The 72,089-nt window shown below is 38.6% G+C and overlaps 3 protein-coding genes across 4 annotated transcripts in view; 1 reads left to right on the top strand and 2 right to left on the bottom strand.

Annotated features, from left to right (window-relative positions):
- The first annotated feature begins 5,452 nt into the window (after window positions 1-5,452).
- Window positions 5,453-9,226, top strand: ccn1 (cellular communication network factor 1). The gene is made up of 5 exons (XM_084428556.1): window positions 5,453-5,688; window positions 6,284-6,494; window positions 6,626-6,967; window positions 7,112-7,308; window positions 7,863-9,226. The coding sequence occupies exons 1-5, from the start codon at window positions 5,641-5,643 to the stop codon at window positions 8,163-8,165; spliced, it is 1,101 nt and encodes a 366-aa protein (XP_084284682.1). The 5' UTR covers window positions 5,453-5,640; the 3' UTR covers window positions 8,166-9,226.
- Window positions 9,227-15,802: 6,576 nt separating this feature from the next.
- On the bottom strand, window positions 15,803-57,265 carry znhit6 (zinc finger HIT-type containing 6). 2 transcript variants are annotated; one of them, XR_014629590.1, is made up of 11 exons: window positions 57,046-57,251; window positions 56,568-56,633; window positions 56,141-56,247; window positions 55,395-55,483; window positions 55,024-55,127; window positions 39,063-39,128; window positions 38,043-38,123; window positions 29,091-29,168; window positions 20,931-21,055; window positions 16,901-18,028; window positions 15,804-16,797 (listed from the first exon to the last, which is right to left on the bottom strand). XR_014629590.1 is itself a non-coding variant. In XM_084428551.1 (10 exons), the coding sequence occupies exons 1-10, from the start codon at window positions 57,120-57,122 to the stop codon at window positions 17,442-17,444; spliced, it is 1,380 nt and encodes a 459-aa protein (XP_084284677.1). In that variant the 5' UTR covers window positions 57,123-57,265; the 3' UTR covers window positions 15,803-17,441. The 2 variants fall into 2 exon arrangements, 1 of the variants encoding a protein (XP_084284677.1); XM_084428551.1 differs by having other exon boundaries at window positions 15,803-18,028; window positions 57,046-57,265.
- A 3,880-nt stretch (window positions 57,266-61,145) lies between these two features.
- col24a1 (collagen type XXIV alpha 1 chain) overlaps window positions 61,146-72,089 on the bottom strand; it is a 111,615-nt gene continuing 100,671 nt past the window's right edge. The window contains exons 57-60 of the mRNA XM_084428463.1: window positions 71,688-71,856; window positions 67,436-67,545; window positions 66,101-66,307; window positions 61,146-62,890 (exon numbers count right to left, since the gene is read on the bottom strand). Of these exons, the coding sequence (XP_084284589.1) occupies window positions 62,744-62,890; window positions 66,101-66,307; window positions 67,436-67,545; window positions 71,688-71,856 (633 nt within the window). The 3' untranslated portion in view covers window positions 61,146-62,743. The remainder of the gene's footprint in view (window positions 62,891-66,100; window positions 66,308-67,435; window positions 67,546-71,687; window positions 71,857-72,089) is intronic.

Raw genomic sequence — 72,089 nt, 5'->3', positions numbered from 1 at the left:
GCTAAGCAACCATTTAGCAACAGCCTAGTAACCACCCGGTACAACAACAAAAAAAAACACCATAAAGACATAACCATGTTTTCAACCACTCTTCGATTTATGAATTAAAGTCGGTCTTACAGATGTTAAAGGGACAGGTGACCCAAAAAAGAAAATCTTGTCTTCATTTACTCACCCTCATGTCTTTGTTTTTGTCATTCTTGGATGAACTGTCCTTTTAAATTAGTGGCTTAAAACGTCTAAAATAGCCATAATAAAAGAAGCCCACATCAGCTTATCGCCGACTAGCAAAAAAAACAAAACAAAAACCAGCCTATAAATCAAAGTCCTGAAGGACATTTGGATTGTTTTGCCACTGAAACGACAGCGCTGGTCCTGGGAGAGTCAAGTGTGATTTTAGTAGCAGTTCACACACAGGAAATGACATCGCATAGTCTCAGTGAACTATGAGAGGAAAAGCCACAGAGCAAACAAGGGCCGAAAACCTGGATAACATCTCTCTGATCCGAGAGAACTTCCACACCGGAGGTAAAATAAACATAACGCGTTACGTAATGTAGAAATATGGAGGGGCTTGAGCCACTGAGTCATGTGTTCGTAATCAATCGCACTTCCAAGAGCCCTGGAAGAAAGTGGAAAATATTATGTTTGCCATTACAACATGGCGGCGGACACAAATGAAATACGCTCTTGTAATGGTTCCTGGATGTGTAATTCCAGAATAGAAAAATGAGAACACAATGACAGCACTGTTTCCTACAAGCCCCGCGCCCGAACAGATGTCACCCCTTCATGAGCTCACGTTCTCACCGGACACTTCATCTCACCTCAAACACTGGGGAAACTCAATGTAGGCCGCTAGAAAATAACAACTGGTATCACTTGATGTACAGTAGCACCAAAAAGCCCTTAGCAACCACCTAGCAACAGCTTCCCAGAACCCCTTAGCAACAGCCTAGTAACCAGTCAGAACACCCTAGCAACATGCAACATCTAGTAACCACCAGAACATCCTAGAAACGCCTAGCAACACCTAGTTACCACTCAGAACATCCTAGCAACGCCTTCTAGACATCCAAAACTTCCTAGCAACGCCTTGTAGACATCCAAAACTTCCTAGCAACGCCTTGTAGACATCCAAAACTTCCTAGAAACGCCTAGCAACACCTAGTAACCACTCAGAATGCCATAGCAACACCTAGTAACCACCCAGAACATCCTAGCAATGCCTAGTAACCACCCAGAACACCATAGCAACAACTAGAACATCCTGGCAACACCTAGTAACCACCCAGAACATCCTATCAACGCCTAGTAACCCACTTAGAACACCCTAGCAAAACCTAGTAACCACCCAGAACATCCTAGCAATGCCTATAAACCACTCAGAACACCCTAGCAACCACAACAACAAGTAACCACCCAGAACATCCTAGCAACGCCTAGTAACCACTCAGAATACCCTAGCACCACCTAGTAACCACTCAGAACATCCTAGCAATGCCTAGTAACCCACTCAGAACGCCCTAGCAACGCCACAGAACATCCTAGCAATGCCTAGTAACCCACTCAGAACACCCTAGCAACACCTAGTAACCACCCAGAACATCCTAGCAATGCCTAGTAACCACCCAGAACACCATAGCAACAACTAGAACATCCTGGCAACACCTAGTAACCACCCAGAACATCTTATCAACGCCTAGTAACCCACTTAGAACACCCTAGCAAAACCTAGTAACTACCCAGAACATACTAGCAATGCCTAGTAACCACTCAGAACACCATAGCAACATGCAACAACTAGTAACCACTCAGAACATCCTAGCAACGCCTAGTAACCCACTCAGAGCACCCTAGCAACACCTAGTAACCACACAGAACATCCTAGCAACGCCTAGTAACTCACTCAGAACACCCTAGCAACACCTAGTAACCATCCAGAACATACTAGCAACGCCTAGTAACCACCCAGAACACCATAGCAACACGCAGCACCTAGTAACTACCCAGAACACCCTAGCAACACAGAGTACCCACCTAGAACACCCTAGCGACACCTAGTAACCACCCAGAACATACTAGCAATGCCTAGTAACCACCCAGAACATAGTAGCAATGCCTAGTAACCACCCAGAACACCCTAGCGACACCTAGTAACCACCCAGAACATAGTAGCAATGCCTAGTAACCACCCAGAACACCCTAGCAACACCTAGTAACCACCCAGAACATAGTAGCAATGCCTAGTAACCACCTAGATCCATATTGAGAAAATTATGACTTATATCACCTGACATACAGTGGCCGTAAAAAATATTTGAACAGCTGAAGAATATCACACATAAAATGTCATGACTACTGAAACAGACACTACAAATCAAAAACAAATCAGAGAAGCAGCTCACCTTTTATTAGCCAATCACGAACACTCTCTGCCCGTCAGTCATTTTGCTCATGCATAAAAAGCAAGTGGCGTATCAAACAGAGAAGTTTGGTTTCAAATGATAAACAATAGTGATAAAACCGATAGTTTAAACTAATTTCTGATGCTGGTAAACCAAGCGGTTTGGGTTTTTAAAGCCATTCGACTATATAAAGAGCATCTTTCACCACTGAGAGCCATTTAAAAGCATTCACGTATTCTGGCAAATTAATATTTGCTAATAGTCAATAGTAAAAGCCAATCAGCATCACCATGATGTCATTTTCCAGCATTTACGGCTCAGGTGATTGGCTCAGAAATTGACATGCTCCTCAACAAATACGCTCTGCACACTTCCCAAGCCACATGCGTCAACTGTTGGTCAGCTAACAGCGTCTGGAACATGGGAACTAGTTTCTGGCTGGTCATTAAAACATAAAACATCACACCATGTTTCATCCAAAACAGCTTGACCAGCTTCAGATGGTGTGGTTCTGGTCCAAGATGGTCTACAAGCCAATTCAAGTTCTAATAAAAGTGTTATCATGTTCTAAAACTGGATTTTCCAGCAGAGGTATAAACTATTTTGCTTGATTTAAATGTTATAAATGTGATTTTACCCAGTCATGGTAACCAGCAGAAACGCATTACAAGTAATGTAATCAGATGACTTTTTCAAGTAACTAGTAAAGTTACGCATTACCTTTAAAATTTACAACAAAAAATCTCAGTTACTTTTTCAAATAAGTAAAGCAAGTTACTTTGTTTTCCCATTTATTGACTGACAGCTCAAAAAAATAGTAAGTGCAGAGGTGTCGTGTGTGTGTGTGTGTGTGTGTGTGTGTGTGTGAACATGATGGTTATTGTAGACTAAATGTGAGCGTGCATTTACTCATCTCACAAGCACAATTTTTTTTTTCAATATTCCTCAAAATGAATAAAATCAATTAAATGCAAAAATCACACTATACAAAACTCCAATAATTAAATATTTGTATGCATTTAATCTCACTTTATTGACCAATGTACTTTATATTGACTACTAAAAATGACTTTTTATTTATTTTATTTTTATTTTTATTATATTTATATTTATACTCTGTTTTTATTGGTGAAGTAAGTGTTGAAAGTTTAATTGGATTCGTGAATTTGCACTTCATTCAGCCTGAGGCTTAATCATTTCAATTTTGGTGTGAAAGGGTCTTTACATTTACCCAAAAATAGCACTTTTTGTTATAAAATGTCCAGCCCAGATGAGAAAAAGTAATGTAACGCACGACTTTTCTTAAAAAGTAACTACGTAATGCAACTACAGTACTTACTTTTTAAGGGAGTAACGCAATATTGTAATGCGTTACTTTTCAAAGAAACTTTCCCCAACACTGATAAGATTGTGTCAAACACTCTCACAGATCATCTTTACTGCAATGACACAGCACATCACCATCTAGTGTCGCAATCTGGGAAAAATCAGCTAAAACCAGTGAAACCACAGGGATTTCGATCTCAGTGAACAGATCAGATGCATTTTCATGCACAAGACTGATCAGAAGAAAACAACACACATGCAACCCAGTGCGAAGAATACTGTGGCCACAAGCACTCGGTCCATAAAGACGTTGAAGTAAACCATACCTGAGATATGAGAAGAATCTGACTCCAGGTGCCAAGCGTTCTCCATCAGGACGTCTCAGTGTCCACACACTTCTGCTCTCCGAGAGCCTGTGGAAAGAGCTATTCAATGCACAATTGTACATTCCTTTGCTCTCACACTCGGTTTGGTTTGTGCATCCAAGAACTTCTAATCTCTGATTTTCGGTGGAATGCCACTTATTTGGAATCTCAGAGAAAAACAGTGCACTTTTTTTGTTTTTTTTTACATCTTATGTGGAAAACTGGATGCCTGTTGCACTTTTTCTTTCAGTTTGTGATGGACAGACTGCATGCATATTAAATTAGCTGGAGGAATTTCCTCCACGGAGAGCATATGTAGGGACGCTTTAAGCTGTCAGGAATGCTTTGTGGTTGGATAACTCCAGCAGAAATGTTAATAATGCAAGCTACTGCCCAGACCAAATATGGTAATATTGTTACGTCTGGAATCAGGCTCCACATCTGGAACCACTTAGAGCTGTTGAGTCAAGAGAGAGGAGCGAGCGGAGCCAAAAATAGAAGCCGTAAAGTTTGAGTTTAGATCGTCTCTAAACGCGCACAGAATAGGGTGCATGATGGCATCGATGAGTTTTTAAGCATTTGTATTTCTAAAATGGATGTTTGAATATTGATACAGTTCCCCAAAGCGCGTAGCTGATCTGATCAAGGGAACGCGCGCGCGTGCCGTGGATTAATTTATGGTTGACGCGCGCGCGTAACGCCATTAATAGACCCCTGGGGGCGACCAAATATTTCTAAGCCGAGTAATAAGGCTAATAACTTTTACATGACGTTAGCCAAAATAAAGCAGGTTAGTAAGATGATGTTGGTGACATAATACCTAAAATTAACCCCCAAACACACACACACGCACACCTTTTAAAAACTTTAAGTTACCGCACAGGTTGCTTTTATAGGAGAATGCTTTAAATTATTTATAATGGTTAGCTAGGGGTAGCAAACAGAAATGTTGAACCTCAACATAAATACAATTATTTGAAAAAGTAATGGAATAAATCAAACACTTAATAAACCCACAGAACTACAGCGAATGCAAAACAAAATAGCTTCTTTACACATTTGAATATGCTACCAGAACGCTTTATTTAGATAAATAAGATATGGTTTCTTTAGGCATTAACTTTACGCAAATCCAAAAAGGAAGCGTGAATAGCAGAGAATGAGAGAGAGAGAGAGAAGGGGGAAGAGAAATATAGAGGGGGGAAACAGTAAAAAATGTGTTCAGTGAGAGGGGAAAATTCATTTAAGTGAGAGAGAGAGAAAAAAAGACGAAAGTTAGACAGGGTGGTGCTTAGCTCGGATGGAAAACGCGCCAAGAAACATTCCTCGCATTCCTTCGGAACAGTTCAGCGATGGTGACGTCAGGCTCCACTGGTGTATAAAAGAGGAGTCGCGCGCGTCTTCACTCTCAGAGCGCGAACGCCTTCAGACGCACGAGCACTAACCGAGAACGCGACGCGACAGCGCACCGCGACCTTACACGAGCGAGGACTTTAACTGTTCGTTTGATACAACAATCTACAGTACACAGAGAAGCGAAGATGTTTGCTTGGGCTGTTATCGTCATCCTTATTGGGCACTTTAGTGTGGTGAGTTACTTTCATTCGACTCGTTTGTTTGCTTATTATAGAAGTTATATGATATCCAAATGAGTGTTAATCCATTCATTGGAGAATCAGATTTGAGTTTCACAAACTCACTGTAAAAAGTGTTCAGTTCACTTACTTCATTTTTTTAGTAAACCCCTTGCCTTAAAATGAGTCAGTAAATAAACGTAATGCTCACTTGAAGAAATTAAGTTATGTGAGCTTGACAGTTCCCCATTACTTAATTTTTTCGATTAAGCATGACGTTTATTTACTTAATAATTTTAAGTCAATGGGTTTCCTCAATTTTTTAAGTAAATAAACTTAATGCTTACTTGAGAAAATTTAGTTATGTGAACTTGACAATTCCTCATTAGTTAATTTTTTCAAATAAGCATGAAGTTATTTACTTAAAAAAAAGTAAGTAAGTTGCCTTAAAATTATTAAGTTAAGTCAACTGATCACTTTTTACCGTGTAGACATACACCATAGACACTGAAAGGGCACATCCTCACGGTTTTAGTTTTTTTCCTCAGTGGGTTTTCACATATGGTTATTGACTTGAAAGTCACTAAAGTGTCCTGTTTTTTCCGCTCAGGTTTTCTCCAGCTGCCCGGCATGTTCATGCCCACAGGAGCTTCCCAAATGCGCTCCTGGAGTCAGTCTGGTCTCGGATGGCTGCGGTTGTTGTAAAGTGTGTGCCAGACAACTGAACGAAGACTGTAGCAAGACCGAGCCGTGCGACCACACCAAGGGTCTGGAGTGCAACTTCGGGGCCAGCCACGGGGCCACCAGAGGCATCTGCCGAGGTATGTTTCTCATTACGCTTGGTAAAAGACACTGAATGGAAAGCATGTGTGGATAGGAGGGGGGGGGGGAGTTTTGCATGTGGAATGTGAGCATCAGATTTTTAAAATATACCTTTCGTTTTCTCTCACAGCCAAATCTGAGGGAAGACCCTGCGAGTACAACAGCAGGATCTACCAGAACGGGGAGAGTTTCCAGCCTAACTGCAAACACCAGTGCACTTGTATTGACGGGGCGGTGGGATGCATCCCGCTTTGCCCGCAAGAGCTTTCCCTTCCCACTTTGGGATGCGCCAATCCCAGGCTGGTCAAAGTGCCGGGGCAATGCTGCGAGGAGTGGGTCTGCGACGACGGGAAGCATCGGGATCCCACTGACAAGTCTGGCAACGATCCAATGGTTGACGACTCCGAGAGCGACCTCACCAACAAGAACGAGCTCATCTCCATCGTGAAGGCTGGACTCAAATCTTTACCTGGTAAGATCTTTAACACTCATCCTTCCCTCGGGATTTTTTTTCATTGTGTTCATCGGAGGGGTCTTTCATCCCACTTGAACATTGGATTGGCATTCGCGATTTGCATGTGAATCAAGTTTTAAACAGCACTTTGTTTATTCGCAGCATTCCGATCTCAGCCGGAATCCCGTCAGTTTGAGAAGTGCATAGTTCAGACCACACCCTGGTCCCAGTGCTCCAAGACCTGCGGCACGGGAATCTCCACTAGGATAACCAACAACAATGGCGACTGCAAACTGGTGAAGGAAACCCGGATCTGCGAAGTCCGTCCGTGCAGCCAATCACCATACACCAGCCTTAAGGTAAGCAACGCCACTTCAATAACACAAACACATTGCATCAATTCATCACGATTCGTGGATCGATTCCAATATATGCATCACCATTCTCTCTTGAATCGATTCTGAGCGTAGTTTTTTTAACAGCAGATGGCGCTCTAGGCTAGTTTTTAACCACATGCTCAACGTACTCGCACCTCAGAAGGCTTTTATGACGCAAGATAACTGCAAACACCCTTGTAATTCGCTTCAACCTTTTCAAACTTTATGAGTGATTATTTTATAGAAGGTTCAAGTGGTGTAAGTAAGGCATTGGAAGCAAGTAGAGTACGGATGTTTCCAAAGCTTCTGCTCTTAAAAACTAAGCTCAGAATCGATTCGAGAGAGAATCGCGATGCATTCGGAAAATCAAAACTAACTTTATCTGGACAATAACTTTATTCTAGAGCTGCTGTAAAGCCAAAACAATCTCTGTTACTGTAATCTCCTGTTATCACTGTAAAGCTGCTTTGAAACAGTCTATATTGGTAAAAGCGCTGTATAAAATGAAGGTGACTAATCCTTGCGTCCTCCAACAGAAAGGAAAGAAATGCAACCGGACCAAGAAGTCGATGCAGCCGGTGAAGTTCTCTTACGCCGGATGCTCCAGTCTGAAGAAGTATCGGCCCAGATTCTGCGGCTCGTGTGTGGACGGCCGGTGTTGCAGCCCACAGCAAACCCGAACCATCCGAGTCAAGTTTCGCTGCGAGGACGGCGAGACCTTCAACAAGAACGTCATGATGATCGAGTCCTGCAAGTGCACCTATAACTGCGCCCAAGGCAACGACGCCACCTACCCCTTCTACAGACTCTTCAACGACATCCACAAGTTCAGAGACTGAGCGGAAGGGAATCCCCATCCCGACACCCGATGGGCCAATCGACTCCTCTTGTAACTAGATTCCCACGGAATTGACCCTTCGCAGGGAGTTTGATTGACAGGCGATCTGACCAATCATAATCCGCCAACCGCCATTTTTGTCCGACAGAGCAGTCAGTAGATTAACGTCGGAGGATTTGAACTTGAAAAGCGGAGTGTGCTGACGTCTTTCCACGGTTAAAACAACATTCCTTCTGATGTTCATGTTTATTTGATGCTATAAATGAACTAGAAGGAAGAGATGATCGGTTCAGACACATTAAAGAGCCACAAAACCGTATTTATTGTTGAAATTGCGTAAAAAAATGACCAAATTTGAAAGTAAGTACCCTGGTCTGTCCTGTGTGTCAGTGTGTTGTCAGTGTCCTCTCTGCTCCGCGATGTATTTTTTCACTGCGTGAGAACATGGTGTGTGTGTGTGAGAGAGGCGTGGCTTGTCGGACATAGCAACAGTAACTAAAGGGGGCGGGTCTTTGCGAACGGTCAATTACGGACTTACATTACGGGAACTTTGAAGTGCACTGTTTGCTGAGGCCGCGTCAGCATTTTGGAAAAGACTCGCTCCACACTGGAGCGCTACGTTTTATAGCTTCGTTACGGAGCAACCTGTAAAAGATGTAAATATTGCAATTCCTGATGTATATGTTGATGTCTAAATACAAAACATGAACCAAACTGTAGACTTGTGTGTGTGTGTGTGTGTGTGTGTGTGTATGTGTGTATTCCCAATTGTAGATATGCACATGCAAAAAACGTACAACTGGTAGACTATGAACCTGGTCAAGGTTGAGTTTGTCCACGGTCACACACTCCCTCCTGGTGTGGGCGAACGCATCCTCAGTGTTTGGCAGCTAATGGAATCCAACTCCACGACATGATCAGAAAAGGTTGAATGAATGTTTTATTGTTGTTATTAATATTATTTATCACAAATGTAGCTCTTTTATTTGAACATTGTCATACTGGAATAAAGTGTAAAATGATCTAATTTTATATGTTACAAATAAAAGATTTATTTATGAACTGAACACCTCGAGTTGAGTCCTTGAATGCTTGTGGAAAGATGTTGAAACATGCGTGAATTGAGAGACAATCCTTGATTGAATGAAGGGATGGTTATATAACAAAACATTCCCTCTCTCTCTCTCTCTCTCTCTCTCTCATCTCTGGTGAATGGAATGCTATTGGGGAACTGTGAGACTCTACTTGCTTCCTACAATAAAACCTGAGACTCTCGCTCATTTAGTTCCTTCAAGAAAACAATTAAGAGACCCAGCAATAGCAGAAAACATGGAGCTACGCCCAGAATCTAGAGTGCTTTTCCAAACGGAGCTCCAGTATGTGTTTACCGGAGCTTTCAGAGCTAAAACATCACATGGAAGAGGCGGTCTTAATGGTTTAATGTTTTATATAACTCCTCAACAAGCCACTCATGCACTTGTTGTTTAGACATCGCACATGGGTTTAATGAATATCGATCTTATCTTCGATCTGAGACTTTTATAACGCTGTAATCATCATGCATTATGTAGGCCAGATCCGCAGGGCATCTGTCCATCTTCCCTGCACTGCAAAAAAAAATGCTTTTGGAAACAAGACAAAGTGTGTCTCTAAACCCGTATCATCTGGAGTGATATATTTCCAGTGAGGTTTGATCCAGGTGAAGGAAATCCAGCTGAGGAATGCAGACACGCTGATGGTCGGCAGATGTCGGAAAGTATTTGGGAGCAGCGTGTTCGGTTCGGGCCTTTCTGCTAAAAATATGCCACTTCTGAAAGAACAGAGATCCTGTCCTAGAGCAAGCTGGGTATTATGACATCCCGACGGACATCGGGAACACAAGCGGATGGTTATATCACACACCATGGAGACCTTTAAGCAGTTTTTATCTGAGTAGGACAGAGCGCCAGACGTTTCCTCGAGATATGACGATGCAGACAACTAAAAAAAGGACTAAAATTATAAAAACAAATAAGACTGATAACACAGCTGACGGTGATGAAGTCAAATGGAATGAAAACAGTCATTTCAATGGTTTTCCACTTGGCATCATGAATGCAGTCATTTGTTATGCAATCTTTCATTTATGAAACAGCTTTGATAAACTTGCATGCACTTTATGACAAATACAGGTTTTATGGTCCATTAAGAAGAGAAGGTTAACATGCATAATCTCTCCTGTCCTCTTCAAATGTGTCTCTCGTTGGGGTTTTACCTGTCCGTCATTTCACTGATGACCCCTAGTGGCCAAATACAGAGCTGCCGAAGGTTTTAAAGGGACAGTCCAGACAAAATCTAATCATGTGGTTCTATGCATTTCTGTATGCAAGAGATTTTGAGAGCCCAACAACTCTGGAGCTCATTGACTTTCATTGCACGGCTTTCAACATATTTCTTTGAGGTTTTGATCAACATACACTTAAAAATAAAGGTTCCAAAAGTGGGTTTTCGTAGCAAAGCCATAGAACCACCAGTTTGAGTTTCCCAAAGAACCTTTTGGTGAAAAGTTCCTAAAAGAACCAGCAGTGGAAAGAATCTTTCAATCTTTAGAACCATTTTCCAATATAAAGAACCTTTTGTGCAATGGAAAAGTTCCATGGATGTTAACGGTTCTTCGTGGAACCATCGATGCCAATAAAGAACCTTTATTTTTATTTCTTGTTTTTGTTTTAAAGGACCAGTCCAGCCAAAAAATTTACTAATCATGTGGTTCCTGTACCTGTGTGCGTTTCTTCTGCGAACACAAAATACATTTGAGGTCCAACAACATTTACTTTCATTGCACGGTTTCAAAGGTTTTGATCAACAAACGCTTGAAAATTAAGGTTCCAAATGTGGGTTTTCACAGAAAAAGCCATAAAACCACCAGTTTGAGTTTCCCAGAGAACCCTTAAAAGAACCAGTAGTGCAAAGAATCTTTCAATCTTAAGAACCATTTTTGACTACAAAGAACCTTTTGTGCAATGGAAAAGTTCCATGGATGTTAAAGGTTCTTCGTGGAACCATCAATTCCCATAAAAAACTTTATTTTTAAGAGTAAACAATAACAAAATGTTCATTTTTTGGGTCAAAAATGGTGCATCTGAACACTAAAAGTAACAGAACATCTCACACATTTGGAAATATCATATCCATGTGTCTCGAGAACATGCTGGAGTGAGTTTGTGTGCGATGATGAACAGCTCGAGTGAGACTAAACGGGTGTGTGAGACACGCTGCCAAAGAGAGAGAGTTTGGGGAACAGTCACTATTAAGAGCGCTTAACTAGCCCTGACACACACCTCATCTCACACAGGCGCTGGATGTAAGCAATGACGACATGCCGCAGACAGCGTTACATAAGCGCTAATGATGAACTTAACGAAAATCAGCCAGCGCTCCAGAGAAGGCGTCAGCGGAGAGGCAAAAACGTCTGTTTATCTGCTCAAACAAAGCGCTCTTTGATGGGGAAATGAAGCGTTAGTGTTGCTGTCTGTGGAAAAGGGTTCGAGAGCCAGGTTGAGCACTGCAAAAAGTGCTTTTCTTACTTAGTGTTTTTGTCTTGTTTCCAGTCCAAATATGCAAATATTCTTAAATCAAGATGCATTTACTAGATGAGTAAAAAGACATTAGATATTAAGTCTTGTTTTCTGGGGGAATTAATCAAAATGAAGTGAGTTGATGCTTAAAACAAGCAAAATCATCTGCCAATGGGGTCAGAAAAATAATCTTAATTCACACAGAAACAACATTATTTTTCTCCCCATTGGCAGATAATTTAGCTTTTTAAGCATCAACTCACTTCATCTTTATTAATTTCCCCAGAAAACAAGACTTAATATCTTATGCCATTTTAATAATTTAGTAAATGGATCTTCATTTAAGAAATATTTGATGTTTGGACTGGAAACAAGACAAAAATGCTAAGTAAGAAAAGCAGAAACGTGTGTTTATCTGCTGAAACAAAGCGCTCTTTGACGGGGAAATGAAGCGTTAGTGTTGCTGTCTGTGGAGAAGGGTTCGAGAGCCAGGTTGAGATGCTCCCCGGGTGTTTTCTTGTGCAGAAACACATGGATTTAACTCCACAGTGACGTGAGATTACTTAGAAATGCTCGTAACAACTACAGGCCTGCCAAGCTTGATGCACACACGAGCGACTGAAGTGACCAGCTCTGGTCTGATGGGCTGGCTTCATGTGATGCACCAAAATGGTTTAGTATAGTGATAAAATGAGGATATACACTGCTGTTCAAGGGTTTGGGGACAGCAGGGTTTCTTTAAAGACATTTAAATGTTAGAGAAGATTCTTGTTCAAATAAATGCTGTTCTTTGAAAACTCTGTTCATCAAAAATGGTTTCCACAAAAATCACAAAAAGTGTTTCTCGAGCATCAAATCATCATATTAGAGTGATTTGTGAAGGATCATGTGACACTGAAGACTGGAGTAATGATGCTGAAAATTCAGCTTTGATCACACTTTACTATATATTCACATAGAGAACAGATGATTTACATTGTAAATAATATTTCACTGTTTTTACTGTATTTTTGATCACAAAAATGCAGTCTTGGTGAGTATAAGACTTTCAAAAACATTATAAAATATTACCGACCCCAACATTTTGAATGCTAGTGTAGTTTGCAACAACAATATCCATAAAGGATATTCAGAGATCAAATCATGTAGAAGCAAGTAAACGAGACAAACGGCAAAACGTTGGTTGCGTAACTCGGCCAAAATAAACTGTAATGTGTTATCTTAGGATTGATGATCATACACTGCAAAAAAATACAAAATACTTTCCTTACTCAGTATTTTTGTCTTGTTTCCAGTCCAAATATAAAAAAAATCCTAAATCAAGATGCATTTACTAGATGAGAAAAATAATCTTAATTCAAACAGAAACAACATTATTTTTCTCGCCATTGGCAGATCATTTTGCTTGTTTTAAGCAAAAACTCACTTTTATTTCTCCAGAAAACAAGACTTTATATCTTATGTCATTTTACTCATCTAGTAAATGCATCTTGATTTAAGAAATGTTTGATATTTGGACTGGAATAAAGCAGAAATACGAATTAAGAAAAGTATTTTTTGTCGTGTCAAAACAGACAATATGTGCTTTATATGAAGAGCAGCTGCACAGATCATACTCATATTGGGCAAGAGCACGCGCTTATTATTATTATTAAACAACAGACGAGTCCAAGAACGATGATCTCCAGCAAAAACAATGACTATTAGAGCATCTTACGCAAGAAATGCAACCGAAACATCTGGCCAGGTAAATAATACTAGATCAATATTGGATATACTAATCTACAGCGACATTTAACAGTGTAGAATCACAGCCACACAAGTATAATAATACTGTATTACTGTAAAGTAATAAATAATGTATTATTTCCTTCAGCTGAGACTTATTCAGATGTTCAACATGATGGCTTTAAATTGCTTGAATATGATTGGAATCGCTTCAAATAAGGAAAATATAGTTATGTGCCGTGATATCGGCTTCATACAATTATAATGCGAACATTATTGTGTTTTGGGACGTGGCTTTTAATGGAGAGACTTTTGTTTTTGTAATCAGGATCTCAGAAAGTTATTAAGAATTTGGATTTCGATTTATCGGCCAATATATCGGTTATTGGTATCAGTCAAAATTTTATATCAGTGCATCTCTAGCAATTACACACGACGCGAAGCCCAAACCACATATCTGAGAAACTGAATTACAAGTTGAAATATTTAAACAAAAACCACATCTCTTGTTTCCTTCTCATGTTTCCACAAGACCTTCAAACAATCTGTTCATGTTTGTTTGGGACCCTTTGCAGGATTGTATAATTCTTCTGGCAAACAAACGGTCACAGAGATACGAGTTCACACTGAGACGACAGAATATCTCTGGTCCGAATTAATGCTTTCAGGACCCGATGTACTAGAAAACAAAAGTTGTCCTGTCTGAGACTGATGGTGTGGTTCATCGCCTGTTCTCGATAACACTCACTCGACAGCGGGATGCACTCATCACAGTTTGTGGTGATCGTTTCAGCGTAAAACAGCTTAATCTCACCCGTGATGGGCAGAACACACTCTCATCGCTCTGCAAACACACATCCGCTGCAAACACACATCGTTCTGGAGTCCACAGATAGAACTCATCACAGGCTCATGCCCTCAGATACACTAATAAACACATTACGTCAACCGGAAGTCTGAAAGGACACTATTTACTTTCTTAACTCATGTTCTGGTCTTATTTTAAAGGATTTATGAGTGCACGTTATTCATACGGGAAGAAAAATTATAATGAAACTACTTTCCTTTTTTAGCTGACATTATATTTCAGCCACTTTTGTATTTTCATCTCCAATTCCTCTTGGAGAAAATCAAGTCCTGTTATTCTGAAATAAAGCTAAAACTAGAGATGCGCACTGATGCTAAATTTCTCCGTCCGATAGTGTGATTTTCTCAAGGCGAGACACTACAGGCAAAAAAAACTGAGATTTTGGCCTATTTGGCGTTTCATAGAGTTGTTTTACACTAGTGGAAAGAAAACATGCAAAATACACCGAAGTGTTGCTTTTATTGAACTTTTCTATTTGCGTCTGTAGATTTCAAATACACTACATATCTTTAAAGAGTTTGTCCTCCACTTCAGCTGCAGTTACAAACACCAAAACTTACAGATTTATTCCTGCCTATATTCTGAAGGTTTTTACTGAAGGGTTTGTTCATATATTATTCGCCTGGTTTTCTACAACAATTTATTCCTAAAAATTGTGAAAATAATTTTTTTTGACAGTTTTGACAGTATTTTCTGATTTATGCAGTGAGAAAAAGAGAAATCCTAAATCCCATCTGTAAAAACCTTTAACTGTAATATGTCAACAAAATAAAACAAGAATTATGTATAAAGCTTTATCCAATGTTCAGATTTATGTTCTGGAAATATATGTATATTAGTGCATATTTAAACATAACATCTCAGAGAACAGAAAATTGTTTGCAATTCTTAAACTAATCAATCAACTGGGGAAGTATGATGATATCTATTAGTTAGACGTATTGATGCAATGCAATGTGCAAAAAAAACCAAAAAAACACATTAGGTAGCCTATATTCAGAACAGCAGTTTTGAAACTAGGGTCCGTGGAAATGTTTGGAGAAAAATTACTCTTATTCTAATAAAAAATGTAAAGAAAAAAGAAGATTTAACTAAATTTGATTACAATAATAAAAAAAAAATTTAATATTTGATATATATATATATATATATATATATATATATATATATATATATATACACACACACACACACATACATACACACACACACACACACACACATATATATATATATATATATATATATATACATACACATGATTAGAAGAAATAGATTTTGATTTAAATAATAAACAAATAAAACAAAAACAACATTAAAATGAATGATTTTTTTAAAATAAAATACCATAATAAAATATATTAGTCAGTAGAAAAAATACAATGACGTAATGCAAAAGAAACAAATTACAAATAATATTTTATCACAAAAGTAAAGTTAATCTGTGTCCTCAAATTTCATAAAGAAATCACATGAAATTGTGCATGGAAATCCTGGATAACCTACTACATTTGACAAAATGTGCAGTAAAACTATCCCAGAATGCAATTGACCTTCCATTTGCAGGAAATAACTGAACAAGAAAAATAGTGAAGGTTAGTTTTCAGCTGGAAAAATAACTGGTTTACACCGAGACGATAACGGTATCGCTTTAAAACTTGCAGAGTTTTCAAAAATGTTCATTTTCAGGCCCCAAAACGCTGCTGTTGTGTAAATGAACGGTGAAATGCATTAAAGTTTTCTTTTTTTTGGTTAAAAACGGCATCGTGTGAACGACCCCTAAATGTGCATCATTAACAGGCAGCATTCACAAACAGATGCAGAAGTTTATTAAAGAAGCACGTGGCATAAAAATACTTCTACATAAATACACAAATGTTTGCCAAAAAACACATGTCGGAATAAAAAATGCGTGTATATGTGAAGCGCACCAATCCTTCAATCGCAGGAAACTGAGGATGCTCAGGCACAAATTTTGTTATATATACATTTTATATTCACATAAATCAAGACAAAAACAAATAATTTGAACAACTACTTCAACATCATTTCCTGAGGCTGATAACAGAACGTACAGCATTTCACGAGTTCTGCAAAAGCGTGAGCTTTGTCCGTCTCTATGAACACAATGACCTGATATCACTTATCAGCGTTATATAGATTTATAACTTAAAAACATCAGTCGTCAAAACAGTCCGTTGCCTCGGCAACAGTTACCGCTGTCATCTTAATCTGGTGTCGTTTCTGAAGTCTTATCAACTACAGTCTGATTACCACCAGGAACGTTCTGTGACCCTCACTAGAACAAACACTGCTTTACTTACTTACTGTTTTTGTCTTGTTTCCAGAGCAAATATCGAAAAACTCTTAAATCAAGATGCATTTACTAGATGAGTAAAATGACATAAGATATTATGTCCTGTTTTCTGGGGGAATTAATCAAAATGAAGTGAGTTGATGCTTAAAACAAGCAAAATGATCTGCCAATGGGGTGAAAAAAAAAAAAATCTTAATTCACACAGAAACAACATTATTTTTCTGACCATTGGCAGATCATTTTGCTTGTTTTAAGCATCAACTCACTTCACTTTTATTTATTTCTCCAGAAAACAAGACTTAATATCTTATGTCATTTTAATACTTTAGTGAATGCATCTTGATTTAAGAAATGTTAGATATTTGGACTGGAAACAAGACAAAAAGAGTAAGAAAAGCAGTTTTTGCCGTGTGCTTTTGAGGGCTTCGGTATGAAAGTTTGTTTCCGCCACAGAATAAAACATTTTAAAAGATAATTGCGACTTTTTATCACACAATTGCGAGATATAAAGTCAGAATTGCGTCTTATTTTTTGTTTTTTACCTCAGAATAGTTTATATCACGCAATTGCGACATCATATCATGCAAATCTGACTTTATATCTCCCAATTGCGTATTATAAAGTCAGAATTGCGAGATATAAACATGCGATTCTGAGAAAAAAAGTCAATTTCAAGTATATTTCTCGCAATTGCGACTTTATATCACGTAATTCTGAGATAAAAAGTCAGAATTGTGAGATTAAAAAGTCACAATTCCCTTTTTTATTTTTCACTCAGTGGCGGAAACAAGCTTCCATACTTCGGCGCTACACTAGTGTAACATCTGCACTAATGTGACTTTCACTGGAATAAATGTTACTTGCATCATGCGTGTTCTTCTGGCCTTCAGTTTCGCTTGCATCAGAAGGATCGCATGATGAACTCTGACCTCCGTCGACACATGTTTGACTGGAGTCATGCTGAGCGTCAGTCTCTTGCTGAGCAACACTATCAGCATTTGTGTTTTCATCAGGAAGTCCAGCGATGTTTTGTGAAACAGAAGACTTATAGTCTTCATCAGTGAAGGTCTCAGTGCAGTCCTGACCATCAACATCACCAGAAACCATCATCATTTCTTGCTTTTGGCTGGTTTTAGCCTCCAGAACACTGTTGTGAAGCTCTTCCTTGCCACCGTCATCATCATCATCATCATCATCATCATCATGATGTGTTACTGGCACTTGACTCTCAGTTTCAGCAAGATTCCCATCATCATCTTCAGCGTCTTCCTCCTCCTGGTCACTTCGAAGCTCTCCGTCCTCCAGCTCTTCGTCTTCTGGCACGACTTTTGGCCTCTTGGACACTTCTGAACGCGGTTTATCCGGGGAACTGGAGACACTCGCTCTGGAACGCTCTGAAACCAGAGGAAGAAGGTTGGACGTTTGCTTGCTGCATAATAGCACACAACAAAACATGCTTTTCTTACTCAGTGTTTTTGTCTTGTTTCCAGTCCAAATATCAAACATTCTTAAATCAAGATGCATTTACTAGATGAGTGAAATGATATAAGATATTAAGTCTTGTTTTCTGGGGAAATAAATAAAAATGAAGTGAGTTGATGCTTAAAAACAAGCAAAATGATCTGCCAATGGGGAGAAAAATAATGTTGTTTCTGTTTGAATTAAGATTATTTTTCTGACCCCATTGGCAAGTACATTTTCCTTTCTCCCTCGACCTTTTCAGGAACGCCTGAGTTCCGCCACGGCCAGTAGCACACATCTTCTGCATATAAGTGTGTGTGTGTGTTTCTCCATAAACATCTTTATGGTGAGATAACTCGCAAACGCTATAAACAAATCAAGCCGAGGTTATTGAGGATCTATCCCACATCAACAGCCCTTCATTGGTCTTTATCAGAGATGAACGAGTTACGCCACACAGTTAAAGGAGAAGTTCACTTTCAAAAAAACTTTTGCTGATAATTTACTCACCCCCATGTCATCCAAGATGTCCATGTCTTTCTTTCTTCAGTCGCAAAGAAATTAAGGTTTTTGATGAAAACATTCCAGGATTTCCCCCCATGTAATGGATTCTATTGGGACCCAAACGGTAGAAGGTCCAAATGACAGTTTAAGTGCAGCTTCAAAGGGCTTTAAACGATACCAGATGATGAATAAGGGTCTTATCTAGCGAAACGATCGGTCATTTCCAAAATAAATAAAAAAGTTTAAGTTTTATAAGCACAAATGTTCGCCTTGCTCTGTTCTGTGATGCGCGTTCGTGACGTCACGTAATACGCAATTACGTTGAAAAGGTCACGCTTGAAAAATTTCTGTCCTGAAGAAAATGTTCTTTTTGGCTTTTTAATATTAAAACACCCAGGATACGCACACGAAATGGGCATTTTAAACGATAAACTGACACAAATACATTTGAAAATGTGTATATGGTCCTCCTCCTGCACATTTGTAAACACGTCAAGCGTGACCTTTTCAACGTAACTGCGTATTACGTGACGTCACGAACGCGCATCACAGAACAGAGCAAGGCGAGCGTTTGTGCTTATAAAACTTAAACTTTTTTATTTATTTTGGAAATGACCGATCGTTTCGCTAGATAAGACCCTTATTCATCGTCTGGTATCGTTTAAAGCCCTTTGAAGCTGCACTTAAACTGTCATTTGGACCTTCTACCGTTTGGGTCCCAATAGAATCCATTACATGGGGGGAAATCCTGGAATGTTTTCATCAAAAACCTTAATTTCTTTGCGACTGAAGAAAGAAAGACATGGACATCTTGGATGACATGGGGGTGAGTAAATTATCAGCAAAAGTTTTTTTGAAAGTGAACTTCTCCTTTAACACATGAAGAGAGAGTTTCAGTGGAAGCTTGATCAGAGAGAGAATGAATGAGGTTCATCTCACAGATGCAGGAACTGAGCTTTTTATCATGATTAAACACTCTCTGATGTAATATACTAAAATTTTTTATAAAATATTATAGAAGTGACATTTATCACTGAGAATATTAATAACTACACAATTTTCAGTAAAGTTTTAAACGTAAAATAAGAATAGGGGGAGAATTTTTTTTATTTACAAATGTAAAAATGTTATTGCATACATACGATAATTAATAATATTAATAATATGATTAATTTAAAATAATATTAATTAAATACTGAAAATGTGAAGTAATAAACTTAAAAAGTAAATACACAGGTAGTGTAAATGCAAATAATTTCTCAATTACTTAGAAACCTAAAAAATGTTCCTAATGCAAAATATCATTTTTAATATAATAAATAATAATATATTATTATTTGAACACATCTAATATTCATTAAAGAGTGAAAATGTATAGTAAGTGCAAAAATTATTTAAAGTATTATCTTTAAAAAAGGAAAATAAAATGTAAATAGTGCTGTATAGATATGCAAAAAAAAAAGTATTTAGAAACCTAAAAATGTTCCTCATGCAAAATATAATTAATAATACAATTTATCATGAATAATATATTATTTTAACACTTCTAATATTAATTCAATACTGAACATTTTTAGTAATTGCTAAAATTGTCAAGTATTATCTTTAAAAAAGCAAAATAAGGGGTAAATAATGCTCTATAAAAATGCAAAAATGTTTATAATTGATAAAAAAACAATTAATAATATAAGTTATCATTATGATTAATTAAACATCTCCTATTAATGAAAAACTGATTTTTTTTTTGTAATTGCTAGAATTATTTAAAGTATTAAACTCAACAAAAAAAGTTAAATAAGGAGTAAATAATGCTCTATAAGTATCCACAGTTGTAATGAAAGAAATCTAAAAATGTTCTATAAGCTATTACGGATAAAATATTATGTTAAATACATACATAAAATTAGCAATTACTGCAATTTTAGTAAAATAAGAATGGGGCTAAATATGCTTAATTGCCAAGCAAATTATTCCTTAATTATTAGGAAAAAAATTCAGGTTTCTTATGCAAAATATTATAATTAATAATGTCATTTATAATTGATCATGTTATTTTTAAAACATCTAACATCGAATTAATTAATTAATTAATTAATTAATTAATTAAATAAAAAATATCAATAAACTTTTATCAGCAAAGTACTTGCTTAAATGTCAAAAACTGTTGCACAAAATTATTTAAAAACCTAAGAAAATTCCATATGCAAAATAATTAATAATGCATTTAATATTGAATGAATGAATAAAGCATGTTTTCTGCTTGTGATGTATGATATCCTCCATATGCACATGTGCAGTATTTGTGTGTTTAGTGTTTTGTGTGTTTCGTACCCGGTGTGTGAGCGAGGAACTCCTGACTGTGCTGTTTCAGAACCACAAAGACTTCTGGGTATTCCACGATAGTCTTGTGCATCAGGTTTTCCTGCAGACTTTTCTTCAGGTCAAGCTCCAGAAACCTGCCAAAAACAACACCGACAAATGAAGTCACATTTCAAAACACAGACAAGCATATCTGGAGATTTCAATCAGCCTTTTTAATGATATTTCAATGTTTTCAACATTGATAATTTCCCAAAATTATTTAGGAACCTAAAAATGTTCCTCATGCAAAATATAATAAACAATATAATTTATCATTTATTAATTAGATGTTTCATTATTTTAACACATCTAATGTTAAATACAGAAAATTGGAGCATCAAATCATTATATTAGATTTTTTTTTTCTTAAATGTGTATATTATATTATATTAGATTTGTGTGTATTATCTTAAGTGTGTATATTTAGAATTTGTATTTAGATTTAGTACAGCACTTTGGTCAGTCGTGTGGCTGTTTTTAAATGTGCTTTATGAATGAATTTAACTTGAAACTTGAGACACTGAAGACTGGAGTAATGATATATATATATATATATATATTCACATAGAAAACAGCAGATTTACATCAGAATAATATTTAATAATTTTCACTGTATTTTTGATCAAATAAATGCAGCTTTGGTGAGCAGAAGAGACGTTACCACACTGATTAATCATGAATGTAATTATATTAGTTGTAATATTAATGCATCTCGGTGTTGAAGCTCTTCTCTTCCAGAACATTCCCATGACATCATGTTTGGAGGAACGACAGGAATCTCCATAAACATCAACCGGAGGCTAAAACTCACGGCTGGAAACTCGTTTAACATGAATCAGGAACAGCTTTAACACACACCGAGGCCTTTCACTCTCTCTCTCGTGACATCAGCGAATCCGTCAGGAGTCGAGAGCCTCGTAAATCAGGGATTCGGAATCCGTGAAGAACACAGACGCTTTCATACGCTGTTGATGAACATGCAGGCAACAGATCCTCACACACTCCTTCTGTTTCACAGATCCTCACACACTCCTTCTTTCACAGATCCTCACACACTCCTTCAGTTTTACAGGCCAAAACAAAGAGGCAAAAAAATAAAGCGAAGGAAAACAAGCCGGACCGAGCCTTCAATGAGGAACTCAACTCTCAAAATTCAACTCTCTCAAAAACTCAACTCTCTCAAAACTCAACTGTCAAAAACTCAACTCTCTCAAAACTCAACTGTCAAAAACTCAACTCTCTCAAAAACTCAACTGTCAAAAACTCAACTGTCAAAAACTCAACTGTCAAAAACTCAACTGTCAAAAACTCAACTGTCAAAAACTCAACTGTCAAAAACTCAACTCTCTCAAAACTCAACTCTCTCAAAACTCAACTGTCAAAAACTCAACTCTCTCAAAAACTCAACGGTCAAAAACTCAACGGTCAAAAACTCAACGGTCAAAAACTCAACTCTCTCAAAACTCAACGGTCAAAAACTCAACTCTCTCAAAAACTCAACTCTGTCAAAAACTCAACTGTCAAAAACTCAACTGTCAAAAACTCAACTGTCAAAAACTCAACTCTCTCAAAACTCAACTCTCTCAAAACTTAACTGTCAAAAACTCAACTCTCTCAAAAACTCAACGGTCAAAAACTCAACGGTCAAAAACTCAACTCTCTCAAAACTCAACGGTCAAAAACTCAACGGTCAAAAACTCAACTCTCTCAAAACTCAACTCTCTCAAGACTCAACTCTCTCAAGACTCAACTCTCTCAAGACTCAACTCTCTCAAGACTCAACTCTCTCAAGACTCAACTCTCTCAAGACTCAACTCTCTCAAGACTCAACTCTCTCAAGACTCAACTCTCTCAAGACTCAACTCTCTCAAGACTCAACTCTCTCAAGACTCAACTCTCTCAAGACTCAACTCTCTCAAGACTCAACTCTCTCAAGACTCAACTCTCTCAAGACTCAACTCTCTCAAGACTCAACTCTCTCAAGACTCAACTCTCTCAAGACTCAACTCTCTCAAGACTCAACTCTCTCAAGACTCAACTCTCTCAAGACTCAACTCTCTCAAGACTCAACTCTCTCAAGACTCAACTCTCTCAAGACTCAACTCTCTCAAGACTCAACTCTCTCAAGACTCAACGGTCAAAAACTCAACTCTCTCAAAACTCAACTCTCTCAAAACTCAACTGTCAAAAACTCAACTCTCTCAAAACACAACTGTCAAAAACTCAACTCTCTCAAGACTCAACTCTCTCAAGACTCAACTCTCTCAAGACTCAACTCTCTCAAGACTCAACTCTCTCAAGACTCAACTCTCTCAAGACTCAACTCTCTCAAGACTCAACTCTCTCAAGACTCAACTCTCTCAAGACTCAACTCTCTCAAGACTCAACTCTCTCAAGACTCAACTCTCTCAAGACTCAACTCTCTCAAGACTCAACTCTCTCAAGACTCAACTGTCTCAAAACTCAACTGTCAAAAACTCAACTCTCTCAAAAACTCAACTCTCTCAAAACTCAACGGTCAAAAACTCAACTCTCTCAAAACTCAACTCTCTCAAAACTCAACTGTCAAAAACTCAACTCTCTCAAAACTCAACTGTCAAAAACTCATGTATGAATGGCGCGAATTGAGCATCTGGCGCGTTACGCGCGAATGATTTTATTAGTGCTTTTTGTGCATTCACGCTTTTGACGCGAATTCGCGTCCAGTGTGAACGCACAGTTAAAGGTGCAGCAGTTTAATTAATCTGCTGCTGTGTTTTTAACCAAACAAAGGACAAATAAATTACTCACTGCTCTTGACTAAATAGGCTACCCTTTTCAACTTTACAAAAATATCTATCTATATATAATTGATACAGTAATGAATATGCAGTGCATTACATACAGTGAGGAAAATAAGTATTTGAACACCCTGCTATTTTGCAAGTTCTCCCACTTAGAAATCATGGAGGGGTCTGAAATTGTCATCGTAGGTGCATGTCCACTGTGAGAGACATAATCTAAAAAAAAAATAATCCAGAAATCACAATATATGATTTTTTTTACTATTTATTTGTATGATACAGCTGCAAGTAAGTATTTGAACACCTGAGAAAACCAATGTTAATATTTGGTACAGTAGCCTTTGTTTGCAATTACAGAGGTCAAACGTTTCCTGTAGTTTTTCACCAGGTTTGCACACACTGCAGGAGGGATTTTGGCCCACTCCTCCACACAGATCTTCTCTAGATCAGTCAGGTTTCTGGGCTGTCGCTGAGAAACACGGAGTTTGAGCTCCCTCCAAAGATTCTCTATTGGGTTTAGGTCTGGAGACTGGCTAGGCCACGCCAGAACCTTGATATGCTTCTTACAGAGCCACTTCTTGACATGTGCTGGTTTAAGCAGGGGAACCTTCCGTGCCATGCATGATTTCAAACCATGACGTCTTAGTGTATTACCAACAGTAACCTTGGAAACGGTGGTCCCAGCTCTTTTCAGGTCATTGACCAGCTCCTCCCGTGTAGTTCTGGGCTGATTTCTCACCTTTCTTAGGATCATTGAGACCCCACGAGGTGAGATCTTGCATGGAGCCCCAGTCCGAGGGAGATTGACAGTCATGTTTAGCTTCTTCCATTTTCTAATGATTGCTCCAACAGTGGACCTTTTTTCACCAAGCTGCTTGGCAATTTCCCCGTAGCCCTTTCCAGCCTTGTGGAGGTGTACAATTTTGTCTCTAGTGTCTTTGGACAGCTCTTTGGTCTTGGCCATGTTAGTAGTTGGATTCTTACTGATTGTATGGGGTGGACAGGTGTCTTTATGCAGCTAACGACCTCAAACAGGTGCATCTAATTTAGGATAATAAATGGAGTGGAGGTGGACATTTTAAAGGCAGACTAACAGGTCTTTGAGGGTCAGAATTCTAGCTGATAGACAGGTGTTCAAATACTTATTTGCAGCTGTATCATACAAATAAATAGTTAAAAAATCATATATTGTGATTTCTGGATTTTTTTTTTTTAGATTATGTCTGTCACAGTGGACATGCACCTACGATGACAATTTCAGACCCCTCCATGATTTCCAAGTGGGAGAACTTGCAAAATAGCAGGGTGTTCAAATACTTATTTTCCTCACTGTATATATTTGATGAACAAATTAAGTTTAAATTTAATAAACAACTAATATGATAGATATTCTTTTGGTTTCTCTACCAATACATTTAAAAGTTACAAATGCATGAAATAAAAATTAATTGAAAATTAAAAATACAGGTATCGGTTACGGTATCGGTGAGTACCAAAAATGAAAGTATCGGTATCGGACTCGGTCTGGAAAAAGTGGTATCGGGACATCCCTAGTGTGTGCGTATGTGTCTGTGCGTGTGTGTGTATGTGTCTGTGCGTGTGTGTGTGCGTGTGTGTGTGAGAGTGAGTGAGTGAGTGAGTGAGTGAGTGAGTGAGTGAGTGAGTGAGTGAGAGTGTGTGTGTGTGTGTGTGTGTGTGTGTGTGTGTGTGTGTGTGTGTGTGTGTGTGTGTGTGTGTGTGTTGGAGCACACAAGAGACTCTCAACCACAGGTATGTTTCCATCTTTTAAGTGGAAAACAGTCATTTTAGCCGAGCAACTCCATAATCTGATCTATTTTAATCTTGTTCTTTTGTGCACAAACATTCAATTATAAAAACTAGCGAGCTGTCAGAAAATTCCATTACAGGTTTGTGTGTTTGTGTTTGTGTGTGTGTGTGTGTGTGTGTGTGTGTGTGTGTGTGTGTGTGTGTGTGTGTGTGTGTGTGTGTGTGAGGGAGGTTTAGGGCAGTTTCACTAGCGGTCAAGAGTTCGGAGAATCAAGAGAATTCAAAATTTATTCATTCATTACATTTTATGTATATGTGTATATATATATATATATATATATATATATATATATATATATATAAAAAAATTATTATTTAATAAATTATGTATTACATATTCTAATAATTTAATTATTTATAAACAAATATTAAGACATTTTATTAAATAATAAAATTAAATGTATAAATACATAAAGAAATTATATATAATATAATAAATAATCATATTATATATATAAAAAAATTGTGCATTTATATATTTTTAATTTAAATATTTTAAAAAAGTGTGTGCATATATATATATATATTATTAATATGAAATGTTATTTATTTGCAAAAAGAATAAAATATATTCATTTAAAATGTATAAATGTATAAAATGTATCAATAAAATGTATATGTGTGTGTATATATGTATATTTATTTATTTATTTATTTATTACACACATGTACACAAATTTTATTAAATAACAAAATAAAATATAAATAAGTCCTTAATAAAGCTAAAATAAAAATCATCCGAGGAGGATTAGTCAATATGACGATAATAAATATATTTTATATTATATAATATATAATTTTTCACTCATATTCATGCAATCTCTGAGCTGCATAATTCTTTTTTGTAATGATTATGTCTATCCAATGCTTTTCGCATCAAACAATTGACTGGGTAATTTCTAAGCCAAAATGTATGTGCAATCAATTTGTGATTAATTCGATTAAAAATGAATGACAGAAAACACTGAAGCCACTGATCCAGGATCAGCTCAGGCTCAAACGCGTCTCTGACAGGAAAACAAAATCATCTCTGACGAGTCCCGAAGCGATAAAACTGCGTAACTCCGGGGGAATTTATGAGCAGTGATGTCATTCCCATAAAGCATTTTGTGTCGATTTCATACAAGGAGGAATAAATCAAGGAGAGGGTTTCAGCCAATCGAAAGCCTCCGTTCTCTCCGGGTACGTTTAAGTTCTTACCAAAGACACTATAAAACACACACATCACTCAAGTGGCATTTACAAGGACAGGAAGCCGAAAACACACGTCACATGCTAAGATTAGGCCTAAAGTGATGAGAACATCAACAGAATCTTGATAAACAACAGGTTTACACGCATCCAAGGTCAAAAACACCTTATTTATGACGCACAGCAACTCTTTTCTTACAGGGTCTGAAACGCTTCGATCAAAGATTCAGTCTCTCTAAGCCCCGCCTCTCTGAGAGCTGCTCTGTTGTGATTGGTCAGAAAGCAAACACTCATTATCATATCTGAATCTCAGTGATACGAACAGTAACGATGGCGTGGGTTTTACCGTATCAATCTCATCAAAGTGGATTTGCTTTAGCAGCAGAAAACAGCTTTTGATTTGACTGCTAAAATATGGAATTTTTACACCAAATTTGATTTATTTGGTCTTTATTTGAGAGATTCTTGCTTAATTAAACATGCAACATAATCTGGTCACTTTCTGGAACCCAATAAACACTCCACACACTCTAAAAATTGCTGATTGTTTCAACACATTGGTCAGACCCAACCGTTGGTTTAAAATGTGAAATAAAATGTTAACCTAACGATTGGGTTTGTCTGTATTTAATCCAAACATGGGTTGAAACAACCCAGCATTTTTTCAGAGTGCAGAGATGCGACAGAAGAACCATTTTCGGTTCCACAAAGAACCTTTCAGTGATCAGCTTCTAAAAGAGCCATGTTCTATTAGTGTGAAGAACGTTTAATAATCCATTTCCACTATAAAGAACTGTGTGTGCGATGGAAAGCTTTCCTGGCGCTTGCAACGCCAAGGTCATGGGTTCCATTCCCAGGGAGAGCAAGAACTGATAAGATGTAAATGTGTACCTTCACGTCAGACAGACAGACAGATAGAGAGATAGAGATAGAGAGTAAAGAGATAGATAGAGAGACAGATAGAGAGATAGATAGAGAGATAGATAGAGAGATAGAGAGTAAAGAGATAGAGAGATATATAGAGAGACAGATAGAGAGATAGATAGAGAGATAGATAGAGATAGATAGATAGAGATAGAGAGTAAAGAGATAGATAGAGAGACAGATAGAGAGATAGATAGAGAGATAGATAGAGAGATAGATAGATAGAGATAGAGAGTAAAGAGATAGAGAGATATATAGAGAGACAGATAGAGAGACAGATAGAGAGATAGATAGAGAGAGATAGAGAGTAAAGAGATAGATAGAGAGACAGATAGAGAGATAGATAGAGAGATAGATAGATAGATAGATAGATAGATAGATAGATAGAGAGTAAAGAGATAGAGAGATAGATAGAGAGAGATAGAGAGTAAAGAGATATATAGAGAGATAGACAGATAAATAGATAGATAGATAGATAGAGAGATAGAGAGTAAAGAGATAGATAGAGAGATAGAGAGAGATAGAGAGTAAAGAGATAGATAGAGAGATAGATAGAGAGATAGACAGATAAATACCGGTAGATAGATAGATAGAGAGAGATAGAGAGTAAAGAGATAGATAGAGAGAGAGATAGATAGAGAGATAGACAGATAGACAGATAGATAGAGAGATAGAGAGTAAAGAGATAGATAGAGAGATAGACCGATAAATAGATAGATAGATAGAGAGAGATAGAGAGTAAAGAGATAGATAGAGAGATAGATAGAGAGATAGAGAGAGAGATAGAGAGTAAAGAGATAGATAGAGAGATAGAGAGATAGAGAGAGTAAAGAGATAGATAGAGAGATAGATAGAGAGATAGAGAGATAGACAGATAAATAGATAGATAGATAGAGAGAGATAGAGAGTAAAGAGATAGATAGAGAGAGAGATAGATAGAGAGATAGACAGATAGATAGAGAGAGATAGAGAGTAAAGAGATAGATAGAGAGATAGATAGATAGATAGAGAGAGATAGATAGATAGATAGAGAGAGAGAGATAGATAGACAGATAGATAGATAGAGAGAGAGAGATAGATAGAGAGAGAGATAGATAGACAGATAGATAGATAGAGAGAGATAGATAGATAGAGAGAGAGATAGATAGAGATAGATAGATAGATAGAGAGATAGATAGATAGATAGAGAGAGAGATAGATAGACAGATAGATAGATAGAGAGAGATAGATAGATAGATAGAGAGATAGATAGAGATAGATAGATAGATAGATAGATAGAGAGATAGATAGAAAGAGATAGAGAGTAAAGAGATAGATAGAGAGAGATAGATAGATAGATAGAGAGAGAGAGAGAGAGAGAGAGAGAGAGAGAGAGAGAGAGAGAGAGAGAGAGAGAGTCTCTCACCTGAGAGAGTTGTGTTGTTGCTCTGCCTTCAGGAACGCTCTGATCTCCTCACGAGGGCTGTGGACGTAGAGCTTTAACCTGGAAACACACGCGCGTGAGATCAGACAAACTCTGCAAACACACACATCCTGCAACATCACACTAGGACTGCACTATATATCACAACGATATGAATATCACAACGGCTTGCAATAACTGGAGTCATGAACTAAAGACGAAGAGAAAATCCCTCACTCTCTCGGCTGAATAACTTCTGTAGCTTTAATAAAGAATCAGGATATATATATAATTCACACAGTGAAGACTAAGCAGTGTTTTAGTTTTACATTTGATTATTCAGTTTGTGTTGTTTAATAACCCTAATGTAGGATAACCTGAACCTGTGGTTTACTGATGTTCACTGGCAGAAGTTTAGGGGTGTTTTCTTGTCACTAAATGAATGTGAAACACATCTGTAGGTTATATCATTTTAAAGATAATTTAAGTTTATTTTACACACTTTAAGCATTATCGTATCAAATATCACATTATTTAATGAGTTATCGCATATCGCATTTTTCTTCAATATCGTGCAGCCCTACATCATACTGTTGTGTGTGTGTGTGTGTGTGTGTGTGTGTGAGACGTAGTTAGGCACTTTCTGAAGGTGGTGACGTGTGTGTGTGTGTGTGTGTGTGTGTGTGTGTGTGTGTGTGTGTGTGTGTGTGTGACGTAGTTAGGCACTTTCTGAAGGTGGTGACGTGTGTGTGTGTGTGTGTGTGTGTGTGTGTGTGACGTAGTTAGGCACTTTCTGAAGGTGGTGACGTGTGTGTGTGTGTGTGTGTGTGTGTGTGTGTGTGACGTAGTTAGGCACTTTCTGAAGGTGGTGACGTGTGTGTGTGTCTGTGTGTGTGTGACGTAGTTAGGCACTTTCTGAAGGTGGTGACGTGTGTGTGTGTGTGTGTGTGTGTGTGTGTGTGACGTAGTTAGGCACTTTCTGAAGGTGGTGACGTGTGTGTGTGTGTGTGTGTGTGTGTGACGTAGTTAGGCACTTTCTGAAGGTGGTGACGTGTGTGTGTGTGTGTGTGTGTGTGTGACGTAGTTAGGCACTTTCTGAAGGTGGTGACGTGTGTGTGTGTGTGTGTGTGTGTGTGTGTGTGTGACGTAGTTAGGCACTTTCTGAAGGTGGTGACGTGTGTGTGTGTGTGTGTGTGTGTGTGTGACGTAGTTAGGCACTTTCTGAAGGTGGTGACGTGTGTGTGTGTGTGTGTGTGTGTGTGACGTAGTTAGGCACTTTCTGAAGGTGGTGACGTGTGTGTGTGTGTGTGTGTGTGTGTGTGTGTGACGTAGTTAGGCACTTTCTGAAGGTGGTGACGTGTGTGTGTGTGTGTGTGTGTGTGTGTGTGTGTGTGTGTGACGTAGTTAGGCACTTTCTGAAGGTGGTGACGTGTGTGTGTGTGTGTGTGTGTGTGTGTGTGTGTGTGTGTGTGTGACGTAGTTAGGCACTTTCTGAAGGTGGTGACGTGTGTGTGTGTGTGTGTGTGACGTAGTTAGGCACTTTCTGAAGGTGGTGACGTGTGTGTGTGTGTGTGTGTGTGTGTGTGTGTGTGTGTGTGACGTAGTTAGGCACTTTCTGAAGGTGGTGACGTGTGTGTGTGTGTGTGTGTGTGTGTGTGTGTGCGTGACGTAGTTAGGCACTTTCTGAAGGTGGTGACGTGTGTGTGTGTGTGTGTGTGTGTGTGTGTGTGTGTGTGTGTGTGTGTGTGTGTGTGTGTGTGTGTGTGTGTGTGCGTGACGTAGTTAGGCACTTTCTGAAGGTGGTGACGTGTGTGTTTGGAAGGAAAGACGTGTAAAGAGAAAAACAGGCACGACACATTTTACTGATATAACGCGAGTAACACTGGACACACATTAATAAAGGTTGGATTTCATGTCGACTCTATTGGTGAATATATACGTCATGCCTGATAAGACTAACTAGCTGGTTTGGTAAGACTCATTTGACTGAATTTACACTTCTCGTGATCTTAAAACTCGCCTCTGCTGAAATGTTTAAAATGAGATAAATATCAATTATGCCTAAATATGAATTAAATATTCAAATGTAGAAGTTGTAAGGCCTGATGAAACCCAAATTGTTATTTTTGTACCATTTACATTTTTTTGGATTACGATTTAATGGTTAAATTACATTTTACTAATAAAAATTATATATAATTAATTGAAATCATGTAATAAATACAATTTAACAAAAATGTACATTTTTAGGGCCCTATTTTTTTTCCAAAATTCTTTTTACTGGATTCTGTTTTAATGCTTACACTAAAGTTTTACAAATCATGACACGCATATAATAACAATTATATTTTAAAATTATATACAACAATTTATTTCATTTTGATTTATTTCATTTTATTTTAACGATTTATTTAATAAATTGAATTGAAAAAACTTTAACAATTTAATTATATATTTCTATTTTAGGGCCCAATGACAAGTTATAATTTTTCTGAAAATTCTTTTATGCAAACATAAATTTAAATATATTCACACATACAACCACACATTTTCTGGATTTATGATTTGAATAATTAGCATTATTTAAGAGTTTTCATCACGGCACTGTTACTCTAATGTGGAAAATAGTCTGAATAGAGAATAAGAATATGCATCCAAACTCTTGACCGCGAGTGAAACTGCCCTAAACCTCACACACACACACACACACACACCAGTGTCCGGCAGCTCAACCCGCAGTGACGCCTCTCCATTGTGTTCCTGAAGCTGATGGTTATCTTGATAAAACCCATCATTCACTTCAACCCATTACTGGAGCCGAACCCGCCAGTGTTGATCAGCGGAGGATCCAAAGCACACAAACACACTCGTGTGGAAGCGTGGAACATGTCCTGACAGCCGATTCCTGACACCGAAACAATGCATTCGCTGCTCTCGAGGTTGCGTAACAAGCGGAGACGACGGGGAAAAAGGGTTTGGACGTGATGCTGAATCATTCAAACACACTCTGCTCTGGAAAAAGTTCATTCGATGTTTTCCAGACACAATTAACTCTCATCTATACTCCCAGAAAGACCAGCAGAGATATGGAGTCTCATTTACAAAATACATTATTCACACTTATTCACAGAATTCATATTCACAAAATACTAAAATGCACATCCATGGAAAACACAGTTCATCAATACACTAGTATGCTTGCACATTTCTTAATGTTTCTGCAAACACAAATGGATTGTTTGATCTGCTTCTGCAAAAAAGAAATCGTCGTGTGTGTGTGTGTGTGTGTGGATCACATTCTTTTCAGCCAATCAGATGCGAGTTTTCAATCTAATCACAATACGCTCAACGCTGTGACTCAAGAAGCATAAATGTGCATGAGTGTTTATAACAACATCAAGCCTTTCCTAATGTTAGACTTCATTATAAAAAATATAATAAAATAAATAAATAAATAAATAAATAAATAAATAAATAAATAAAATAAAATAAAAAAATCACAAAAAATTCTGTATTTTGTGATTATGAATTATGAGCAGCGTTATTTTGATATAATTTTTTGAATTGTTTTTATTTTTATTTTATTTTTTTAGGTTTATTGTTTAAAAGTTTAGGCCAAGTTTTACATCACTTTAAATGAAATTAAAAACGTTACATCAAATGAAAAATAATGTATATATAATATATATCTATATATATTATTTTATTTCAAGTAACGGAAATCTTTTTTTATGGTTTTAGTTTGCTATAATAACCCTGATTATGAGTTTGTAAATTGCAAATATTTAAAGCAAGATATTGAAACAAACTTCACGATTCGATTTTATTTCGATTCACAAGCTTATGATTCGATTCAGTTCCAAGTTTTGGAGATAACTAGCGGTTAGCTCAGCCTCAGTCGCCCACAGATGCATACGGCACTCAACATGTCAAACACTTCAAGCCGTATTCTGATAGCTCTAAATCTGCAGGTCTTCCCGTAGTCGTGTGTGTCGCGTTCTTTAACGTGAAGCCAAACCCCCTCATGGAAAAAGAACGCGTCGTGTTTACAACTGTGACAACGGGCGCTTATTAGGATCAACTACACGCTGGATTTTCAGTAAGTGAAGTTCACGGCTCCATTGCTGCAGAAAACTTGCACTACGTTCTTGGTTTGATAATATATTAGAAGCACGGCGATCTGTTATCATAGGGACATCGACTTTACACGAACTGTGATTGGACGGTTCTTGGCCAATGAAAGCTGCGATGAAGTATGAAGAATAAAGGTTCTTCCCCATGTTAATCAGAGTGTTTGTCCTAACCAGCCGCGACGGCGACACGCGACGACTCTATTTCAGAAACGGTTTCTATTTCTCTGCGACGTCGCGCTGGAACAACAAACACAGAGTGTGGCGATGATAATCTCAGGTGCTGTTTATGTGCTTTATTTAATGTTAAAAGCGTGTCATGTGACTCTGAATATCATTTAGTGCTCCAGCTTTGTAGCTGTAAAAGCAACAGTGGATAATTCACCTCAGATCTTGAAATTAAACAAATGGAAACAAGAACGTTCAAACTGTGAACAAACAAGTGTATTCTGTGACAAAGATTGTTTTAGTACCTCAGTAGCCTGTGTATTTGAATAATATTTAAATGGTGTAATATTTGTGAATTTGATTATGTAGCGACTTATCCATTTTCTTGCGAGTGCCGTCAAGATTACGCTCTGGTGCCGCGAGACTCCGCCCACACGCTGTTCTGATTGACTGACTCCACCCACACGCTGTTCTGATTGACTGACTCCACCCACACGCTGTTCTGATTGGCTGACTCAGCCCACACACTGTTCTGATTGACTGACTCCACCCACACGCTGTTCTGATTGACTGACTCCACCCACACGCTGTTCTGATTGGCTGACTCCGCCCACACGCTGTTCTGATTGGCTGACTCCGCCCACACGCTGTTCTGATTGACTGACTCCGCCCACACGCTGTTCTGATTGACTGACTCCCCCCACACGCTGTTCTGATTGACTGACTCCGCCCACACGCTGTTCTGATTGACTGACTCCCCCCACACGCTGTTCTGATTGACTGACTCCGCCCACACGCTGTTCTGATTGACTGACTCCCCCCACACGCTGTTCTGATTGGCTGACTCCGCCCACACGCTGTTCTGATTGGCTGACTCCGCCCACACGCTGTTCTGATTGACTGACTCCCCCCACACGCTGTTCTGATTGACTGACTCCGCCCACACGCTGTTCTGATTGACTGACTCCCCCCACACGCTGTTCTGATTGACTGACTCCGCCCACACGCTGTTCTGATTGACTGACTCCACCCACACGCTGTTCTGATTGGCTGACTCCGCCCACACGCTGTTCTGATTGGCTGACTCCGCCCACACTGTTCTGATTGGCTGACTCCGCCCACACGCTGTTCTGATTGACTGACTCCCCCCACACGCTGTTCTGATTGGCTGACTCCGCCCACACGCTGTTCTGATTGACTGACTCCCCCCACACGCTGTTCTGATTGGCTGACTCCGCCCACACGCTGTTCTGATTGACTGACTCCCCCCACACGCTGTTCTGATTGACTGACTCCGCCCACACGCTGTTCTGATTGACTGACTCCCCCCACACGCTGTTCTGATTGACTGACTCTGCCCACACGCTGTTCTGATTGACTGACTCCACCCACACGCTGTTCTGATTGGCTGACTCCGCCCACACGCTGTTCTGATTGGCTGACTCCGCCCACACTGTTCTGATTGGCTGACTCCGCCCACACGCTGTTCTGATTGGCTGTGGGTTTTGATTTATTTTTTACGCATCTCGCAGCCGCATCGCATCTAGTGTGGACAGACAAATTATTTGTCGCTGGAATCTTATCACAGCGCGTCTGGTTAGGACACGGTGTTAGGGTTACTTTAAACACACATTAAAGAGTGTCAAAGCAGTATTTATCATTATAAAGTTGACCATTTGAAAGCTGAGACTATGTTTCCAAGTAACAATTACGATTTATTGGATGAGAGGCGCTACAAAGTTTTGTTCATTCATAGACTGAAAACAGTATAGACTAAAAGATCGATTCTTGGGATTTAAGAATAGATTTCGGTTCATCGAAAGAGAATCGATTCAGATCGAGAAATCTATATTTTTAACCCAGCCCTAGCAAATAAATAATCTTAGCTTACACATTTGTGAATCATATATTTTAAATAAATTAATTTTGAGACTATGTTAACTCCATACAGAGAAGACCATCAAGTGTAGATGAGAAATCAGCACTAGACCAGCAACAGTCTCTAGAGCCGAGTAACACCAGGGACGGGTATTAATACCTTTACTTTACTTCTTAAAGATGATACTCCACCACTTTAAGCGACTCGTCTGCACACGTTTAATGAGCTACTGTTATATAATCACATGAATCGGCACTGATCTCTGGGGTAAAACTGTTGAACGTCAGCGTTGGATTTCACAATTTACAAATCTATCAAAACTCTCCCTGAAAGATGCCTTGAATCATGAGCAAGTCATCCAAGAGACGCCCAACTCTGTTCTAGTGTTGATTCTGTGGCCTATTATCACAGTGTAAAGAGTTTATTTCTAACTCCAGACCACAGCTTCATTTCTGCATTTACGCTCCAGCTGAACTCCGTGGTCTGAATAAAAGGGTGGACGTTTTTATCTGCAAGTCATAATAATGATAATAATAATAATGTGCTGACCCAAATGGCTCTAAAACCGTTCCATGAAGAAACAATCGCCACTTTCATCATTATGTGGAGAAGTTACTTTTTTCCCCCTGGCAGTCGGTCATAAGTATACTCAGAGAACTGACAAAAAGAGCCAGACACAATCTCACTGACTGACAATGCTGCGCTCATGCCACATTTCAGCTGTAAAAACTCATCGAGATTACATCAGAAATGAGATGCAGGCGACAAGAAATGTGCAAACGCCAGATGTGTGTGGAGATCCACGAGACCTGCGTGTTTTAAAACGGCGTCTTCTCACCGGTCGACGTCCAGCCAGAGCAATGTTAAATCACTGTCAGTATTCATGACTCATTGTCTACACACGTGCATTTTCTGCAGTTTGAGCTCGTCTTAATGGTTCAAAACTATTTTGAAGTAAAGTACTTTAAGGAATATAAAGTAATCAGGGTTCGTACAGACACTGTACAATTAAATTCCAGGACTTTCAAGGACTTTTCAAGCACTACTTTTTTGGTTTTCAAGGACTATAATCAGAGATCTCACTTAATAAACAATATCTTTATTATCTTTTAAATTCTAAAAAAGGGCAAATAGATAAACAAAAATAACTAATAAAACAAAATGGTACAAATAAAGTGCAACACAAGCAATGACTGCGGTGACTTTAACCACTGAAAGGATATTATGACAAAGATATCGCTTTCCTTATTCAATTTTATTCTTATTATTTTTCTCCCATGAATATGTGATTAACTTGAAAATGAAAGATGTATCATATACTTGGATATTAATGAGCAATATCACACTCATATCCATGAGAAATGGCTCTATATCTACATCAGACGGGTTGCAGCGTTAATATTGTGTGAAAAGATTGTTTTATCAATAATATTAAACACTAATTTCACATATATTGTCTTTCAATAATTCAAGTAGCTTTTCATAAATATCATAAAGTTTAAGGGTTTTCCAGGACTTAAATAAAAAAAAGTCAAATTCAAGAACTTTAAGCATTTTAAGCACCTTGTACGAACCGTTAATATTATTAATCAGCTCTCCTGTCCGCATGTTGAGTGAGAGCAGAGATGAAATGCAGATAAAAACAGTAAAAAGCAAACTCAGATTACACAAACCTGCACTAACACACAGGGCCCTATCTCGCACCCAGTGCAATTGACTTTGTACAGCGACGCATGTTTCATTCCTATTTTGCACCCGCGCACAGCGGACTTTTCCCTCCACAGACGCACGTCGGTAAATTAGGGAATGAACTTGCGCTCCCGGGGGCGGTTCAGGGAAAAGAGGAGGCGTGTTCCGGCGCAAACGTTCCCTGGTGCTATTTTGCAGTTTCAGAAAACAATTCCGCCACTGATCAGGAGAAACCTCGTCTAAAGTCAGTGGCGCGTTATTCAGATGCTATTTTAAGAGCGCATGCTTGGCCATAATGTAGCGTGTGCACAACACACACACACTTTCCTTCTCTCATCTACACAGACGCAGCAGTTTTCATTTTTGCAAATCATACATTATTACAAGGAAAAATATTCCACACGAGGGAAATCATTGTGGTGTCCATGAAGATGTGAAAGAATAGGCATAAATCTAGCTTACACATTTACCCAAATTATCATACGCCTGTTTAACCGAAGCTAATCTGGGTGTGTTTCTCCATCCCCAATGTCACTTCTCTGTGTTTTACGGCCCTGACGAGAACGTCGGTCTCCTCGGCTGTGAACCGCTCCTGGCGTGCGTCTGGCAAATCCGCCGTTATAATAGCAATCCGCCATGGAACAAGCACGCCTGCTCTTAAAGGGAATGTGAGATGTCGCTCTGATTGGTTTATTTCACGTTACGCCCAAACCACACCTATGAGTAATGAAGCTACTTCAGACCAACACATTTTAGATTTGCGTCGGGCGCAAGAGTCATTTATCCCGCCGGTATAATAGCAACAGCGCTAAGACCCGCCCACAAAGTTACTTGCGTTTCAGAGCATTAAAATAGGGCCCAATATGTTAAATAATACAAATATAATTTATGCACTTAATCTCACTTTATGAGATTGCTGTTGACCTTCGATGATCCAATTCAAACATAATAATAAGCAAATGATTATTCTTAATTAACCGAGGCGAGCACAAATTGTGTTGATGATTAAAACACCATTAATCGTGCAGTTCTATGAACCAGTGCATTTAAAGTCAGACAAATGTGGCACTGATGGGGTGTTTGACATACTTTTGTCGTTTGACCGGATCTGATTCTGAAGGATGAATGTAGTGGTTGAGAATCTGATCGAGCCGTTTGTCATCAGGAAACCTGAGGAAAGGGAAAAATCAATTCATGAAAAACAAATAAAACTGAAAATTAAAAATTAACTTCATAGTGACCAAAACACTGTTTTCTGAATCGTGACATGAATTGAAACTCTCTTGTTTCATGGATTTGGAATGATAAAATTGTCATTCTGATGGTTTAGAAAGTTTGCAGAATTTTTTTATTTTTGGCTGAACTATCCCTTTAATAATGCTACTCATAACTATCGGCTTGTCCTTTTCCCCCGTTTTAATGTCTCTGGATTCCTTTAATGGTTAAATTACATTTTAGTAATCAAAATGCATGTCTAATCAATTACAAAACCAATACAATTTAACAAATCAATTACAAAACCAATACAATTTAACAAAACGTATTCATTTTTTTTTTTAAATCTAATTTTTAGAGCCCTAGGAAATCCATTTTTATTTCCCAAATTCTGTTTTATTTTCCCCAAATTCTGTGTTTTTTTGTTTAGATTTTTCTGGATTTCGTTCTAATGGTTTATAATAATCAAATTATTATCAAATTTAATTTAATCAAAAAGCACGTCCAATAAATTGAATTCATAGAACAATTTAATAGTGTCATTATTACAGTAATAGGCCCTGTGAAATGTTGTTTTTGTTGTTGTCTGTTTAAATTTTTCTGGATTTATGATATAATTCAAATTTATATAAAAGAAACTGGGTAATTAAATGAAGGTATAAAACATTAACAATTTGATTAATAATTTAAAATGTAATCAAATAAATAAATTAACAATCCATATCACAATTTGATTATATGTACAGCCCTACTCTTTCCAGGTTCGGAGACATTATATTGTACATTACATTTGAATGACTGGATTTTGTAATCCGCACCATAAAACGTCATCAACCAAAGCACCGCCTAAACACTTTAAAAAATACAGAAACATAAGAGAAGGGTGTTTCATACCTCTCTGAATAAACCGCATTGCTCTGAGGAAAATGGATCTTCAGATGCCAGTGGAATCGTCCTTCCCTGCGGGATTAAAACCAGAAAGATATTTCACAACGGAGTTATGGTTCCCAAAACACCATCTAGACCACATATTGCAACATACAGTCAAACCAGATTTTATTCAGACACCTTCAGCATTTCTCACATTATCACAGTTTATTCGCTATAGTTTAGAAAATAGTAGTAAAATATGAGCAGAACTCAGTTGATATTTGACTGGTTTTGTCCGTCCTTCTGTTAGACTGTCTCACACATGAATTATGTTGAATATGTGTCAGCTGTTAAATTTAACTACACAATTAGATAATACCAGTTTAGCTCAACCAATCACCAAGCAATGCTTCATTGTGTTCAGTGTGTGTGTAAAAAGAGCATTAGCAATTAAAGAAAACACACTTCAGGAAAACATGATCAGCTCAAAGTGTCCGAATCATTTCTGGTGACCAATGTTACTGGAAGTCACTGTATGAAGAATTTGAAAATCAGATTGATGTGAAGCACTGAAATCATGGTCTCAATGTTCTAACAGAAAGAAAGTTATGTTCCAGAAAAGTCAGTGTGACGGCCAACAGCAAAGTTTTTCCAGTAATCAAGCTCTTTGACAAAGCTGGACAGTCCAGACAGCATCACTATGGTCAACAATAAACCGGTTCACATGATTCAGATTGCACATGTGTTGATCAAGCCCTGCCTGGCATCATGGTTAGTATTTACTGGAACAACACGCTGGAGTGTCGCCAGTGTCTGACAGGCCAATGTTGCCAATGCGTTCGAGAAGGTGTGTGTTTGGAGGGAACGAATCAATGCTGGGCATCATGGTTATGATGACGATAATCCAGCTGGCAGAAACCCCATGTTGAGTGGCAGAACTGGAGTACAGACAATAAAACGAAAGATTTCTTTACAAGATTCAAAGAACATGAAATCCCGCTGACCACTTCCACAGCTGCTGCTAAGAGTTTTACACTCAAGAACTCTTAATGCGACATGCACAAACCAGAAAACTTGGCTCTGTCAGCACGATCCTGGCAATATGAGGACGAACAGAAACCAAATCCAGCCCCTGAGAGTCGTGTTATGGGCCGGGCAGATCCCACAGTCACTGGAGCTGCTGTAGGGCACATGGCTGCCAAGAACAAACTGCTGAAGATGTCACACTGAGATTTATTAGCCTCAAGTTAAGGTTGCAAACCGACATAACCTCAATCGATCAATCAAATTTTGGTGCGACTTGCCGGACTATAAAATGTTTTAAGACGGACGGACGGGTGGGTGGATGGATGGATGAGTGGATGGATGAGTGGATGAGTGGATGGATGAGTGGATGGATGGATGGGTGGATGAGTGGGTGGATGGATGGATGAGTGGATGGATGGATGGGTGGATGAGTGGGTGGATGGATGGCTGAGTGGGTGGGTGGATGGATGAGTGGATGGATGAGTGGATGAGTGGATGGATGAGTGGATGGATGGATGGGTGGATGAGTGGGTGAGTGGATGGATGAGTGGATGGATGAGTGGATGGATGGATGGGTGGATGAGTGGGTGGATGGATGGATGAGTGGGTGGGTGGATGGATGAGTGGATGGATGAGTGGATGGATGGATGGGTGGATGGATGGATGAGTGGGTGGGTGGATGGATGAGTGGATGGATGAGTGGATGGATGAGTGGATGGATGGGTGAGTGGATGGATGAGTGGATGGATGGGTGGATGAGTGGATGGATGAGTGGATGGATGAGTGGATGGATGAGTGGATGGATGGATGAGTGGATGGATGAGTGGATGGATGAGTGGATGGATGGATGAGTGGATGGATGGATGAGTGGATGGATGGATGAGTGGGTGGGTGGATGGATGAGTGGATGGATGGGTGGGTGGATGGATGTATGGATGGATGAGTGGATGGATGGGTGGATGGATGGATGTATGGATGGATGAGTGGATGGATGGGTGGGTGGATGGATGTATGGATGGATGAGTGGATGGATGGGTGGATGGATGGATGGGTGGATGGATGTATGGATGAGTGGATGATGTATGGATGAGTGGATGGATGTATGGATGAGTGGATGGATGGATGAGTGGATGTATGGATGAGTGGATGGATGGGTGGATGGATGGGTGGATGGATGGATAGATGGATGAGTGGATGGATGAGTGGATGGATGGGTGGATGGATGAGTGGATGGATGGGTGGATGGATGAGTGGATGGATGGATGGATGGGTGGATGGATGGATGGGTGGATGGATGTATGGATGAGTGGATGGATGGATGGATGTATGGATGGATGTATGGATGGATGAGTGGATGGATGGATGGATGAGTGGATGGATGGATGGATGGATGGGTGGGTGGATGGATGGGTGGATAGATGGATGAGTGGATGGATGGATGAGTGGATCGATGGATGGATGGATGGATGAGTGGATGGATGGATGAGTGGATGGATGGGTGGATGGATGGATGGGTGGATAGATGGATGAGTGGATGGATGGGTGGATGGATGGATGGATGAGTGGATGGATGGATGGATGAGTGGATGGATTGATGGTGGATGGGTGGGTGGATGGATGGATGAGTGGATGGATGGATGAGTGGATGGATGGATGAGTGGATGGATGGATGAGTGGATGGATTGATGGTGGATGGATGAGTGGATGGATGTATGGATGAGTGGATGGATGGATGAGTGGATGGATTGATGGTGGATGGATGAGTGGATGGATGTATGGATGAGTGAGTGGATGGATGGATGGATGAGTGGATGGATGGGTGGATGGATGATGTCTAGATGGATGCTTTAATGTAGGATTTTTTAATAAAAAAAAAAAAGTAAATTGAGAACACTTTGCAAATCTAAAATCAAGATCATTTGATCAATATTTTTAAGTGTAAAAGCCTAAGTGAAAAAGACTTGGTTTAAAACGCTCAATTTTTATATGGATTTATTTTATGCTGCCTTTATGAACCTCACTAAGTTTTGAGTGAATAGACTTTCGATGGACAGAAACCTCTCAGTTTGCATTACAACTATCTCAATCTGTGTTTCGATGATGAACAAAGGTCTTAAGTGTTTGGAACGACAAAATGTACGACAAGTTACGGCTAAACAAACACTTTAATGGGACAGACTTTCTCCAGTTTAACTCTGCATGAGTCAAAATGGGCCAAAGGTGAACGAAACAATCAGCACTGACTTATTTGCTACATGAATCACATGACTAGAACAAGAGGAATCTTTGATATGCCCATCATCCGCTGACTCATCCGCAGCGTGCCAATCCCAAAAGAGTCTCCGCCAAGACTTGAGCGCACACACACACCAGATCCAGATGGCACTGTTACACAACCAGCCCCTCCAAAACACACACTTGAGACGCGAGATCAGATATCAAGGTTCTGGCAGAGGAGTGTGGACAGGAATGGTGGTGGTTTTCCAGCCTGGGGTGGGCAGCAGGTCAGGGCGAAGGACTGGGGTTTGGAGGAGAGCAGGGTTTACTTTCACAGGTGTAAAGACGTTACCCTCCAGGCAAAGGTATTTATGAGTTTGCACAGGCTTGGCGTCCCGCTAGAGATCAGGATGGAAGGCGTGGTGGAAAAGTCCTGGAATACCAGGTGCGAAGGCATTGTTACGCCTACAACATCCAATGGAAACTTTTTTTCGTGTTTTTTTTTTCCCCTAATGGAAAAAAGAGATGTGATGCACTGCAAAAGGGATTTTCCTTGTCAACATTTTTGGCTTCTTTTCCAGCAGAAATATCTTAAATATTAAAGATGCACCGATACGAACATTTTGGCCGATAACCGATAATTCTTTATATTTGCAATAACCGATATATTGGCCAATAAACCTAAATCCAATTTTTTTTAAATGTTTGAGAGCCTGATCACAAAAATAAGAGTCTCACCATTAAAAACCATGTCCCAAACACACAATTATAATGCTCTCATTATGATTTTATGTAGTTGTTATACAGACTTGCACTGCACATGTTGCACTGAACTGTATTTTCCTTTTTTGAAGTGGTTACAATCATATTTCAAGCATTTAAAGCCATCATTATGAACAGTGCGCATCTGAAGAGTCTCAGCTGAAGGAAATAATACATGATTTATTGGCTTTAATATATCGGTAAAATTTTATTATCGGGCCGATAACGATAACATTAAAATCGGCAGATACCGATATGGCGTTCTGCCGCCCTCCAGGCAAAGGTGTTTCTGAGTTTGCACAGGCTTGGCGTCCCGCTGGAGATCAGGAAGGAAGGCGTGGTAAAGAAGTCCTGGAATACCAGGTGAGAAAGCATTGTGAACGCCTACAACATCCAATGGAAACTTTTTCTTTTCCCCCTAATGGAAAAAACTCAACATCTTCCTCAACATTTTTTGGCTTCTTTTCCAGGAGAAATACACTGTAAAAAAATTATATGATCAATATGTTATGACAACATATGTTTTTACATTGCTTTAACTCATCAAAATAAGTTAAGCAATTAAATAAGTAAATAAATGTTATTTAATAAATGATGTATTACATATTCTAATAATTAAATTATTTATTTATAAATAACAAATAAAGACATTTTATTAAATAATAAAATTAAATGTATAAATACATAAAGAAATTATATATAATATAATCATATATATATATATATATATAATTGTGCATTTATATATTTTTAATTTAAATATTTAAAAAAAGTGTGCATATATATATTAATATAAAATGTTATATTTATTTGCTAAATAAATAAAATGTATGTGTGTATATGTATATTTATATTATTTATTTTAAAAAAATTACACACATGCACACAAATTTTATTAAAAAACAAAATGAAATAGGCCTATAAATAAGTCTTTAATAAAGCTAAAATAAAAATCATCCGAGGAGGATAAGTCAATATGACGATAATTAATACATTTTATATTATATATAAATATATAATTTTTCACTCATATTCATGCAATCTCTGAGCTGCATAATTTTTATTTTTTTTGTAATGTCTATCCAATGCTTTTCGCATCAAACAATTGACAGTTTAATGTAATTTAAGTTGCAATGACTTAAACATCCAAGTTGATTGTACAAAAAAAAAAAAAAAAATTAAGGCACCAACTTTTTTTTACAGTGTATCAAAGCATTCTTGAATAAAGATACTAGGATTAGTGATGCACCAATTTTGGTCGATACCGATAACCGATAATTCTTCTTTGAAAGCTGATAACAACCGGTGTATAGAGCATCACAGTCCCGCCCACAGCCGGTGCCGGAAGTAAGAGGGTATAAGCCATGAAAACGTAACCATACATGGTAGACTTAAAACCAGCTACGGGCTGTACTAAGCGATTGTATATGCTCATATAAACGCCAAAAGTTCATGGGGCACTAACCTTGTTTTGAGATAAATGCCTTTTATTCACAATGTCTTGGATAAGTACTTCATTACCCACAATCCTGAACAATCCCACAATCCCACAGTGATGCATCTGATTGGTGGAGCTCGTGTAACTGTCTGGTTAAACCCCGCGAAGGTCCGTGAAGACTGAAGATCATTAATAAAAAAAAATAAAAAAACTGTGTTGCGTTTCTGCACGGTAGACTTATCAGTGCAATCATGATCTCCTTGGCTGCCATGATGGCTTTTTTCAAGGAGGAAAACAAAAGTGTTCAGAGGGATGAAAACCACTTCAGATCGGGTCATGTGGTTGAGTGTAGCGTGTCCGAGGGTCAGCTTGTGGGTTTTGTAAGGGCCAGCATGAGGGACAAGACCTACAAAGTTGTGGTGAGTTTTGCAGGGAGGTTGGTAACGTTAGTTAGCATTATCGTTCACTTTAGCTAGGCTACTGTAGCCTTCATATGGTACGAGTCATATCAAGCATTTTATGATGCCACTGTCAAAACAATATTTAGCCTAGGCATACCTCTTCGTGCATTTACTGAACATTTGTGTAATAATTCATGGCAAGTTAATAACCTGAATATGATGGTGGTCCAAGAGCAGACCAGACCTATATAAAACACTATTATTTACACGATTACTACTGAAAGAACTGCTATTAACTGCACATTCACTATATAAAATTCACTGGAGGAAAAAGGTCGCGTGGCCGTCGTCAGATTTGGAAGTCGCTCAAAAGGCTCTTTCGCGGTTGTGGCTTCAGTCGACTTCAGTGAGGCGCGGTGGATTATGGGATGAGTAGTTCCTTCGCTCGGAAATGAAAATATGTACACAGTCTTGTTTTTTTTGGATTTTCTACTCAAAATGATATTGATGATTGATAATGATGGTTATCCTCAGACATGTTCTAAAACTCTTTAGATACGGATTTTTCCAAAACGTCAATGGGAGAAATGAATGGGAAATTTACTTCCGGCACCTAAGCTCTCTTGGGCTGTGGGCGGGACTGTGATGCTCTATTGGCCGATAAATCTAAATCCACATTTTTATATAGTTTTTGAGAACCTTACGCTAAAGTTAAAAAAGATCATATATCGGCCGATACCGATATGGTGGCTGATATCTCAAGCATCCCTAACTAGGATCCAAAACATCATAAGAAAGGAGGTCTTGCTTTCTGAGAAATGGTTTAAATGGATTTAGTTCGTGATTCAAATTAAAACTTTTTTTTTTTTTTTTTTTTTTTAACCCCTTAATTTGGATCCATTTCTCAGAAAACGAGATTTTTATGGATATCAAGTAAATGTTTTGGATGTTTCTGTTCGGAGAGATGCCAGCGGACAGGAAAAATGGAGACACCCAAGTGTAAAACGAAAAGACGTGTAAGATTTCTAAATCACCATAGACACGGGTTTTGTTTTCATAATAATATTGGGATACAGAAGGATTCTTCAACGGTGAGGTCAAGTCGATCATACACCTGTTGTAGGCCCTGGGCAAGGAAAAACCATTAAAAGGTGTGTTATCTTTCACACACCTGGTTAGCCCTCAGCTACAGCTTCCAACTGGTCGCTCAAGTCCAGATCTTTTCTCACAGGGAGTACTGTAAAGATTCGAGAGCTCAAACTGGCCTTTGTTGGCTTTGTGGCACCTATAAAGGGGACCTAATATGCAAAATTCACTTTTACATGGTCTTTGAATACAGTAATGCATGTAATGCATACAGAGCATAGGATAATAAAGTAAACTGTGACATATTATACCCAAATATTCTTCATTCAGTGACTACCAGCAAAATATGGGAGCAAAAATGATTCCGACACTTGATTCCGACCTGATCATGTTTTGCTGAAGTGTGTTTTCTTTAATTGCTAATGCTCTTTTTACACACAGACTGAACACAATGAAGCATTGCTTGGTGATTGGTTGAGCAAAACTGGTATTATCTAATTGTGTAGTTAAATTTAACAGCTGACGGATATTCAACATAATTCATGTGTGAGACAGTCTAACAGAAGGACGGACAAAACCAGTCAAATATCAACTGAGTTCTGCTCATATTTTACTACCATTTTCTAAACTATAGTGAATAAACTGTGATAATGTGAGAAATGTTGAAGGTGTCTGAATTCATTTTGGTTTGACTGTAAATGTGTGTCGGCAGTGTGACACAACCACCCTAAAATGGTAAAAATCCACACACTCTTTATTTAATATTCCCCATAAATCATAAACAGCGTCTCAAAATGAGTCGTTCACATTTTCTATACATAGTGACATCACAGTGTAACAGGACCAGGTGCAGTTTCTTTTATATTAGACTTCAAACAAAAATAATAGGCCTATTTGATCATATTATTCTTGAAAAGGAAGAAATCACTGCCGATTCCAAATTTATAGGATACAGTTGAATTTTTTCGTAGTTTTTATTTATTTATTTTTTTAGCAGTAATGTTAATTTTATAACAAGTATTTGATTCCTGATGTCAAGTATCTGATTCCAAATTTGGAATCAATTTTCTATTTCCAACCCTTATACACTCTAAAAAATATTGGGTTATTTTTTCTATCCAAATCCTGGTTTGAGCCTTTTGGGTATTTTTTTTTTTTTTTTTTTTTTTTTTTTTTTTAGTGTTTGGATAGTTTGTGTGTAACCCAGATCCTGGGTCAGACGTAACAACCCATTGTTTGGGTAGTTTTTGTGTAACCCAGATCCTGAGTCAGACGTAACAACCCAGTGTTTGTGTAGTTTTTGTGTAACCCAGATCCTGGGTCAGACGTAACAACCCAGTGTTTGAGTAGTTTTTGTGTTACCCAGATCCTGGGTCAGACGTAACAACCCAGTGTTTGGGTAGTTTTTGTGTAACCCAGATCCTGGGTCAGACTTGACTTAACCCAGTGGTTGGGTAGTTTTTGTGTTACCCAGATCCTGGGTCAGACGTAACAACCCAGTGTTTGGGTAGTTTTTGTGTAACCCAGATCCTGGGTCAGACGTAACAACCCAGTGTTGTGGGTAGTTTTTGTGTAACCCAGATCCTGGGTCAGACGTAACAACCCAGTGCTTGGGTAGTTTTTGTGTAACCCAGATCCTGGGTCAGACGTAACAACCCAGTGTTGTGGGTAGTTTTTGTGTAACCCAGATCCTGGGTCAGACGTAACAACCCAGTGCTTGGGTAGTTTTTGTGTAACCCAGATCCTGGGTCAGACGTAACAACCCAGTGTTTGGGTAGTTTTTGTGTAACCCAGATCCTGGGTCAGACGTAACAACCCAGTGTTGTGGGTAGTTTTTGTGTAACCCAGATCCTGGGTCAGACGTAACAACCCAGTGTTGTGGGTAGTTTTTGTGTAACCCAGATCCTGGGTCAGACGTAACAACCCAGTGTTGTGGGTAGTTTTTGTGTAACCCAGATCCTGGGTCAGACGTAACAACCCAGTGTTGTGGGTAGTTTTTGTGTAACCCAGATCCTGGGTCAGACGTAACAACCCAGTGTTTGGGTAGTTTTTGTGTAACCCAGATCCTGGGTCAGACGTAACAACCCAGTGTTTGGGTAGTTTTTGTGTAACCCAGATCCTGGGTCAGACGTAACAACCCAGTGTTGTGGGTAGTTTTTGTGTAACCCAGATCCTGGGTCAGACGTAACAACCCAGTGTTGTGGGTAGTTTTTGTGTAACCCAGATCCTGGGTCAGACGTAACAACCCAGTGTTTGGGTAGTTTTTGTGTAACCCAGATCCTGGGTCAGACGTAACAACCCAGTGTTTGGGTAGTTTTTGTGTAACCCAGATCCTGGGTCAGACGTAACAACCCAGTGTTGTGGGTAGTTTTTGTGTAACCCAGATCCTGGGTCAGACGTAACAACCCAGTGTTTGGGTAGTTTTTGTGTAACCCAGATCCTGGGTCAGACGTAACAACCCAGTGTTGTGGGTAGTTTTTGTGTAACCCAGATCCTGGGTCAGACGTAACAACCCAGTGTTTGGGTAGTTTTTGTGTAACCCAGATCCTGGGTCAGACGTAACAACCCAGTGTTGTGGGTAGTTTTTGTGTAACCCAGATCCTGGGTCAGACGTAACAACCCAGTGTTTGGGTAGTTTTTGTGTAACCCAGATCCTGGGTCAGACGTAACAACCCAGTGTTGTGGGTAGTTTTTGTGTAACCCAGATCCTGGGTCAGACGTAACAACCCAGTGTTTGGGTAGTTTTTGTGTAACCCAAATCCTGGGTCAGACGTAACAACCCAGTGTTTGGGTAGTTTTTGTGTAACCCAGATCCTGGGTCAGACTTGACTTAACCCAGTGGTTGGGTAGTTTTTGTGTTACCCAGATCCTGGGTCAGACGTAACAACCCAGTGTTTGGGAAGTTTGTGTGTAACCCAGATCCTGGGTCAGACGTAACAACCCAGTGTTTGGGTCGTTTTTGTGTAACCCAGATCTTGGGTCAGACTTGACTTAACCCAGTGTTTGGGAAGTTTGTGTGTAACCCAGATCCTGGGTCAGACTTGACTTAACCCAGTGTTTGGGAAGTTTGTGTGTAACCCAGATCCTGGGTCAGACGTAACAACCCAGTGTTTGGGTAGTTTTTGTGTAACCCAGATCCTGGGTCAGACATAACAACCCAGTGTATGGGTAGTTTTTGTGTAACCCAGATCCTGGGTCAGACGTAACAACCCAGTGTTTGGGTATAGAGTGTAACTAGATAAAAAATAAAATAAAATTCTTGAATTCATATTTGACATTTTTCTCAGACATTGTTGACAATCGTCTGGTAATTGACTGTTATAATCATCTTCGATATATTATAATATCGTCCATCCCCATTGCACTTCTAGGGACACCTAAGATTCCTTTTAAATCTTGTAACAATGTGCATAATATGTCCTCTTTAAGTCTTAAACACACAGTTTTAGTCACTTTGAACTGGTACAGAAACACATGGCCATCACTGAAATCACTGCATCGGGTGTGCTCAATGCAAAACACAAAAGGTTTATCGATGCAAACCATGAATAGACTCTGAAAACCAACAAACAGCAGAGATCAGGTTCAATCAGATGATCTCATGAGTGAGAAATTTCAAAAAGACGCTGGAACAGCAAAGCCTGTTGGGTAAGAGTTGTGGTTGGTTTAACAATGCTTTTATTATGTCACTCTCAGGAAATCATTATCAACAGAATCAGGAACGTCAGAAAGTGCCAAAGTCTTAGACTAAATAAGCTTTTCAAATTACTAATGGCGTTTATTTGCAGCAAGCAGCCAGAAGCAATCAATGTCTGAGGAATGAGTTAAAACCCCTGTGGTCTAAAGAGAAAAGAAACAGTCAAGCTTCATTATAACTAAAACCTGCTTTATATACAGAACTGTTAATGAACTTTTCCTGTTAATTTGACGTATTCCTGATAATTTACTCTCCCCCACGTCACCCAAGATGTTCATGTGTTTCTTTCTTCAGTCGAAAAGAAATGAAGGTTTTTGAGGAAAACACTCCAGGATTTTCTCCATATAGTGACTTCAATGGGGTCCGACGGGTCGAAGGTCCAGATGTGAGTTTCAGTGCAGCTTCAAAGTCTCGACACGATCCAGCCGAGGAATAAGAGTCTTATCTAGACAATCCAGTGGCCATTTTATAACAAAAATAAACATTTATATACTTTTTAACCACAAATGCTCGTCTTGGACGTCCACGGCGACTTCACTCATTACGTTGGAAAGGTCAGGCCGTAACCTAACGTAGATGGGAAATGTAGAGTAGGGTGAAAATTTTCATTTTCTCCAACTTCAAATCGTCCGAAATCGTTATTTTACCTTTTATTTTATTTAGTAAATTGTGTTTGACTGAGTCTTTGCACGTTCGCTTTGTAAACACTAGGTCGGTTCTTCCGCCTACGTCACGCTTGACCTTTCAACACAATTACGTAATGTGTGGCGCATCACAGCTAGTGCAAGACGAGCATTTGTGGTTAAAGAGTTTATAAATGTTTATTTTTGTTATAAAATGTCCGCTGGTTTGTCTAGATAAGACTCTTATTCCTCGGCTGGATCGTGTCGAGACTTTGAAGCTGCACTGAAACTCACATCTGGACCTTCGACCCGTTGGACCCCATTGAAGTCACTATATGGCGGAAAATCCTGGAATGTTTTCCCTAAAAAACCTTCATTTATTTTCAACTGAAGAAAGAAAAACATGAATATCTTGGATGACGTGGAGGAGAGTAAATTATCAGTAAATTTTTATTCTGAAGTGAACTACTCCTTTAAACAACATACACATTGGATGAAAATGCAGAAATCCATGGTTAATTGTGCATCACTTTAGGATGGATGCGAGTTCTGCACAGGCACACTCAGAAACATATTAAAAGCCTGTAAAGACCGCAAAATTCATTCAGAGGCCCCAAAAAACCTGCAAGGACTCGTTCCAACAGCAGCTTAATGACACCTGCAGAAGTCAACATCACTCCAAACGAGCCCTGGCGCTCATGGACAACACGTCCCGCTCGATAATTAATTGGTTATTCTACATGACATCTCGAAGGTAACGGCACATACACTCCCAAACACAAGCTGGCCCTTCACCTAAGGCAGATGTTGCGCAGTGAAGTCTGCATAACGTCTAAAGCAAAGGCACACGAACGCAGTACAGAGTGGAAACAAAGTGACCAGGAGCCTCATTTATAACCGCTGCGTCGCACAAAACACCACTTCCGCAGGTTTCAACCGTAGACTGTAAAAGAATATGGACGTAGTGTGCGTGACGTCACCCGTAGTGTTTCTGAAGAGCGTTTCTGAAGCCCAAAGTGGGCGGAGCCGGCCGTCGCCATCTTGTTAGCGCATCACTCCCGGATAAACGAAAATGCGCAGCGAGGCGGATTAGCTGAGGTGACGCTAACAGACAGCAGACAAACGGCTAGTAGTGACAATCCACCTGTCACTCAAGTGGCCATGCCCTTCATTATGCAGAACTTTAAGGCTTAATATAATTTAAACGGATGAGTTATACAAAACATTCACCCCGTCACAGTCGTCATGAAGGGCAAGATTAGCTATAGCCTATAGACCTTAAATTTCGATTTATCGGCCAATATATCGGTTATCGGCTTTCAAATATAACGAATTATCGGTATTGGCCAAAATTCCCATATCGGTGCATCCCAAATCACAGGAATAAATGACATTTTAAAAAGCCTTGGTGAGCAGAAGAAACTTCTTTTAAAAACACTAAAAATCGTATCGATCCAAAACTTCTGACTGGTAGAGTGAGTCCGAATATTTTTTGGCTTTCAGTGCATGTACACTTTTAGTAAGGATCGTCCGCACAGTTTTATAAACGAGACCCCAGTGTATCACGATCTGCAAGAATGAAGGTGTAAAAGAAAAAAAGAAAGGTCATGGTGTTAAATAAAAAGCAGATACACTCAGATTTCTGTATTATCCTCGAACGGTTTAGGTACGAATATTTCCCATTTTGTTCAAGAAACGTTGCATTACCTCTATGCAACATTAGCGCAACATTAGCGAAACATAGCGGCTACGACGGACAGGAAAATTCCTCGTGTCCTCGATATAAACCCAACAGATGGCCGTCTTTCTCGTGGCCTCCGTGTTCCACGATGAGATGCCAAAGGTATCGCCGTTTATCATTTCCGAAAGAATTAGCGAGTTCTGCTAAGTGTCTTGTTAAGGAGCTGACAGCGGTCCTCCTGAGGAAGCACACCGATCAGCATTACGGTGATTTAGACTCATTCAGCGGCTGTAAAACTTCATCCAGAACACATGTGCAACAACACGCCAACAAGCAGCATCCTAAAGCGTGAACTTTGACCTAAAGCACTGCTTTGGGATCTGATGGGTGTGTTGTGAACTTGAACGTTCACTTTTGGCTTTATGGTTTGGCTTTGCGCGGCCTTCCCTCGGCACATCTGGCTGCAGCGCAGCGTGTCGCTAACCGTGTGCAGTTGCTGAACATCTGCTTCTGATATTGTGTACTTGGTACATTCTGAAACCCATTTCTGTCCCTCGTTTGTCCTGCTTCTGTCGCTCATACTGGCAGAACGTCACATACAGTCAAACCAAAGAGGATTCAGACACCAGATATGTTTAACTAGTGTGTGCAGGACACTATAGTTCATTTATGTAAGCGAGGAGAGCAAAATAAAGTAAACTGTGACATATTATACCCAAATATTCTTCATCCAGTGACTACCAGTGACATTTAGGACCAAAAAGTGATTCCAACACTTTGAGCTGATCATGTTTTGCTGAAGTGTGTTTTGTCTTTAATTGCTAATGCTCTTTTTACACACACACTGAACACAATGAAGCATTGCTTGGTGATTGGTTGAGCTAAACTGGTATTATCTAATTGTGTAGTTAAATTTAACAGCTGACAGATATTCAACATAATTCATGTATGAGACAGTCTAACAGAAGGACGGACAAAACCAGTCAAATATCAACTGAGTTCTGCTCATATTTTAGTACCATTTTCTAAACTCTAGCGAATAAACTGTGATAATGTGAGGAATGTTGAAGGAGTCTGAATACATTTGGGTTTGATTGTATATTATTGTACATAACAGGGATGGCAACTTTTGAGTTTAGCTTGGAGTGATAATTATGGATGGGGGGGGGGTAGAATGTTAATCAGGGAAACAACAAACACCCCTTTCCTAGAATCGACTAAAAGCTCTCATTCATAACCAATGGATAGAAGCTTTTTCTTTTTTTGATAAAATGTACGCCAAGGTACGGAAGAAATGATCTGTCGTTACATTGGACACTTAAATCACGGCCTAGTGTGCAGAAAACCCAAACCGTCACAGAAATACTTCACAATACACAAGTTTAAAAGCCTCAAAACAAAACACTTGACGTCGCTTAAATGCTAAACTGTGTTCGTGCTTTATTAAACCGGTTCGACAAGTTCGTCGCCAGACAGACCGATTAAAAAAATTAAATAAATCCTGTTACTTTACTCCAAGAAGCTGACAGCCAATCAGATTGCCTGATCAAAAAAAAGTCAGAAAGCTTGCTACTTGTCCCAAAAGAGCTACATTAAAATTACTAGCATACTTGGTAAAATGCTTTTTTATTTTTTATCAACACAGAGTACTAGAAACCTTTGACATTCCTAATTAGTATATATGCTAATTGTACACTTAGCCAATCACAGTATCCCTGGATCTCACTCGGGCCAATCACAAGACTCTCTGCAACAGACTCGGCCAATCACTAATGCCCTTGCTGAGCACAGCCAATCACCAGTGTCCACTCCACTGCCATATATGGGATGAGGTGATGTCATGAAGGGAGGCGTGTTCAGTAGGTGACCTCTCGTCTTCAATGACATTAATTACGCTAATTAAAAAGATCAGGACAGAGAGTAATGATTTACGGTCCAGCTTGACAGACTGTCCTGCCAGCTTTCTGCTGAAAACACACCATTAAATAACAGAATCCCATTGAGCAGCACCAGCAACATACATTCATCAAGAGCCACGTCCGTCAGACGAGACAAAACCCCTCAGCATCACTGCACTTACCAAGAGCGCCACCATGTGGCTCAATGCAGAACTACAGACAGCTGTGTGAAAGCATGTGAAAGCACCAGGAGTGGATTCACAAAACATTCTTAACAATAAAACTGCTATTTTCTTCTTATTTTCTAACATATCTTAAGAATTTTCTAATATTTTTTCTTAGGATTTTTCTAAAGACAAAACTTGAGAATTTTAATTCTTGAAAAGAATGTTTTTTCCCCCCAAAATCATCATAAATAACTTCTTAAACTTAACTTGGATAACCTCCAGCTTCCCAAAGGTAAGATGTCTAATTAATCCATTGGGTTGTTTTAAACACTAAGCATTACAACACTTGACACAGGCTTGTTAAAACATACATTTAAAATACACGTCACATTAGCAAAAATGTCGCTGAGCGCTAAAATGAACATTTTGGCCGATAACCGATAATTCTTTATATTTGAAACCGATATCCGATATATTGGCCGATAAATCTAAATCCGAATTTTTATATCATTTTTGAGAGCCTGATCACAAAAACAAAAGTTTCACGATTAAAAGCCACGTCTCAAGCACACAATTATGATGTTCTCATTATGGTTTTATGTAGCCGATATTAACTTAACTGTATTTTCCGTTTTTGAAGTGATTTCAATCATATTTCAAGCGATTCAAAGCCATCATGTTGAACATCTGAAGAGTCTCAGCTGGAGGAAGTAATACATTATTTATCGGTCCGATAACGATAACATTAAAAATTTACATAAATCGGCCATTACCGATATGGTGGCCGATATATCGAGCATCCCTACTTATTATGATTCTTACGGCAATCTGCAGGCGGAATTACAATTAATTACATCCATACAAATACAATGAATCCATACTATCATGTGTCCCTTGAAATGCAATGGATAAAAGCGTCTGCCAAATGCATAAATGTACAATCATATAACGATAAAGCTTTTCAGCACAAATGAATCCCAGAGACTCACTCTCTTCTGAAGACGGTTCTGTTCTCCCGATGTTTGCTGAACATTTTGGGCAGAAGCTTCAGGGTGACTTTGGCTGCTCTTGCTCTCCTGATCATCCACATGCCCTTGAAAGAGGAAAAAGAAAGTGAGTTCCTTTTGAAGTGGAACTTCGACGTCGCATCTTGCCGTTGAGAACGGCCTCAGCGTGACCGACCATGACGTCACGCTCATAGAAGAGTGTGTGAGTTACATGTCCTCAGCTTTTTTGTCTTCAGGAGCCGCTTTGTCTGTGTGTGCCCGGCTCCCATGCTAGAGACACCGGTTCGAATCCCGCATGCAGCGGGTTTAGTAGGACCGGTTACATTTGGTGCCGTGACCCGGATGGCACTCACCTCCTTCGGGTGTCGACGGCTGCCGAGCAGGACGGCGTCTCTGTTGGACTGTTGACTCAGTCGAGCGGTGTCCTCCAGAAACCTGTAATCTACATGAGCGGACCGTTATCTTCAACAACAACTCATCACAATTATGTGTAACTATCACACCGTGTCCTAACCAGACACGATAAGACTCCAGTGACACATTATTTGTCTGTCCACACTAGACGCGACTGAGAAACGCGTCAAAATAAATCAAAACCCACAGCCAATCAGAATAGTGTGTGGGCGGAGTCAGCCAATCAGAACAGTGTGTGGGCGGAGTCAGCCAATCAGAACAGCGTGTGGGCGGAGTCAGCCAATCAGAACAGCGTGTGGGCGGAGTCTTGCGGCACCAGAGAGTAATCTTGACGGCACTCGCAAGAAAATGTATAAGTATCTACATAATCAAATTCACAAATATTACACCGTTTAAATATTATTCAAACACATAGGCTACTGAGTTACTAAAACAATCTTTGTCACAGAATACACTTGTTTGTTCACAGTTTCGTTCTTGTTTCCATTTGTTTCATTTCAAGATCTGAGGTGAATTATCCACTGTTGCTTTTACAGCTACAAAGCTGGAGCACTAAATGATATTCAGAGTCACATGACACGCTTTTAACATTAACTAAAGCACATAAACATGGAAAAGAACCTTTTATCGCGTGTAGTTAGGACACGGTGTCAGGGTTTCTGTAAAGACGGCTACAGATACTCACCGTTGAGGAGGTTGATCTCATCAAATTCAGCGAGAGGGACAAACGTGGTCTTGTCCCGAACACCACAGCATCCCGACGCCATCTTGTGCTGCTTGACACAAGCCACACTGCACAGAGAACAGAAGCAGAACTCAGAACAGCACACACACATTCATGAACAAACAAACACAAAATACACACTTAAGGCCCGGGTGTACTTTAGTTCTTCTCATGAACAGAAATGCGGGCGGCTGAAGAATACTTTGGGCTTTAAAGGGGACAGTTGACATGTTTTTGTTGTTATATTTCTGCAATATATATATATATATATATATATATATATATATGTACATTTATTTAATGTGTATTTTACGTTATCATACGTTAACATGACATTGTGGGTGTGGATGAGTGAGTGAGTTTGTGTGTGTGTGTGTGTGTGTCTCACCTGCAGGTGTGTTTGTTGCAGCTGGGACATCTGTATTTGGCCTCTTCAGTCTCACAAACATCACAACTGAAGAAGTCGAGACACAAACACAAGAGGATTGTATCCTAAACTTTTGCTCGTTTTTAATTATAAATTAACTTTGTTTATATTTAAAATAGCGACCAATCAATATGGGTTTCAAATGTCTGACGATCGATATATGAATGCTGATATAAACGGAATACAATAATGTGCATAAAGCAATTGAGGTAAAAAGTTAATGTTAAACGGTAAAACCATGGTAACTTACGTTAAAGTTACTATGGTACTGATCTTATGTCTAACAGATGTTTTAGCCGAATTTAACAGTAGACAAGCAAACATATCCGACAATACCAGCAGAAACACTAACGTATACAGATGTAAACAGAGAAACACAATCACTATGATTTACCCTACATTATTACACATTTACACTGTTTACACTGAAGAAACTGACCTCGACAACGCTATCTTGCGCTTTACTCCTCTCCGGTCATCATCTACTTCACTGTTGTTGTCCATGACAGGCAACATATTCACCACATCAACACAGATTTAATATGGATTTAGTCATGTGTTTCTATCTGACCAAAACACTGAACACGTTCGGCACGCTCCGCACACGCGTCTGCCGTATTCCGTACTCTTTTTACGACAGTTTACGACACACGACAGTCGGAGCGTCGAGCTGAAACCTTTTATTTTTTTATCATTTCAAATAACAAACAGGCATTAACATATTATCATTGTTAAACACATTGACAATAAGACCAAGCAGCATTCCTTAAACAACATAATAATACGTCGAGCTGAAACTGAGCTAGTAGCCTACAACAGATCGAATCGATATACATTTTAGACCCTCATAAACATTAATTTTAAAGTGTTACACAGGATATGGCCATGTAATGTTGAGTCTTTGTATGTAACCCATGGCACATATGTTTAAAAAAATACATTGTCAACTAAACTATAACCAGTAAACTAAATATACTAGTAAACTTATGTATTACTTATGCATGTATCTATATTATCCATATATATGGATACTATATATATATATATATATATATATATATATATATGTATACACATATATTTAGTGCTGGGCAACAATTAATCGCATCCAAAAGTTTGTGTTTACATAATATATGTGTGTGTACCTGTATAATTAATTTGTATAAATACACACACATGCATGTATATATTTAACAAATATTTGCATGTATATACTGTATATTTATATATATAATTTATATTAGATATAAATATAAATATTTTTTATATATATATATATATATATATATATATATATATATATATATATAGCCTAAATAACACATATATGATTGGATGATATAAATATAAATATTGTATATAATATAATATGATTGTAAGGGGGTACAAACATATTTCCCTTATTAAAGTAATTAAATGTTCCATATTTCCATATTCATATATATTATTAGTGTACATATTTAGACGGACACCATGAGAAAAAAAACTCACGAGAACATTGTGATTAAATCATACATTTTTATTTAATGTCAAAATATTAAATATTTACATTTTTCGTCTTTGTTTTGTTTCTGTAGGCACATTTAGTGACCGTTTCGATACTGTAATCATAAGTTAACAGGTGTTACACTTCCTGTGTGTGATCACGTGATCTGAATCTGGCCAATCGCAGCTGCCAGAACACAACATATACTCCCGATTTGTGTTTATATACAAATACAAATTTGACATAAATAAGATTTCGAACTAAATGGCAAGTGACCAGATAGATCTCTGAGAGATATCATAATTTATTGGAGTACAGTATTTTTTGGAGAAATAAAAAGATAACATAAATAAACAAACATATAATGTCCAAATATACATAATGGAAAAATAAAAAATGACTAACTCTTTGCTAACGCTGAATACTGCAGCACCACGGAGAAGTCGACCCTGACACCGTGTCCTAACCAGACGCGACACGTCTTGCAGAGAGACTCCGCCCACACTCTCTTCTGATTGGCTGAGATTTTGGATTCATTTGGTTGTGAGTGCAGTATGCTTGCAGAGAGACTCCGCCCACACTCTCTTCTGATTGGCTGTGATTTTGGACTGATTTGGTTGTGAGTGCAGTGCGCTTGCAGAGAGACTCCGCCCACACTCTCTTCTGATTGGCTGAGATTTTGGATTCATTTGGTTGTGAGTGCAGTGCGCTTGCAGAGAGACTCCGCCCACACTTTCTTCTGATTGGCTGTGATTTTGGACTGATTTGGTAGCGAGTGCAGTGCGCTTGCAGAGAGACTCCGCCCACACTCTCTTCTGATTGGCTGAGATTTTGGACTGATTTGGTTGCGAGTGCAGTGCGCTTGCAGAGAGACTCCGCCCACACTCTCTTCTGATTGGCTGTGGTTTGATGTGATTGATTTTGTCATATCTCTTAGTTGCATTGCTAGAATCTCATTGCATCGCGTCTGGTTAGGACCTTAGAGATGTCACGAATGTAAGTTTTTGTAAAGCATGTAAATTCACATATTTGAAATATTTAAAATGATTTCAAATAACCATTCGCTGACAAAAACTTCCATCAAGTATCCTCGTTACTGTTTTCATCAGTCTGATACTTGCGTCGTCTCTTTAAGGGTCATGAACGACGTTCTCCTTAACTTATAAAGTATATTAAGCCAAAGTATAACATAACTTATCAACACACTGTTCATATAAATTAGGTTTGTTCTGATCGAAATGACTAAAGTACACGCAAAAGTACAACAGAAGAAGCCAGCACAAACGAACACCTTACGGCCAGAAACACACTGTACACAAATACACAGACACCAATGATTGACTGATCGATGAACATACGTCACATTGTGTTTCTGTGGCGCTCAAAGTGATTCCTTCAAATGCCACTGTCTGTAGCTAAAACAATAGCTATACTTCCATCCGCCGATTTTTAATGCGCATTTTGTGATATCGCATAAAAAAACACTGGATGGAATTGCAAAAATACGCATAAATTCTTGTTAAATTTCAAAATAGATTTTTTTTTATCTGATAAACTGTGATGGAAACACATTTTCATAATAAATCCCTGGGTGTCCCTCAGCGGAGGCTGTGATTGGATAACTGGAGTAACCAGCAGACCAATGGCGTCGCAGCATCTCAGATGTTGGTTTGGTGTTTCTGAAACGCCGGAGTCGAAGTGTGTGATCAGAATGATTTGGTTTAATTCCCTCCAGAAGCATCTCACACACACAAGTGTGTTCCCGAACACCAGCATCTGAACGGAAGTCAGAATTGTGAGATATAAAGTCAGAATTGTGAGATATAAAGTCAGAATTGTGAGATATAAAGTCAGAATTGTGAGATATAAAGTCAGAATAGTGAGATATAGTCAGAATTGTGAGATATTAAGTCAGAATTGTGAGATATAGTCAGAATTGTGAGATATTAAGTCAGAATTGTGAGATATAAAGTCAGAATTGCGAGATATAAAGTCAGAATTGCGAGATATAAAGTCAGAATTGTGAGATATAAAGTCAGAATTGTGAGATATAAAGTCAGAATTGTGAGATATAGTCAGAATTGTGAGATATTAAGTCAGAATTGTGAGATATTAAGTCAGAATTGCGAGATATTAAGTCAGAATTGTGTGATATAAAGTCAGAATTGTGAGATATAAAGTCAGAATTGTGAGATATAAAGTCAGAATTGCGTGATATAAAGTCAGAATTTCGAGATATTAAGTCAGAATTGCGAGATATTAAGTCAGAATTGAGAGATATTAAGTCAGAATTGCGTGATATAAAGTCAGAATTGTGAGATATAAAGTCAGAATTGCGTGATATAAAGTCAGAATTGTGAGATATTAAGTCAGAATTGCGTGATATAAAGTCAGAATTTCGAGATATTAAGTCAGAATTGTGAGAAATAAAGTCAGAATTGCGAGATATAAAGTCAGAATTTCGAGATATTAAGTCAGAATTGCGAGATATAAAGTCAGAATTGTGAGATATAAAGTCAGAATTGCGTGATATAAAGTCAGAATTGCGAGATATTAAGTCAGAATTGTGAGATATAAAGTCAGAATTGCGAGATATAAAGTCAGAATTTCGAGATATTAAGTCAGAATTGCGAGATATAAAGTCAGAATTGTGAGATATAAAGTCAGAATTGCGTGATATAAAGTCAGAATTGTGAGATATAAAGTCAGAATTTCGAGATATAAAGTCAGAATTGCGTGATATAAAGTCAGAATTGTGAGATATAAAGTCAGAATTGTGTGATATAAAGTCAGAATTGCGAGATATAAAGTCAGAATTGTGAGATATAAAGTCAGAATTGTGTGATATAAAGTCAGAATTGCAAGATATAAAGTCAGAATTGCGAGATATTAAGTCAGAATTGCGTGATATAAAGTCAGAATTGCGAGTTATAAAGTCAGAATTGCGAGATATAAAGTCAGAATTGCGAGATATAAAGTCAGAATTGCGAGATATAAAGTCAGAATTGTGAGATATAAAGTCAGAATTGTGTGATATAAAGTCAGAATTGCGAGATATAAAGTCAGAATTTTGAGATATAAAGTCAGAATTGTGTGATATAAAGTCAGAATTGCGTGATATAAAGTCAGAATTGTGAGATATAAAGTCAGAATTGTGAGATATAAAGTCAGAATTGTGTGATATAAAGTCAGAATTGCGAGATATAAAGTCAGAATTGTGAGATATAAAGTCAGAATTGTGTGATATAAAGTCAGAATTGCGTGATATAAAGTCAGAATTGTGAGATATAAAGTCAGAATTGTGTGATATAAAGTCAGAATTGCGAGATATAAAGTCAGAATTTTGAGATATAAAGTCAAAATTGAGAGATATTAAGTCAGAATTGCGAGATATAAACTTGCAATTATGAGAAATAAACTAGAAATACTGAATTTTTTCACAATTGTGAGATAAAAAGTCGCAATTATCTTTTAAAATGTTTTATTCTGTGGCGGAAACAATTTCGATAAAACACAACTATTGAAATCGCTAAATAAAGCAGCGCTTCCCTCGCATGAGTTCACGAGAACAAAATCGTCACTTCCAGGGAAACTGCCGCAACATATCAGTAATAAAAGAATAAAAAGTCTCGGTAAATGTGTTTCCATCATAGTTTATGCGCATGTTTTCTTATCAAAGAATCTGAGCGTAACGTTTTCTTGTAGCACTTTACAATAAAGTCTCATTTATTAACATTAGTTGATGCTAACCTGAACTCACACTGAATAAACTGCTTTTACAGTATCAATTATACTTTGTTAATGTTTACAGTGCATTAACTAATATTAACAGAAGCAACTCTCGATCTTACAAATGTGTCAGTATATGATATTTATATGATAAATACTGTAGAATGATCGGTTATTGTTATTCATCTTAACAATGTTAAATGAAACACTTTACAATTAGTTAACATGAACTAAGAATGAATACTTCTACAGCATTTATTAATCTTAGTTAATATTAATTTCAACATTTATTAATACGTTATTAAAATCAAAGGTTGTATTTGTTAACATTAGTTAATGCACTGTGAACTAGCATGAACAAACAATGAACAGCTGGATTTTTATCAACTAACATTAACAAAGATTAATAAACACTGTAACAAATGTATTGCTCATTGTTAGGTACTGTTAGTTAATACATACAACTAATGTTACCAATGAAATCTTGTTGTAAAGTTTTTTTTCAATGCACATTTTAATGGCATTTCCATCCATCCCAAAATTTGCATTAGAACATGTGGATGGAAACATAACGAGTGTTCTTTAACTAACTTGCTCAGCAAGATTTGTCTTCAAACTTGTAGTCGTAACAGTGAGTCATCACATTTTCTTTCTTTAAAACTGTTTTAAACTCAGTTACAGAAAAGCGTAGACTGGTCTAATTTGACTGCATTGAAGCGGGAGTTTGCGCTGGCGTACTTGCGTAGAGTTTGTTTGTGGCTCGATGCGCCTGAACACGAGCACCTGTACGTGAAGGAGGTAGAGCGCTGTCTAAAGAGTCTGAACCCGAGACTCAACAGAGGAAACACAACAGCAGTCTCGCTTGTTCTTCAGTCGCTCGGTTCACCGGCGGATCCGTGCGGAGACGGAGTCCTTCAGTGTTTCACAGAAAGCAGACCGGACCCACTTCCAAGTGCCGCTGGTCTCCTGGACTCGAGGGAACGAGACCTTGGACGTCCACGATGGGAAGATGATGAGTGTCCTGCGTTTGGAACAGGAATCGGGACTGATGCCAGCTGCCGTCGCGGATCTGTCGGGAGAAACGGGAAAACGTCACGATCATCAGATTTTCCAAGGAAAAATAAATCACTCAAGAAAAAACCAACAAGAAACACACAGATAAGCTGCATCAGTGTGTATTAAAAGTTGGTAACGCTTCACGATAGCGATGAAAAGGGTAGCAGTTTGATGATAGAAATTAGTTTTATCAGCTCTGCCTTTAATTATTACATTGTTTAAATTAATACATTTTTAGCTAACTGTGATTTCGTATGTACATTTCAACCGGATAGGAGTGACTGCGTTTACGGTTGGGTATCGTTTTAATTTTAACGATTCCGATTCCTAATTTCGATTCTGCTTATCGATTCCTAATTTCGATTCCAATAAGGTAAACAAAAACAATCTTAGATATCATTCACATTTAGGGTTCTATTTTAACGATCTGAAACGCAAGTATCAAACGCGAAACGCAAGTAACTTTGTGGGCGGGTCTCGGCACAAATCTAAAATGTGTTGGTCTGAAGCAGCTTCATTACTCATAGGTGTGGTTTGGGCGTAACGTGAAATAAACCAATCAGAGCGACATCTCACATTCCCTTTAAGAGCAGGCGTGCTTGTTCCATGGCGGATTGCTATTATAACGGCGGATTTGCCAGACGCACGCCAGGAGCGGTTCACAGCCGAGGAGACCGACGTTCTCTTCAGGGCCGTAAAACACAGAGAAGTGACATTGGGGATGGAGAAACACACACAAATTAGCTTCGGTTAAACAGGCGTATCATAATTTGTATAAATGTGTAAGCTAGATTTATGCCTATTTTTCACATCTTCATGGACACCACAATGATTTCCCTCATGTGTTAATATTTTTCCTTGTAATAATGTATGATTTGCAAAAATGAAAACTGCTGCGTCTGTGTGTAGATGAGAGAAGCAAAGTGTGTGTGCGTTGTGCACACGCTACATTATGGCCAAGCATGCGCCCTTAAAATAGCATCTGAATAACGCGCCACTGACTTTAGACGAGGTTTTTTCCTGGTCAGTGGAATTGTTTTCTGAAACTGCAAAATAGCACCAGGGAACGTTTGCGCCGGAACACGCCTCCTCTTTTCGCTGAACCGCCCCCGGGAGCGCAAGTTCATTCCCTAATTTACCGACGTGCGTCTGTGGAGGGAAAAGTCCGCTGTGCGTCGGGTGCAGAATAGGAATGAAACATGCGTCGTGTACAAAGTCAATTGCGCTGGGTGCGAGAGAGGGCCCTGTGTGTTAGTGCATGTAATTGTAGCTGAATATCATGAACAGAAATCAACAGGCTAAAGAACACTTACACAAGGTTTAAAAATACAAAAATACCCTAGCCTAACTAATATAAACAAGCATTATTAAAGACGAGTAAACACTCGTAAACAAGTAAATTAGCAGTCGCAACAAATAGACACAACTGAACACAGATACGATTGAAATAAACAGTGTTTTAGGATTTTCAGGTGTTCAAGTACAGAAACTAAAATAACTGCACTTTATCAATAAAACATACATTACAAATATAGTTACAAAAGTTATTCAGTGAAGAACAAGTGAACTTTCTCTTTGTCTTCTGTAGTTTTATTACATGAACACAGAAAACAGAGTCTCTCGCTTGAATGCTTTAAAGTTATATTGAAATACACACAAAGGAATCGATAAGAGGAATCGAAATTTTAATTATATAACAAGTATCTGATTCCAGAATTGAAAAACTCGCATTAAATACAGCTTGGCATCAGGGCCGGCGATTGCTATAGGCGAACTAGGCGGTTGCCTAGGGCGACAAATGTGTTGGGGGCGCGGACGCACTCTAGTGTCGCCCTATCTACTTCCCATATTAATCATAAAATTAGAACGAAACGCGAAATAAAACATGTTTATTAAACATGATCAAAGGGCAAAGGGCGCCCCCTCAACCACACGTTTAATTACTTGTCAACCTGATTATTAGATTGAATTTATGATTTTTGTCGACCATTTCTGGATTGGCGGGGGGCGGGAGGGTTGCGTTACGTTACGTTAGGGAAGTGCTCAGCTGCTGGCGCGTTGATCGAAAATGAAGCGGTCTCTGGTGCACAGGGACGAAAACGGAGAAAGGAAGAAGATAAAAAATAAAGCTCAGTATAGAGTAAGTCTTCTCATCTTAGCTATTAAGGTGTCCAATGAAATAAATTTACTTAGTTCACCTAATATTGGACGTTTCATTGCTGTCACTAAGCTATAGTTTGCTAGCTATAGTTACTTTGAAGGTGAATAGAAATGGCAGAAACAACTGTTAATATTTTATTATTTGAGATAGAACTAAAAGAACTTAAATATTTAAATTTTGTAGTGGTACATACATTATCCATAATAGCACATTTGTTTGTAGAAGGTATAGTTAAACCAGTTTAATGGTCATAATTTGCTTAAATTAATCCAATTTGGTAAATATCCTTGATCATTCTTTGTAGATTTTGTGTATAAACAATTTACGGTTGATTATTCAAGTCATAATTTGCTTGTTGAAGTGTTGGAGTGACTATTAGAGCATTTTTGTTTGTTCATCAATGAACATTCTTTGTAGCATTTTTGTATGTGCAATTTATTAGAGTGTATCATTTAAGTAATATTTTGCTTGTTGAAGTGTTGGAGTGACTACAGGTGAAACTCGAAAAATTAGAATATCGTGCAAAAGTTCATTTATTTCAATTATTCAACTTATAAGGTGAAACTAATATATTATATAGACTCATTACATGCAAAGTGAGATATTTCAAGACTTTGTTATGGCTTACAGCTTATGACATATCAATTCATATCAATTCTAATTTTCTGTGATTTTGAATTTGGGGTTTTCATAAGCTGTAAGCCATAATCATCAAAATTATAACAAATAAAGGCTTGACACTTATCAATTTTCTTATTTTCTTATAAAGAGCGGAAAGAGCGGGAAGAGCGGGGGAAGAGCGGGGGGAGGGGGGGGGGGGCACAAAAACTCAATCTTGCCTAGGGCAACCAAAGGGCTAGAGCCGGCCCTGCTTGGCATTAGCGAGGTTAACAACAGCCTCACGCCGGGAAGTTTCGTTTTGTGTGAATGTGATGGAAGGCAGAGTGCTGAGAGAAATGATATTAAAGAATATATGAATAGATTAATTCTATCACGTCACGTGTAGACTAAACCCGGTCCTGATTCACATTAGAGTGGGTGTTTAATCCAGATTCACATCACCTCACAGTTGTCCAGAAGCACTTGAGGACTCAGAGGCGAGTTCTCCTCGAACTCCTGACCGTTCCAGCCTCGGAAACGCAAAGCCCTCGGCGCGTGGACGTCAGGATACGCCGGGTCGTTGAAGCAGTGGAGAGAAACGCTCTGAGTGACTGTCACACTCAACAAGTGTAAGAACTTCATCTGGACTTTCCCCACATCAAACACGGCCTGTGAAGACAAACAGGGTCACGTCGGAAACACACACCAGCGTCTCAGTGTTTATGTAATCAGCATTCTGCGTTCTGGCAACTGTGTGTTTACGGTTTCAGCTGACAAATGATCCGGCTTACAGGAAAACCAGCTTTAAATTAAAATCAGATTGTCCTTTCCGAGGAAATACGAGATTGAGTTGCATCAAACGCTTCTCAGTGTTTAGATAATGAGGAAACTTTGCTTGATTTTGTCCGTAAGTGTATGAAGAGAGAGAAATAAAACACTTGCGCACAGTCATGTTCAGATTCAGATGCGGAAACATTCTTTTCGAGCTTTTACAGTAAAACCTCAGTGAGTTTAATCAGAGATTCATGGAAATAATGTCATTAAATGACCCGCATTAAAGTGTGAGTTCAAAATAAATGTATTTTAACCCTCTGGTTGCCTTAAAAATTTTACGTTTTGGGTTTTTTTTCCCGGATTTTTTATTTCATCTTAATGGTAAGAAACTTGGTATATGAACACACACAAAATAAAATCATGGACGTGATTCAAAAAGATGAAATGGTCCTGAAATAAATAGTCACACTTGTGTTTCTCGCGGGTAAAAATGAGCGCACTGGAAATGAATGAGACGAATTTCCTCTAGTGGAAGCGTTTGGTACTGCAGCCGAACACTGAACACTGAGAGATCATTTATGAGATATCAACCTTGAAATAAAACTAAAAAACCCTCAAATTTGGATCACGACTTGTTTAGATTTATGGCCTTGATTTTCTCACAGTTTCAGAGTAAAATGTGTTTTGCAAAATACACATTTCATTTAACAAAAATAAAACAGCACTAGAAGTTAATTGATTCTTATCAGTGTTATTTTAATATCATATTTGAGTAGATATGGCAGTACCTTATCAGTGTTATTTTAATATCAGATTTGAGTAGATATGACAGTACCTTATCAGTGTTATTTTAATATCATATTTGAGTAGATATGGCAGTACCTTATCAGTGTTATTTTAATATCATATTTGAGTAGATATGGCAGTACCTTATCAGTGTTATTTTAATATCAGATTTGAGTAGATATGTCAGTACCTTATCAGTGTTATTTTAATATCAGATTTGAGTAGATATGACAGTACCTTCTCAGTGGAGACGGGGTTCACACAGGTCTGTCCGCCTGAGCTGAAGTTACAGAACACCTGGATGGAGTCAGACGTGCAGCCCAGATTCGGATCCACCCAGAACAGTCCTGATCAACACACACACACACACACACACACACACACACACACACACACACAACAAAACACAGTTGGCGATTTAATGCAGTCATTCCAAATAATGCTGCAAATTATACAGGGAACTGTCACATCACATTTAAGAGCTTCAAAACGCCATTTATTGTTTGAATTTTATTAAAATGTATAGAAATTGAAAGCTGAGACTTTGTTTCTTATCAGAAGTAATAAATAGCTCAAAGCTCTTCGTGATTATTGGACGGGAGACACTACAAATAATGTTTGATGTGGGAAAAACTGCTGCTCTGGCAACCCTGAACTACAGGTGATCCACAGGGCAAATAAAGCCTGCATTAACGTCGCTGTTTTTTAACTCTTAAAGCCTTATTGTTGTGTAAACTTGCCCTAAATTCAACACGAGAGATTGTCTTCACACACAGGATGAGTGTCAGTGTGACACGTTTTTGATTGACAGGATATAATCTGTCCTGATCATCTGCTGTTTTTAAGCAATCTGCCGATAGTGAAAATAATGTCTTTTATCTGTGCATCTCTATTTATTTGTTTTATTTTTTCTATTTTTCTACTCTAAGTATTTAAATAAGTTCAGAATTATTAATACACTACCAGTCAAATGTTTGGAATCAGATTTTACATAATTCTAATCATCATATTAGAATGATTTGTGAAGGATCATGTGACACTGAAGACTGGAGTAATGATGCTGAAAATTCAGCTTTGATCACAGGAATAAATTACACTTTACTGTATATTCACATAGAGAACAGTTCTTTTAAATTACAAGAATATTTCACAATATTGCTGTATTTTTGATCAAGTTACAACAATGTAGACTATAGTGCTGCACAAACAATAAAATATTAAACTATAATAAACACAAATAGCTATTAATACAGAATATGCAAAATAGCTACTCACAGATAAAAGACCCACAGACTCTTGAAAGTCCGCACCAAGATCCGAACCAAAGTTCATGTTTTGATTCATTTTATACATTGTTAGTTTTGGATTGGTTTCACATTGCAATTATGCGAGCGCACTAAAGAACTTTACATTACGTACTTGCGTCCTGTCGTCATCATCTCTGTGGGCTGCATCTTGATATTAGACCAAATCTTTCCATTAAAGATTTGCGCAAAACTTTTGCGATTTTTTCTAAATATCGACAAAAAACTATTGCGAAATGACGGCGTTTCCATTAACCGATGTTATGGGAGTAAAACGTAATTTTTTTCCTCTCGCGATAAGTCATTCCAAAAATCATGGCAACGGACGTTGGTAGGTTTATATATATCACAGCCATAGGCGTCGATTTCGGGGGGGACGGGGGGGACGCGTACCCACCAGATTTCGTCATGAGTCATTTTGTACCCACCACTTTTAACTTCCGTCCATATTAATTTGACTTTTGGTTCGATTTTTTGGACCATTTTCAGTGGTTGTGAGGAGCAATATGAGAGAGAAATTTGGTAATCATTGTCTGACCCAACAAAAAAACATTATAATATTCATTTTATTTTTCGTGTTCGCATTTATGAGGGAAAAAACAAGGTGTCAGTTCTCGGTTACGGACGTGAGCGCTCTGAAAGCGGCACTAAAAGGCTGCTTTAAAACTTTCACAGAGACCTCAAACAGAACAGCTGCCTGTGAATTTCGTTTTGTATTAATTATATCTTAATTTTAATCAATGTTTCATGAACCAATTGCCTGGATTTAATAAATAAGAAGTAAATAGGCCTATAGCAGATAATCACGACATTGGAGGCACCGGCGAGTGAACTGGAGTTCGTCTCATAAATGAACCGAAACTCAGCGTATAATGCACATTCACATTCACAGCATATTTAGACACATTTAGACGCAGTCATAATCATTACTTTTACCGGTTCTTTGTGGCAAGCTTTATGCGTGCGGTCGTGCGCTTGAGTGCGGCTATATTACGTAAGCTCATTATCCTGTAGGCTATATAAGTAATTAAATTAATATAAAGGGGCGATTTGTCCACGAATGACTTAAATGAACAACTAGCCTACTAGTCGACTAGGAAAAAAACTTTTAGTCGGAAGAGGCCCTTATTCCACATATTTTCGAACCAGGCAACAGGACATCTGGGTTGAGCGAGCGACCCTGCGGAATGAGCGAGCGGAGCGGAATGTTCAGAAATGCGCTCTCCACTCACGAGCTCTGATCGGAACAAACCTGAACCTCACTGTCTGCTGGACTTGCGCAGAAACATCAAAATATAACCAGCTTTTTAAAATGGTTTTTAAAACTAAACACTATTTTAGCACAAATTATGAGCTTATTGGCAATTTTTTTATAATTATTGACAAAATTAGAATATAGTAAAAGTTTTTTTTTTTTTTTTTTTTTTTTGGGTGGGCCTGTTGAAAAGTGGGGCCGTGCCTGAGCTACAGGACATCGTCTTTCAAAACATAACCTGCGCGAAAGAGAGAAAATAATGAATGCGTCATTGTACCCAGCACTTCTGAAAATGCACTTCCGAATGCGTCTCTGTCCCCAGCACATCTCAAACCAAACTGACGCCCATGATCACAGCCACGTACCGCACTAGACATTATTATTATTAATGGAAGGAAACGTAGGCGTGTTATCCAAGCATTAATGGTAAGGTAAGACCCTTATACTATTACTGTGAGCGGCACATATGAGGAGTTTCTGGGTGTTTCTCCCTCAGTTCTGCTTCGAGGTCTGGATTGTGGCATTTCTTTTGTAATAGTGTGGAAAATTTATAATTCATCAAACTTTGTTAAATAGATGAGTTGCTTCTCAATCAAGTGCAGAGAGAGATTGAGCATGATATTGAGAGATGATCCATATTTCATTAAGGTGGGGAAGGTTGGAATATTAATTTGACACAGTATGGAAATTGTAATTGTTTACCCAACATTTAGTTTTTGTGCTTATCGAACGTTATAATTGCACTACTGCCTGTATGAGTTTGACTAGAAAGATGTGTTTTGTTCTTTTGTGTTACTGATTTGGTATAAACCCCCCCTTCTTCAACCAATGGTGTATTCCTCACGTGTTGCACTCTTCAGTTGGCGGGAAGCACTCTGAAGAGAGGTATGTGTCTCTGTTAATGGACAACTCAAACAAGGTCTTAGAGCATATTAAATAGAGATTACGACGAAATCAAAACAAAACATGCTGATTGTCGATCCAGAACAGATGCATGTAACACTGTCCCATTTTATGCTTGCAGTAAATACACAAAAGCGAAAAGGCATTGCTGGTGTTTCTCTATTTGGGCTGATCCTGTGGTGCGTCCAGCGAACTGCTACACTTTGAGGTTTAGAATCCATTATTCCTGTAATTCTTTTGTCTTTTATGAATTTAATAAAGAGCTCTGTCTCGTCTTCTGTCCAAACACACCGCGTCATCTACGTCAGGTGACCTGTAAATGTGCAAACACTGTTTCCATTGCAGTTTTGCAAAATATTCCTTTTTCGAATTGCCTGAAAAACCTCCTCATGCGAGCGGAAAAACTTTTTTGCAATAAATGGGAGTTTTTGCATCCACTATTGACTGGTTTGTAAATAGACGTGCGTCTGACGTCAGCGTGTTGTCAGTTCGGCGGGAAACTTTGACTCGAATGAATGAACAGACGCATATTGTTGCCACTATACTCTTATTATTACGGCATTACTTCCTGCAGCACCAGCTATACTCGAGGCTAGTTCACATTCGCCAAATCAACGTCCTCGTTGTGCGAACAATTGATCGTCGCCAGCAGGAAAGGAGGAGAAGAGCAAGCAATCCTGGGGGAACATCCGGAACTTCCTGTAAATGGTCTGAAGTCCGAACCGTACAGAAAATGCGTTCAAACTAGAAAGGAACCAAACCTGTGTTCAGTTTGATCCGGACTGAGACTAGCTCTTTTTGTCGGACCAAACAGACCGCGGTCCGGGGGAGGTTTCACACCTGTAATTTTGATTCGGATCAAACTGAAAAGTCAGAAAATCCGGACCAAACTAGGTAGGGGTGAAAGGGCCCTTAAATACACCTAAACCATCTTCAAACTCTTAAACCCGACGCCCGTGACGACAGAACCTCGACACTCATGTGTGATCAGAAGCTGAGGTGAATCAGACAAACGACTGGCTCTCACCGTCGCTCCTCTGGCTCTGGCAGTCGAGTAAGTCCTTGCAGAAGCGCGCAGGGTTTTCTCTCGATCCCAGTGGTGTTTTCATGCTGTCCACGACGCCGCTCAGATACTTCAGCGTTCGCAAGATCTCAGCGTTCTGCTCAGACGGAGACGAGTCTGTGTTCTGGAAACTCTGAGGAGAAGAACCGAGACGTCAGAGTCAGAGTCGTTATTCAGCGCTCTGAGTGACAGGAGATAATCAGCTGATCATCGGCTGTTTTTAAACTATCAGTCCATAGTGAAAATAATAGCTTTTACCGGCCGATACATCGGTGCATCCCTACATATAAGTATTTAAATTAGTCCACAGTTATTAATACACTACCAGTCAAATGTTTAGAATCATATTTTACATAATTCTAATCA

This window comes from Rutilus rutilus (genome assembly GCF_951802725.1).
Source record: "Rutilus rutilus genome assembly, chromosome: 13".
Classification (NCBI taxonomy): Eukaryota; Metazoa; Chordata; class Actinopteri; order Cypriniformes; family Leuciscidae; genus Rutilus; species Rutilus rutilus.
Note: the sequence above shows the minus strand (reverse complement) of the source record. Positions and strands in the feature narration are given on the sequence as shown.

Bases quoted from the DNA above. Each gene is read 5' to 3' on its own strand.
- znhit6 (XM_084428551.1), bottom strand. From the start codon at position 57,122: ATGTTGCCTGTCATGGACAACAACAGTGAAGTAGATGATGACCGGAGA. The intron at 55,484-56,140 runs GTGAGTATCTGT...CCGCTCATGTAG, and splicing joins TGAGATCAACCTCCTCAACG to ATTACAGGTTTCTGGAGGAC. The intron at 55,128-55,394 runs GTGAGTGCCATC...TCCTCTTTCAAG, and splicing joins GCCGTCGACACCCGAAGGAG to GGCATGTGGATGATCAGGAG.
- ccn1 (XM_084428556.1), top strand. From the start codon at position 5,641: ATGTTTGCTTGGGCTGTTATCGTCATCCTTATTGGGCACTTTAGTGTG. The intron at 6,495-6,625 runs GTATGTTTCTCA...TTTCTCTCACAG, and splicing joins CACCAGAGGCATCTGCCGAG to CCAAATCTGAGGGAAGACCC. The intron at 6,968-7,111 runs GTAAGATCTTTA...GTTTATTCGCAG, and splicing joins TGGACTCAAATCTTTACCTG to CATTCCGATCTCAGCCGGAA.